This window comes from Cyprinus carpio, chromosome A15, assembly GCF_018340385.1.
Source record: "Cyprinus carpio isolate SPL01 chromosome A15, ASM1834038v1, whole genome shotgun sequence".
Lineage (NCBI taxonomy): Eukaryota > Metazoa > Chordata > Actinopteri > Cypriniformes > Cyprinidae > Cyprinus > Cyprinus carpio.
The window spans coordinates 14,066,428-14,118,811 of NC_056586.1; the positions used below are offsets into that span (position 1 = coordinate 14,066,428).

The 52,384-nt window shown below is 41.2% G+C and overlaps 1 pseudogene; it reads right to left on the reverse strand.

Moving 5' to 3' along the window:
• Positions 1-21,343: 21,343 nt before the first annotated feature.
• Positions 21,344-49,101, reverse strand: LOC122147785 (annotated as a pseudogene).
• Positions 49,102-52,384: the final 3,283 nt, after the last annotated feature.

Here is a 52,384-nt window from a genome sequence, read left to right on the forward strand (position 1 = left end):
TTGGAAACCTTGTGTTATTTAAATTGTGCTATATAAATAAAGCGGATTGGATTGGATTGGAAAAATACAGAAAAAACAGTCATTTTTACAATTTAAAATAGCTGTTTTTAAAATGCAATTTATTCTTCTGTGCATTATAAGATTCTTTGGGAACTATTCCTGATATGACATTTTTGAACGGTATAGTATGCTGTGCAAATTTAAAACCTCCTCCCTTGATACAGACCTCTTATTTAGAGTAAGATCCGGAAACTTCATCACACGATTTAGAGTGCAGCGCAAATCTGTGTAAATATGAGAAAGAAAATCATCCCAAAAGCTCCTTTGAGGAACATGATTTCTTTTGAGTCAACACATTGTTAGTTCTTTGTGCTAGTATTTGGTACAGAAGGGGTTATCTAAGGGCGATATGCAAAGGGGAAGTAGAGAAGTGTCCAAGTTTCTTCTCCTCCTTCCTGTGGCTCCGCAGTAGGATCCATACTTGAAAACCCATTAGAACCCATCCAGGAGGAGACACCAATCCGCAATGGAAGTTGGCTGACTGACCAAATTCTCATGATCTGCTCTGGATAGGCTGGGACAGTGTCATCCTTCACTACTCGACAAGGACTTGATCTATTGCTATTTCTAAAAGAAGATATATATGAGGAAAATGGAAAAAAGGAATAAGAGCGATTATGTGAAGTCCTATTACACAGCAAAGAGCAAAACGTAGTGTCCACAAGTGTCACTTCCACGCAACATACTTCACCCGCCACCATTCTTAACTTGGACAGCATGAAAATCCCTAACATTTTTTCGATTCCTTAACATAGTGCAAATATGAGGTGCTGAGATAAAAATCATAACCAGGTGGGATAAAACGTCACCCAGCTCAGAGGGGTGTGGTAAATATTTTTTATAAACCTGCCTGAAAAAATCCATCTTAAACTGGGTGAAAGCTAGTAGCAAAATTATGGTAGCAAGGATTAATAGTTGGCCTAGGCTGGAAATTTAAACTTGCTCCTTAGCTGGACAAGTTGGTCCACAAAGATTATTGCTTGTTCAGTCTGCTTATTAGCTGGCTATTAGCTTGGTAACATAGCCACTAGCTGGATCAAGCGATTTGGTTTTGGCTTATCCATGAAAGTTATTATTCAGCCAAAATTTTTGTTATTTAGCAGGCGCATAAACTTGTTATTAGTTGGCTCTGGCAAGTCATTAGGCCACAAGATTTGCTATTATATGCAGCTGGTCACCAGCCGGCCTCTTCGCCGGTCCAGTCCAGCCAGCCGCCACGGCCAGCCAGCCGAAACAAACCGCTCGGGCCAGTCAACAAGCACAACCGCAGTTAACTGAATTTGTTGTTCAATCTGGCTATTATCTGGCCAAGATAGTTATTACAGTAGTTGGTCCAAACTAGTTATTAGCTGGATCAAGTGAAAATGGTTAGTGGCTTGACCAAGCAGGTAATTAGCTAGCCAAAATGGTTATTAGGAAGTTTAAACTGGTTAATAGTTGGAACAGGCTAGATATTAGCTGGCCAAGCTGGTCAAATGGGTCATTTAATGATCCAAGCAGGTTACTAGCAGGTCCAAGCTGTTTTTAGCTGGCTTAATTTGGTCATTATCTAGCCAAGATGGTTATTAGCTGGTCTCACCTGGATATAAGATAGGTCAAGCTTATAAATAGTTGGTGAAGATGGCCATTAGCTTGTCCAAGCAGGTTATTAGCAGTCTAAACTAGTTATTACTGGGATCCAGCTACTCAATAGCTGGCCAAGACAGTTACGAAAGTGAAAAAAAGTGACGTGACATTCAGCCAAGTATGGTGACCCATACTCAGAATTCGTGCTCTGCATTTAACCCATCCAAGTGCAATACTACAGAGAAAGTGAACACACTACTAATACCACTGTGAACACACACCCCGGGAGCATGGGCAGCTATTTTATGCTCGCAGCCTGGGAGCGAAGTTAGGTTCATGCCTTGCTCATGGGCACTAAGTCATGTATTGAAGGGGAGAGGAGAACTGTACTACTGCACTCCCCCACCCATTACCCCTCCTGCTCCCAGACTCGAACTCACAACCCTTCTGACTGGGAGTCCCACTTTCTCAGCACTCGATGAGGCCACTTTACTCTCCTCCCGCATTGGTCCAAAGTTGCTTTTGTTTTACTAACACTGGTCACTGCTGGTTTCTGAATTGATTCCGTTTGGCTCAAGTTAGATGGCCAAGATTTTGAGCCATAGCTGGCTTGCTTGGTTATTAGCTGCAGACTGCCATGTCATTAGCTGGTGAAGATGGTTATTAGCAGGTCTAAAACTGGTTATTAGCTGATCACAGCCATTAGCTGGGCCAAAAATTATGCTATGGGCCATTGCTGGTTATTAGCTGGGTCAGAGCTGGTTTTCTTAGCTCAATCTGGCCATTACCTCCGGCCAAGATGGTTATTTTAGCTGGTCAAGACTGATATTTAGTTAAACCAAGCCACTCCTTAGCTGGGCCAAGCTTTCGGGTCATTAGATAGCCAGCCATCTGGCCAGAGGACCACCTGGTAACTGGGTTTGTTTCGACCAGCTTGGTGACCAGCTAGGAAACCAGCTACCATATTACAAAAGCAGCTACCAGGCTTAAGATGAGCCTCTGGGTGGAGCCGACTAGCGTACTCACTCAGGGGAAGATGAACACAGGTTGCCACAGGAGCTTCAATTCCTGCAATTCTGTGACCGCTGCAACCTGCACACTATATTTAATTGACTGCAAGCAACAGCCCGTCCAACATCACCCACAGCATATCCCCCATCCACACCTCTGTTGATCATCTGCTGAGACTTGCTCTGGCACACCACACCTGAACTACTACAAAACAGACTTGCGCCATTACCATTTTACCTAGCGGTCACTGAGAGGCTTCCTAAGCATTGGCTAGAATCTACCCAGCTTCCCACCTCTGTATTCTAGTATGGAGCTCTTCTAAGTACATCAGGGGGAGGAGGCCGCCAGGACACTCAAAGACGATTGAACTGTTACTTAACTGCAATTCACGCTTGACTCCTTGAGAAAATGCGCCAGTACTAAAAGCAGAAATAGAGTGATGGGCAAATGCCAAAAACATTAACATCACAGCAAAAGTTTTGAGGGTAAAAAGAAAGTCATGCGAACTATAAAACGACTAAAGGACTCGAAAGTTGAATATCACAAACATGTCTTGCCTTCATCAGGTACCAAAGTGCGAACCACAGCTATTTCACTGCTCTAATCCCTGAAATCTCATGATACATACGGGTTCTCATATCTTGAAACTCCCCTGATTCTTTCTTCCTTCTGTGTAGCCTATGTTAAAACAAGCTGAGTGTAGGGGACCTGCTTTATGTCCTGGATCATCCATCGTGCTCCCCCCACAGGTCTGTAGGTACAGCCTGTAGCCTTCAATATATGCGAGGGTGCTGAGTCAAGCTGTAACTCAATATCAACAAATCAGTACGGTTATCAGCAGTTTCAGCGATTTTGGAATGGCCATTCTTATTTAATTTTGTTACTGATGGTTAAAATGATAAATTTATACTATTAATGATTTTTATTTTATTTATTTCTGTGATGGCAAAGCTTTTCAACAGTCCAGTCGTCCAGTGTCAAATGATCCTTGAGAAAATCATTCTAATATGCTGAGTTGCTACTTACTGCTATATGATGACCCTGGACCACAAAAACCAGTCTTAAGTACGCGTAGGTATATTTGTAGCAATAGCTAAAAATACATTATATGGGTCAAAATGATTGATTTTTTTCTTTTATGCCCAAAAATCATTAGGATATTAAGTAAAGATCATGTTCCAAGATATTTTTGTAATATTTTGTAATATATCAAATGTAATTTTTGATTAGTTATATGCATTGCTAAGAACTTTATTTGGACAAACTTCAAAAGGCGGAATTTTCTCAGTATTTTTTGATTTTTGGGGTACTCTCAGATTCCAGATTTTAAATATATAGTTGTATCTCAGCCAAACATTGTCATATCATAACAAACCATTTACATCAATTGAAAAGCTTATCTATTCAAAAAATTCTATTAAAAATGGAACCCTTATGCACTGGTTTTCATTGTGGTCCAGGGTCACATATGTACTTACATTTACTTATTTCTCATCATTTATGGGCCGTTTCATTCAAAATGCATGTCTACACATATACAGTACATCAAATCATATACTCACAGTCCATGTGATTTGAACGGCTTATGGGGTTCAAGATTTTGGGTGACTGCAGACGAACCTTGACCCCTCCTAAATCCATCTGCACATGTGCTTGGTCTTTTCCCTGACCTTTTGGACCATCTGAAAATGTACACACACATTATGCAGATGTGCACAAACCATAAAATGAGCAAGACCATCACATGCTTCACCTTAGAATGTACACTCACCTTGTGTTCGGACTGGCTCTGAGATGGGACTGGGGTCACTCAGGCCAAAGGGGTTGACTGCTCGGATGATGAACAGGTAAATGGTGTTGGGGGTAAAGTCCAGACTTTCAGGTATGCTTCTCCAGCCTCACAAGATCAGCTACAGTCTGCCATGTGTTGCCCACTGACTGACTGGAATAAGACACAGGAAATAACTCTTAAATCATCCACAAAAACACATCTCCCGCTTTACAATCAAAAATGAATGATGTTTAAAGCCACTGACTGTACATCAGTTGAATTCTATATTAATATGTCAGGTTGCAGCTTCAGGCTGATGAGCTGTACTACTGTATTACATTATTAATAAATGTAAACATTTAACATTTATCTTTGCTTTACTGATGCCTCTTTTTATTAAAGAACTAAATCACCCAAAGCTTATGAGTGCTGCGGCTTTGTGCCATGCCTAATTACATCCTTAACCCTCAGAAAAAAAATCAGTGTGATGCTCATCCATACACATGAAAAGACATTATTTGAATTATGACACGGTTCAATTATTTGCTACAGAGGATTACGCATTTGGATATTCAAATAATTGTTATATCTGCGTTATAGTTCGGGGAATCTACTTTGAAACCGTAGCTTGTCAAGTCACAAATCAAATGCCTGTTCTTTTGATTTTTTATTTTTATTCACAAGAATAGTTGAAAAAAGTTTCCATAAAAAATATTAACTGTTTGCAAGTTAACTGTTTACTGAAAATACATTATTTTAAATTATAAGAATATTTTACAGTGGTCTTCCTGTTTTTACTGCATTTTGATTAAATAAATTTTGGCCCTTGCTTGCACTGAAACATCACGAGCGGGCGTTATTTCAAAAACACAGTTTAAAACCTCCATACAGACCCCCAAAACTTTATATATGATACACAACACATCTGTTTTCAATTTATAACATTAACACATAGATCCATAAATGTATACTAAATACTAAATATTAAAACTTAACAACACCCATATAGCATACAGACAAATTTAACTGAATAACGGTGATAAACAGCAGTAATTAACCAAGTAATAATTCATTCATTAAAATAAATCAGTCTGACTCTCTAAATTAATCTGACTTCCCAACTCTGTTTGAGAGATAGAGAAGTCATTCTAATAGAGCCTGTTTGTTTATTCCCTCTGCTTGCTCAGCTGTAAGGCTGTGCGCAGAATATAAACACCTGCTATTTTGCCATACTGCTACCTGGGGGAAAAGACCATGTTACTAGAAAACCTGCAGTTTTTCAAAAACAGCTGCACTATTGTCATGCAAATTAAAAAAATTTAGTTAACTTTGTAACAAGTTTGTTACTTCCCAACAGACTCTAATTTCTTATGTGAAGCTTCACTAGCATGCTGAATTGAAATCACATTGGCCTTTGTTAATCCGAGAAAAATGAGCAAGGAGCAGCGTGATTTGAAGGACAATAAAGAGGATCTGGCCTCGTCTTCATGCACAGTGAGCACATAAGGTCATGCCCAGTCGACTTCTCGGACTGTGCACACGACCGTGACCTCTCAACAAGAGCGAGATGCAGTATAAATCCAAGCGTCATTCTTAACAAGGTGTCAGAACAGGCTAAATAAACGACTTGGCCTCTACTCTCTGCCTCCCTGCATTCACCCTCCCTGCTGCTCTCCTGGCGGGACAATAATAGAGCCTTCTGTTCATCTGACCTCCACAGAGCCCAGAGGGACCAAGTTCTGCTGAATTCTAACAGGAGCCCAGGGAACATCCAGCCTGCAAGAGAGAGCAATGCTTCACTCTCACTTTCCCATAAACTTCCATCCACTCTGATGACACTGAATGACGTCTCCAACAAAACTGGCACTATATTGAGAACTTCTGCTTACTTGGCTCTTTTACCATCAGGCCACTGGAGAGGGTTGTAAAAAGAAATTTCTTTTTAAATATGTAGCAGTGCAGCAGACTTTAAATCCATGCAGGAACTGACTGAATGCATTTTCCTATATGAGATAAAGTGCAAACTTTGCAGTAGAGGAACATTCCAGGCTCAATACGAGGTTAAGCTGTATCGACAGCATCCGTTGACAAAGCTTTTGATTACCATAAACTCGGCCCTTGAGTTTGTAAAACACAACCATGCACAAAAATCATATGTAATGCATACAGGGTTAGAAATTAAAAAGTGGCTTTGGGAAAAAATCCAACTAAATCTTAAAAGGTAGGAGAAATGCTCCATAACAAGTTCCTGTTCCTCTTCAGGAACTCGAGCTGCATCGTAAAACGCTTTGGGAACGCCTTCAGCGTGACCGGCTCTGAATCATGTGTGTAATCAGACCAATGAATGGGCGAGACATCATAGACGGGTGACGTCAGAGACCAGGAAGTATAAAAGCACGTGCGGCGAAGCCGGACATTTAGCCTTCTGTATTCAGCAAGTGCTCTGTGGTGTCAGTTCAATCATTGTTTGTGAGTCTTTTTGGTGTTGTTCGTCCACTACATTATGTCACCAAAAGCACCCCAAAGACCAAGCACAGACTGGGCGAGGGCAGGGCCGCGTTTCAGGCTGTGTGTTCCTCCCTGCCCACGTTACATTACAGGGTGGGGTTACATAGGCGCGGGAAAGGGGGAAGTGGGGGTGCTGAGGTGCGCTGCAGCACCCCCAGTTTTTTCAGTGGGCAATTGTTAACTGTTGGAAAAAAAAGAAAAGAAAAAAAAAAATCGATGTCTATTTTACGCAACAAAAAAGAAAGCGCTGGTATTGCGGGTGGATTGTGATTGTGCTAGTCAAACATTTACAAAAGACGAGCTTCCAACCATCAAATAATTCAGTGGTGTAGATGGTTAAAGCGTGTGTTCATTCTACTCTTTTGACGTGATGGACCTGGGTTCGAATCTGCCTTTGGGCGAAACTTTTTTTCTCCTTTTCAACTTCAAATCACATTGTTCGAAAAAGCATTTATTTTTAATAAAACTGAAGACATCATCAAAAAGGTGAAAATAAAGTATTGGGTAGGATTAGGGTAGGTTTGTAGGGTGCCTTTTTTTTCCCAATAAGGTGGGCATCCATTTAATAATTTGAATTTAAAATTTACACTCAATTTGCACTCAACTCGTTACTGGTTTTATAATGTATTACAATGCTGAGGTGCAGATAATTGCAAACTATTTGCAATAAGTAATAGCAAAAAAATCCTACTATTTTCAAGCGTTGCCCCACCCTAACAATTGAAAGATTTTACTAAATATTCGTTAATTAATAATATTTTCAACTCAAAAAATAACTATGCACATAATGTAGTTTTTTAATAAATAAATAAAATCAAAATCAAGTAAATTAATTAAAAAAATCAAATTACAATAGGACTTTCCAATTTATTGTGTACGAATTGGTTAGTGTGACAAAACTACATTTTGGCTGGCTAAAGCTATGCTGGCCCTGTTGCATGACATGACTGGCTTTAGTGTTTTTTTTTTGTTTGTTACAACATACAACAACTGCAGAGGAATATGTACCTAACCAAAATAAAGGACAGATGAAGCTACGATGCCCGACTCCAGACCCCGACAGCATCATAAAGGTGATCCATTAGAATGCTCCCTTAGCAGCTCATGGTTACATTTATGTCAGGAAAAGACCATTTACATTCCAAATGTAATTTAATGCACACAAGAAGCACAACCTAGAAACCATCTAGTTAGAGAAATACAACTGCTTTGCTTTTTAATCAGGACCATTTTACAGTAAGATTTAACGTTACTAAATATGTTTGTTTGCAGTGCGTTTAAACTTGAATAAATGGTCCATGAGATATTTTGCCAAAGCAGTGGGTAATTCCTCTAGATGATTTGCGTAAAAATCTACTTTGCGTTTCTGTTGGCAAACATGTTTATGGTGCAATTCTATCCCAAGTGTAAATTGCTAGCACAGCAGAAATAAACAGCGCAGCCTTTCACAAGTAATTTCACTTTGCACATGTATCTGGTTGCCATGGCGGAACCTCACACGCTTGACAGTGCGTTGCATGCTGCGCTAAATCAAAGTAACAAAACTGCTTTTAATGGTACATGATCGTGACTGTAACGTTTACTACAGAAATGCTAAGATGTATTAAAGTTGACTAACCACAATTGACTGGCTTGGTTTTTGCTACCCCCAAGTTATAAATACTCAAGCTAACTGCCTATGTCGTAGTAAATAGAATGCGCTATTTGCAGTGTAAATAACATATCGACTAAAAAAACTGCTATCCCCCAGCGCACGTACAGCACCCCCAACCTAAAACAATCTTCCTGTGCCCCTGTGGGGGATACACACACAGTTTTTGTGCATTGTCTGCCTCGGAGCGGAGCACGTTGAATCAACTCTTAGAGAGTCAGCATGTTCTCCGCTCCAGGAAGGTTCTCTTTGCCAAGGGAGCCTTCGCTAGCGTTCCCCGCAGCGTTGGTCCTGCTTCCCCCGCCGAGGTGAAGCGGCGGTCACACGCTCGTGGGTTCGCAGCTGATCTGGCAGAGGGAATGGAGACGGGCAAGTCCCTATCTTCTTCCTCACCACTCATCCACCACCTGTTATCAGGGATCGGAAGCGTGATCCAGCCGCTACTTCCCCCCAGGGAGCGAGGGGGTTCGGAGGTTCACACTTTCTTCCTTTGGTGGCCCCCTCAGTCACCCCAGTATGAGGAGCTTTTGGAGTTTACTACGCGCTGTGGCCAAGTTAAACATCGATAGGCCCACCGAGAAAAAGGCTGAACGCAGAAAAGCCAGTAAGATGAGCGTTTCCCTGCGAACTAAGCCACCACCTCCATGCCGGAGCAATGCCTTTTTTCCCCGATTTGCCACACTGGGAGATTTGGTAGCTCAGGGAAAGCCTTCTCGGGCCCGCTTTTTTTTCATTCCCGTCTTCTGATCACTTTGGCCTGTACGGGATGATGAGCGTGGTTATAAGACGATGCCACCGGTTGAACAGACTGTCTCCCGGCTCGGCATCGTCTTTGAAGGCCCCGCACTGTCCTCCAAGCCGCTGCATACTACATCAGCACTGGTGGGCAAGGGGCACTCGGCAGCAGTGTCAGGCTGGTGCATGTCTGCACACCATGGTGGTGTTACAGGCGTACCAAGCCGACCTGCTAAGGATTTAGATGAGCGTGAGCACGTGAAATCTGAGGGGCGGGGGCAGCCTCCACCAAGTACCAGCTCCTCATACAGGGAGACACAAAGCAGAGCGTCACCTCACATGCTCCCCCATCTCGGGACCGTGGGGTCAAAGCGGCGCTCTGGGTCGGGGGCCTGTAAGCCCTTAGTCCTTCGGATCTCATGGACCATCCTTAAGGCTAAGAGGTCCTCGGCCAAAAAGCCCTGACGCCACTGGCCCAGGGAGTATGAGGGCAGTCCCCTCTGGGGTGCAGCGGGTTACACCGCATTACACGGTGTCCGTCTCGCCTCAGTGCCCTCAGGAGATCGTCTTGCCAATCCTGCCAGAGTTACAGGGCACAGCAGTTGTAATCAGAGCAAGTGTAATCAGAGCAGCTAGTGCCGTGTATTGGCTGCCCTGTAATTGCAGGAGATGGCCGAACTAGCTGTTCTAGAGACCTCCACAGAGGTGGCGAGCCTCTCAGCACCGCTACGTTTCCGGCGCGGTAACTGAGAGGCTCGCCACCTCTGTGGAGGTCTCTAGAACAGCTAGTTCGGCCATCTCCTGCAAATACAGGGCAGCCAATACACGGCACTAGCTGCTCTGATTACACCTGAGGTCAGTCTTGAGAGGCGATTCCCTTAGTAGAACCATTTGGCAGCGTGAGACTACTGCCAAATGTGTCTCAATGGGTGCCTGCAGACTGTAGAGAGAGGCTACACAGAAAACCAGTTTGGTTCTCCTCCCACCTCGTTTCAACTGGGATATCCCCACTCCGAGCAGGCTCTGGTTGGTGGTCCCTCCTTATGGACAGATCAGATCAGGTCCGAAGACTGGTTTGTCACAAATGATCTAAAGGGCACATACTTCCATGTCTCCATCCTTCCCACTCACAAGGAAGTTCCTGAAGTTCGCTTTTGGGGGCAAAGTGTACCAATATCTGGTTCTTCCCTTCGGCCTTGCGCTCTCACCCCGCATTTTCACGAAGTGTGGTGGATGCAGCTCTGGGTCCCTCTGTGACTCTAGGGCATCCGCATACTGAACTATATCGACGATTGGTTTGATTTTAGCTCAATCAGAGCAGGCGGTGGTTTTCGACATCGAGATGTCGTTCTCGTCCACATAGAGAGCTGGGGTTTTTCTTGTTTGTAACATCTGATATATTTCTTAAAATATTTTATTCCAGGCCTAGTTATACACAATATGACAGAACATATCAAGTAAAATATTGATTTTGTTTTTATTGTTGACACCTTAACATCCAATTATAAAAGATATAAAAGATGACAGAGTGTGATTTCATATGGTTAGAAATAAACACAACCCCCTAAAGGTGAAAAAAATTCCCCTGAAAAGCAAATCCTGGAGGCCAATATTGCCCTCTTATATGGAAATTGGATTTGCATGCTGACACTGAAAGTGTGTATAGTAATGCATTACAAAAAAGAAGTCTACAGGGCAATGCCCCGCACTGGAGTAAACCTTATAACTTTCTTCAGTTGCGTGCATGTGATTATTGTATTCAGCTCACCTGTTGGTCTATTACTTAGCCAATTAGTCTTCATTTGGTTTAGTATTTCAGGGCTCCAAACTGCGACTAAAACAGTCGCATTTGCGACCATAAATATTAATTTGCGAGTGACGTTTTTTGCTTGAGAAGTCGCCACTGGCGACTCTAACCCGCCGAAAGCTCCTCAGGATTTAAACCGCTTAAAAGTTTTCCTCAGGCGGATGATTTGCTTCAATTCTAGCAGCGCCCCGTCTGTGATAAAACGGAACTCGGGCGAAGGTTTAAGACACAACTAACACCCCGCCAGTGTGGACCTGCCGCGTGTACAACAGCTTTCAGCTGGAGAGTCGGCCCTAGATAAAAAAAAGCCGTCTGTCAGCCAGAAGTGTTTTGGTGAGTCGTCGTGGCTCTGGCCCATTATCTTCCCACCGATGCCGAGACTGAACCGACAGAGACGCATTTCAGCCAGAAATCAGCCCGAGTGTATAATGGCTATCCTGGGTAATATATTTACGTTTATAACTATAAAACCATTTGAAGTAATGCCTTTTTTTCCTAATTGTTTTGCGATCAAATCTTTTGTTATGTTCACGTATTAAACTGAGACGATGCGATTCAAAGTTTTAGTGGAAAAAGAGAGTTTCATCACAGTCCTCATCTCTGCCCGCACATCAGCTCCCTGACGCACACAGTTCCCTGATAAACGCAGTGCTCTTTCTGTTGCAGCGGGAGAGAAATTGATCGCGACGTAAGGAATGGAAAGTCAGAAAATACAGCGTCTATTTCCGTGCACAGCTTGAACAAACTAGAACAGGTAAAGCTGTCAGCTGTGTGAAAAATTCTCGTTTATAATTAACTAATATGGCTTCGTTCTTTCTAAACAAGGCTCTTGGTCTGTTTTCTTTTAAATGCTGAACTTTCATTATTTGAAGTTGGCAACTGCCGTCCAGTAAATCGCAAAAAGCTCTGTGCTTTTGTAACTTTTTTAATAAAAAGTAACGTTACCAGCTTTAAATTATTCCGAATTCATAAACCGAAATTCAAACCAATACGTTTTTTTGTGCTCTCCTTAGATGCGGGCAGCGCTGGTCGCTTTAGCACCTCAGTTTCAAGGGCAAGTGAACCCATTTAATCTTTCCTCTTTACTAATATGTACATAATTAACATGAATTACCATCAAAAATGAAGGCTTATTTTATAAGAGATCCTACAGTACAACTTACAGTAATGTCTCGTGTAAAGCTCATTCATGTGTTTTAAACTGCGTAAAATGTGTAAAGCTTGTAAACAGTGCAACGTAATATAACGTTTACCTCAGAATAAACCATTCTGAGTGTCAATAAACCTCCATCAGGTCAGTTCTAAAAAAAAGTTAAAGGTGCTTAAAAGGTTCTTTACAGAACCATGTTTGGTTCCACAAAGAACCATTCAGTCAAGGCTATTTAGAACCATCTCTTTCCTTTAATCAATACGGAGATACCATCTTTTCTCCACAAAGAATCTTTTGTGAAACAGAAAGGTTCCTTTAGATGTTTAAAGGTTCTTTCAATGAAACCATTTAGCCAAAAAAGGTTCTTCTATGTCATCGTGAAGCACCTCTTATTTTTAAGAGTGTAATCGACAACATTTGCCAGGATGCACTGAGGAGGAGCCCAAGCTACACTCAGTGGCCAAGTGATGCTTATGCGCCATTGATACTGGTACACAAGATCTGTGTAATAAACAATTCCTTTGGTGACTGGTAGATTTTCAAGCTGGAAAAGACATTTCGTTCCCACTTTAAGTGAACCTTAGTTCCCAGGTCATCTAACGAGATGGATTAAAATGCTGATAAAGTCAAGAAAAGATAAGAACATAAACACATGACAGTATGATTGAATGTTAAAATGTAAATAAATAAATAATAATAATCATAAAAAAATTAAACCACATTTATTCTGTGGCTACCAAATCACCTAAAAATTATTTGGCTCGTAAGTTTTTTTCTCCCTTATAGGAGCCAATGGCTCCTTACCCTCGATTTTTTTGTTTGGGAGCCCTGTATTTATAGTCCCATGCTTTTCCTGAGATTCAGTGTCCTGTCCTGAACGTTTGTGTTTTGGATGTTGTTGCAAACCATCGTCTGTTAGCCCTTCCATAGTGTGGATTAAAGAATATTTTCTTTATTTCCATTCATTGTGAACTCTAATTTGCCACATTTTCGTGACATATTCATACAAAAGTTAGCACTAACAAATATTTTAAGCTGCATGTTTATACATTTAAAACCTCCAAAATGCTTTTACTCCATAAATCAGAAGTCTTCAACTTTTTTTATTTTTTTTTGGTAGATAAAGAGAAGTGTGTAGAAAAAACTAAACTGCAACATAATACAACATAAACTAAACCTATAATAAACTGTATGGTACTATGGATTTACACACACAAAGGACATGAGGGTGAAATATTAAAATTCCAATAAAAATACACATTTTTGGCTAAATTTATGCTGTTTGCATTAACAGCCAAAATGATCAAAAATGAAAAATACAAAAATGTTCCTGAGGATTTACATGGGTTAATGATGTATACACTTTAAACACTTTGGTAACACTTTACATTAAGGTCATTAATTGACATTAGTTAATGCATTTACTAACAATGGGCAAGACATTTGTTACAGTCTCTGTTAATCTTTAATAAAATTAATGAAAATACAACTGTTCATTGTTAGTTGCATGTTACCTTACAGGTCCATTAAATAATAATTACACAGATACAACTTTTGATTTTAATAATACTAAGTAAATGTTAAACCTTACCATTAGATTAACTAAGATTAGATAAATTCCAAACACAATAGTAATTTTGAGTTATGGAGTCATGCAAACCTGAAAGCCTCAAATGATGTAAGGAAAGTGACAGCAGCTCCGCCCGTCCATGTGGGTTGTGCTGCCAAGTGGAGATGACACTATTTTTGAGGTCACATCTGTCACCACAGGCTGTCCTGTGAGGAGGCCAGGCATCTGCAAGGGACTGCGAGACCCTCGGGGACGGAGGACGTTCCAGTCCGCTAACACAAGAAACATTAGTTAAATGTGACTGCGTCAAGGGTGCATTCCCTTGTTTCAAGGACATCTGACTGCAACATTGAAATCATCATACAATGTGTTTTCTTGAATGTGTTCGCCTTTTCAAAAGTCTTATACAGAGCTGTGTTAACAGGAGAAGAGAGTGTATGGTTTACCTTTCAACTGTCCAGGTTCCCACATCCAACTAGTCTCACCAGTGGAACGGGATGCAACACATGGGTGTATGTCCCATGAGTCAGTCTCCTAGCAACAGAGAAGACAAAATCATTTTCCAAAAGATGACAAAGTGCATAATTGGCTAGCATGCAATGTTTCTGAAGTAGTGTGCTTTTTCTCTTTTCTTCTCTCCAAATGATTGCAGGATCAAATGTATTGTTTCAGCAATCATCCATTTCAATTCGGTTTTCAGTTAGTTAGAGGTCGTGGACTGTTAGAACGTCCCTAAATCCTTTTTGACATTCTCCACGGCTGTTTTATATTTCTGCATATCGCAGTGCCAAATCTGTCAAATGTCTCAATTAAGATATACAGACATTGTACCCCAGATGGCTTTCATATTGGAATGTTTTTGAAATCTGAAGCAAATAAGCAATACAATTACAATATACAGTACAACAGCTGCTTCTCTCAAGGATACTTAAACTAATTTTTGAATGACAATGTCTTTTGATGTTATATCAGGGTCAAATATTCTGCATTTAAAAACTGGTTCCCTTTCAGTATGAATTTAAATTGAATCTGACCAGATGTTTACTGGGAATTTGGGATTGTAATGGGCAGAAAAATTATGTACAGAAATTGCAATTAACACATTCGCATAACAGAGTATTTTAATAGTTCCACACAAGAGAATGTTTAAGATAAACTATAAACTATATTGTTTTAATTTGAAGAAATTTTCTTATATATATATATACCCAATATACCATAGTTTTTCTGTACACTATAGTGTCAATACTGTAAAGTGTCACGGATACGAACCCCGTGAGTCCCTCCAGTGGCCAGGCAGAGGGCACCATCACCCGAAAATACTGACACTTACATGCATCCAAACACTCACGTACACTGATACTGACTACATTACCCCATAAGCCCCGTACCTTGGAGCTGATCACCGGCCAGGGTGTTCCCTATCAGAGCACTGCCACTATAAGCCAGACCTTTGCATCACCTCATTGCGAGGTCTTGTTACTGGCCCACTGCTAACATTTCTGAGCGTTTTACCCTGTCTTGTTTCCCTAGTTTGCCTACCTTTGTTGTTTATATCGATCTGTGAACCTTTGCTGCCCTACCTTTGAACCCTGATTGTTATACGGACTGTGAGACTTGCTTGTTACCCCGACCCACTGCTTGGTATTGACTACGATTCTGATATTCCCTGTGACACTGTGTTTGCTGATCCTGACCTTCGCCTGTACGACGACTACGAGTGTTCAAATAAAAGCTTGCAAATGGATGCCCACCCAAGTCGAGTTATTCATCGTTACAGAAGACCTCGCCAGGACAAGATCCAGCAGCATATTAATGAAATCTCTGCACCAACCTGGCAGCTCCAGGCAAGTCAGATCGCTGCTAATCAGCAACATTTTTTTAAATCGTCTTACCGCCGTCACGGAGGAATTGGTGAAAGCTATTCAGAATCTCCACAGTCCTGTTGTCACAACACCCGCGCCACAGCAGCGGCCACGCCATAACACATTTGGTTCCCACGCCCTCATCAGATTAACCCACGACTGGCCGTTTCCTGAGAAATTCGACGGTGACCCTAATAAATGATAAAGGCTTCTTACTTCAATGTTCGGCTGTTGTGTGGAACAAACACCCATGCTCTTATTCCACTGACAACGGTTAAAGATTGCCTTTGTTGCTCTTTGTTAACACCGAAGGGCTCTTGACTGGATTACCGCTGTTATGGCGCACGGATGGGTCATCTTTCTCCTCCTTCACCGATTTTCCTCACACGCTTCCGTGAGGTTTTCGATCATCCCAAGGAGGCCCGGGATGAAAGAGCGCTGGTGAACGCTTGCTAGAGCTCTCTCAAGGGAAATCTTCAGCTTACTGCTGAGTATGCTATGAACTTCCGCACACTGCTGCAGCACAAACGAACCTGGGGTGAGTGGACACCTTTAAAAGTTCTGCGTTTCGGACAAGGTTTAAGGTCATGGACTTTTTTTTTTTTTAACAAAACTGAACTGGCAATGATCGTAGTAATTGAAGGAAAAAGTTGGAATGATTTTCATCGAAACTGACAATAGCAATTGAGGCCAATCTGCAACGTTCACGGGTAACCCCAAGTTCTCGTGTCAGCACTGCCATTAAGCAGTTCATTTGTTTGTTGAAGACCCTGAACCTATGCAAGTTATTCCTATTATCTCTCATCTGAAGAAAGGAATCGTCTGCTTGGCAAAATCGTCTATGTCTGTATTTGTGGATGCCCCAGGTCATCAACGAGCCAGCTGTTCTATCACGTCCCCTCATCTGTCTCGTCCAAATTGGTGAGTGAATCCTCTACACTCCTCTCCATCCTGTAACCTGTTTGATTGTTACCTCCTGACAAACTAACATTATAAACAAAGTGAAATCAGTGACCACATTGGCTTTTACTGGATTTTCTGGATTGGCGGCTGAAACATTAATGTCAGTCGGTTTAGTTGCCAAAAGAACAAACAAAAGAGTATCATTTAATACCAATAGTGCTTAAGACTCTCTGTCATGTTAGGCTGACCATAGAATAGGTTCGTCCCACTGGGAACTGGGTTTATCATACCACTCTCTTACTCAAGATCGTATCCCTGACAATCCGTTTACGGCACCGACGAGGTCATTCAGTTCTACGTGTCTGCCCCCCGTATAATACACCCATAATTCTGGCTACATGGCTGAGACTGCACGATCCCCTAGGTATCAGGAAGGGAAGGTCAGCTATTGAAAGTGGAAGCACTAAAACGTGTCAAAACAAACAATGTCTATCTACCATTTCTCCTCTCCCGAGTGCACGTTGGCGTGAATTAACGAGGAGTGACATACGGGTGAGGTCCCAATTACCAGGGGAATTATCACGATCGCAAGGCAGCATTCAGCAAAAACCCAAGCAAACACATTACCATCTCATCGACCCCATGACTGTGCTATTTGATCTCCTACGAGGTCACAATCCACCCAAAGGTCGTGTGTTTCCACTGTCACTCCCAGAATCCGAGAGCCATGACTAAATACATCAAGGAAGAGTTGGGAAAAGGCTTCATACGTCCTCTTCCACTTCCCCTGCATCCGCTGGTTTCTTCGTCAAAGAAGAAAGACGGCAGTCTGAGACCCTGCATTGATTACCGTGGTCTCAACGAGATCACGGTGAAGTACCGTTATCTCCCTTCCCCTGGTTCCGGCTGCATTAGAACAACTTCGCACTGCCCAATACTACACAAACTTGACTTACGCTGTGCTTACAACCTGATTCGCATCAGAGAGGGTGACGAATGGAAGACGGCCTTTTCTACAACCAACAGGCACTATGAATACCGGGTTATGCCGTTTGGACTGGTCAATAGTCCGTCCATCTTCCAGGCTTTCATTAATGATGTCTTCAGGGGCCATGCTGAACAAGTTTGTTGTGGTCTACATTGACGATATCCTTATCTACTCCAATACCCTACAGGATCATATTCAACACGTCAGAACTGTGCTACAGCGGCATCATCGAACATCAAACTGTACGCCAAAGCCGAGAAGTGTGAGTTTCACAACTACATCCACTACCTTCCTGGGTTATGTCCATCAGTCCGGGGGGAGGGGAGTTGCCATGGATGACAGTAAGGTCTTGCTGTACTCAAGTGGCCAGAGCCTCAGACTCTCAAGGACAGACTCCCCTGATCAGCCATCCAACCGGGATCACCCCCTTCAACACTGCATTCTATGGTACCAACCACCCATGTTTCCCTGTCAGGTGAACCCACCAATGTTCCCGCTGTAACTGATTTGGCTTCAACGAAGCGAGGACACATGGACATCAAGGCCACGTACACCTACAACAAGCTGTACGGCGCCTGAAGGACAGGCCGACCGTCGTCGACGCCCTGTACACACTTCCACCTGGTCAATGGGTCTGGCTGTCCACTGCAGAACCTTCGATGAAATTGCCATGCCGAAAGTTAAGTCCAAGGTACGTAAGGTCCATCTCAGAATCACACAACAAATCACACACTCTGTTTCATTCCTCGCCTTTGCTTTGCCTAACACATATACACGTATTTCTCCCACTTTCCACATGTCACTGCTCAAGCCCGCTGCTGCCCCTGAGGAGGAGGGCGAGGGAGGGGTCCCCGGGATCAGAGTCCTCCCAACCGTTCAGGTGTAGAGCGAGGACGACCTATCAGGTGCGAGAGCTGCTTGATTCCGAGATTTCCGGGACGAAGTCCTCCAATACTTGGTTGACCTGGAGGGTACGGTCCAGAGGAACGCTCCTGGGTCACTGCCGATGACATTCTTGACCCCAACTTAACCACAGATTTTCATAGAGAACATCCAGAGAAACCGGCCTCCTCGACCTCGGTGGTAGACCCCGACGTCGTCCTCCACCTCAATGCCAGAAGTCGTTCGAGGGAGGGGGCTCTGTCACGGAAAGTCAAACAAAAAAAAAAAAAAAAAAAAAAAACAAAGAACCCCGGATTCCCTCCAGTGGCCAACAGAGGGCACCATCCCTGCAATACTGACACTTACATGCATCCAAACACTCACGTACGCTGATACTGACTACAGTACCCATAAGCCCCGTACCTTGACTGATCACGGCCATGTGTTTCCCTATCAGAGACTGCCATATAAGCCGGCCTTTGCATCACCTCATTGCGAGGTCTTGTTACTGCCACGGCTAACATTTCTGAGCGTGTTACCCTGTCTTGTTTCCCTGTTGCCTACCTTTGTTGTTTATCGATCTGTGAACCTTTTGCTGCCTTACCTTTGAACCCTGATTGTTATAACTGACGTGTGACTACTGCTTGTTACCCCTGACCCACTGCTGGTATTGACTACGATTTCTGATATTCCTGTGAACACTGTGTTTGCTGATCCTGACCCTTCCGCCGGTACGATACGAGTGTTCAAATAAAAGCTTACAAATGGATCCCAAGTCGAGTTATTCATCGGTACCGTAAAGAAACACATTCTTCATTTTTATTAATTATATACATCATTGTTTGTTTTTTTTTTTTTTACTTTTTTGCAATGAATATAAAATTTAGTCAGGGACACTGTTTCAATTTGTATGTATTTTTTTTTTTTTTAATTTGAGATAAAGGTGGACCATATTCTTGCGAAATTAAAGCATTGATTCATATACAGTCCATACTATTTTCAAAGTTAATTTATCAAATAAAATGCAGGTATATATTAAAAAAATTAGTGGTAATAATAACAACATAACATACACATAACAACATAACATATAACAGCTTAACATACACATAAACATAAACATAATTTATTGTTAACTCACTTCATTCCAGGAATTGATTTCTAACACATAAATGCTTTGATTCATATTATGTTTATGTCATGAAATAAGAATGTACATGCTAGAGGATGTCTTTAAAAGCTCGCATCAGAGTTATATATAGAAAATTAAGAATTTCAGTCCCCTAACATCTTTATTTGCTAGGCTAATATATCCTATTATGTCCAAACACTATATCATGACCTGGACGATTTGGGCTGTTTGTTTTAGATGTATTGCTCAAGGAGCTTTAAGTGTTGAGCTATTGTTTCCACTGAACCCTACGTGATGAATGAATCCAAAATCAATTAAAACAAATCTTGCTCTATCTCCGCCAATTGGAAGGAAAACTGCAGATGAGTGTCACTTCGCACTTTATCAGTTGTAATTTTGTGTGCGTATTCACATTGAGATAAATGTCTGCAGAGCTTCTTCTATGGTGATCATGATCTGTTGGTAATTGGCATTTAATTGGCACAATTACGCTTGGATAAAAGGGTTTTTGGCATTGGCTTTGAGGTGCGAACACTTCTGCTTTGACTTAGCAATACCCTCTCACAGCTGGACACCATTATTTCACGGTGTTCTGAACATCTCAATTAGTTTGAAATGTTTTTCTCAGAGGCTCTCTGTCCAGGGAGATTTCGCTTTTTCACAGCTTTTCCGAATCAAAGCAAACACGCACATCTCTTTGTCTGACGCGTCTGTCAAATACCTTCAAGCCGCTGATGGTGTAAAAGTTCCGTTGTTCCATTCTAGGCTTATGTGTAATGTCATCGATCATACTAACGCTTTCCTGCTTCCGTTTCTTTCTTCCCCACCTGACGCTGTGGGATGGATGTCCTGCCCATCACATGGACTGGAGTAAGTGTGCTATGGATCGGGCCTAATAGGTGTAGCGTCTGGTGATGGCTGTGACTCCTCTTTTCGGAGTAATGTGTGTTCGGGGCATGATAGCGTATGGCGCCTGGAGTGATGAAACCGCATAGTGTGGTTTGTAAGGAGTGTGCTTGGATCGGTCTAACAGTTGTCTAACATTGTTTCTGGCATCCAAATAGCATATCAGCCCGACTTACTTGTACAGCTTACAGAGTGCAAATGGCCGGTCAGACGTTAATCAACACTAAGAACACAATGGCAAAAAATGATGAAGATATGCTGGAATGGGTGTGATGAATCAGGATGTTGGACTCGCAGGACCTAGTTTGAAGACTTTTTAAAGAACTTTGTTTAAGAGTCTTCGGAATCAAGTGATTACCGCATGTCCATACCAAAAAAAACCATACATTCTCCAATAAAAACACGTATGGCACATATTCTCGCAAAACAGGGTAAAACTTTTTTGTAAGTTTAAACTTACGCCAGACATCCATATGTTAGGAATTGATATCATCAAACTAAATTTTAAGACTTTAAAGGACATGCAGGGGACCCGGAATTAATGAAGTCAACCTATTTTTTAAAAAAAGGAGATGCTGCAAAAGTTTAAAAGAACGTGTTGTTGAAGTTACACTTCACGTATAGTAAATCCCTCAGAAGCCACCATGTAATTAAAATCAGGCTTCATGACTTAGGAAAACTCCCATCACAATGAAGAGCCATTTATCACTGTTTAGTGCTCGCACGGGTTCAGGTTTTGTTCAGACTAGGGGTTTTCTTCACAATTTATTCTCCAGAGATGCCATTTGCTGGGTGGGATGTAACTGTTAAGCCTCAGATACTCGACGACATAGTTTTGTCACTTCCAGCAGGAGCCTTGGCGAGGACACTTTCCCCTTGCCACACAGATCGCCGCGCAGATAATCGTAGCCAGATCCTCAGAGTGAACATCCGAGATGGACGTCTCGCCGCTCAGGGACACAGCATACCGGGCCCGACTGGGATGGAGGTTTGGCGCAGGGAAAAGCAGCAATCTACGACAGAGTACAGGGACTCTTGAGTTCACACCACACTGTGGGCAAATTATCGCAGTGTCTTCAGAGGGAGACTGAAAAGTATGTTTTACGAAGGTCCAAAACAGCCATGGAAAATAGGATTGTCCATGTCTTGAAGTAAAAGGGTGTGAGGAAATAAATAGGTATTATCTAATATTAACAATGAAATGCGCCTGACACACAAATAGAATCCACATTTTGCGTTTCAGGCGGATAGTCTCCAAAAATGCCACTACCGGTGAATTGCGGAGAGTACATACCAAGTAGACGAATTGTTGACTAAAGTCATTTATTATTTGTTATGCTCCTTCGTGTACACAAATGTAATCGTCGTCTTTTCATACCGTTCCATTTGAACCACTGAGGACAGCTGGACCTTTTCTGGACCGAGGTCTTTTCCCACTACATTTTCTGGACATTGACACAGGTAAGTTACTTGGCAGTCTATGGGGACCATCCAAGACACCATTACCCGGTTGTTTTCATCCAAAATATAAAATCTTAAATTGTGTTCTGAAGACGAACCAAATCTCTTTGTACATACTGTTTGGAACCGAACATGGGGGTCTCTCGGGCACAATACACCAGACAATGATCAATTGACAAAAATTTATATTTGGGGATGGAGTTATCCTCTTTAATGTTTTCATTGTCCACTTATAAGCAATTTAATTCATCTTGTTTTGAGACCAAGTATTTAAGGTCTAAGACATAAAATGCCTTTGGAATATGGGTGCCTCCAAAAATATCCCTGGAAAAAACAGGTAATCTGATGAAAAGATCCCATTTTCCCATCAAAACTGCACATCAACTGATTCTTGAGGCTGCTTGGGTGTGTTTTTTATGGCATGTTGTTAAATTTTGCTGAGCGAAGCTGTTTGCTCCTTTGTGGGACATCAGTTGGGTTTAACTGTTGGGTACGTACGAGTAAGTGAGGGGGATTCCATTTTCACTTCACTTAAGAGGCGTTAAAACATGGGCAAAGGTAATGGGTACGAAGGTGAAAAGGCCCCAGCATAATCTGGAAACCGGCGGCAATGGTTATAAACGCTTGAAAACACAGGCGGATGTGCGGATAAAATCCATTGCACAGGACCACAACCCCATGACTCCAATAATGTGCTGTGAGCCATCAATGCTGAGTGGTCTTTAGCTCTTTCCCCTTGGATTGACGAAGCGCCTATTGTTAGACTGGAAACACGCTCTTGACTGCACTGAACGCTGTTGCTGTGGATGGCCTATGGGAGCCTGATATGACACCTGATGTTCCCTCTGTGTCAGACTTTCTGCTCGCTCCCACTCCTTTCACAATGTCTCGCTCATCAGGTGGTTTAACATAATGCGCTTTGAAAACCACGCTGCTTTGTGGAATGGCCCTGCTCCAGCAATCCAATTCTCCGAATCATCTCATCAATGTCAAATCAGCAATACCGACTCATCAGCATCAAACAAGGGTAAAGCTAATCATCTAGAGGTCCTTCTAGGCTTGTTTGCAAGCTCTGTCATAAGAGTTACTGAGTCACTGATAGAACCTGGCTATGAGATGCAAATCACATCATCGTTATATGAAAAGATCTGCCTTTTGATCTCCAATCCGGCTCTTTAAACACACGAGCACGACATACAGTTAAGGATGTTTTTTTTTTTGTTTTTGGGATTACTGCGAGGTGACCAGTTCTGATCCATCTCATAAGCTGACATCTCGAATCATGTACCAATTGCACTGTTTTACTTAAAACGTATTAGGCAGTATGTACTGGGGACTATATACTCATGAATTTCAAAGGGTAATAGGAAGTGTTATTCGTACACTAACTGGTCAAGTATCTTTAGGGCCTGCGTAAGATTTATTTAATGTAAAGTCACCAAAGCCGCTTTTTATTTAATCAATAAATACAGTAAAAACAGAAATACTGTGAAATGTGTAGTACCAATTTTAAAATTAAAATTCCTATTTGTAAGAGAAAATCTTAATTATTATCCTGTGAAGTAAGCCTGCCTGTTCAGCAAAATTCATTCCTCCAGTCTTCAGTGTCACGCGGGGATGGAAAACGTATCATTCAGATATCATTTTAATATGCTGATTATTGTGAATGCTGGAAAAACTTCGGCTGTATTTTTTAATTATTTTCTTAAATAACGTTTTTATAGACAATTTTTTAAAAAGACATTAGATAGGCCCCTACCACTTTTTTTCAGCATTTATTTGAAATCGAAATTTGTTGTAACATCATAAATGTCGTATACGCACTTTTGGTCGATTTAATGGATCCTTGTTCATTTATTTAAAAAGAATATCTTACTGACCGTAACATTTTGAATGTTACTGTTTTCATATGAAAATGACGCACGTTCCGTTATTTTGGAGTTGCTGCTAGCTTTAGCATGATAGCTAACCCTAACTTCAATTCTCTAATTTTTTTTTCTAGTGCTGTATCACAAAAATCCACAAAATGGGACAGATACTATACAGTTTCATTGCATTGTTTTGATCTCCAAAACATGGTGTGCTTTATTAGATACTGTATGTATGAAACATAAGGTTGCACTCACCTGACTCCCTTCTTTCTGCCAGAAAACTGCAGGAAGAGGGTTACCCTGGGTGCCACACTGAAAAGTGATGTTCGTTCCTTGAGCAGTGACTTGATCCTGGGGAAGTACGTCAATCTGTGGTGGCACTGAGGCCAGAGAGAGCAGAATGTAGCTGGTTAGAGAATTTGAAATATGTCATGATTTTACTCTGTCCTTTTTTGCTACTTTTGTTTATACAGATGGAGGGAGGGAGGAAAAGTGATGGAAAGTGTTGGCAAAATGACACAAGCTGGATCAAAGAGATATTAATTATATCTCTTTAATTTAAAAAAAGAAACATATCCATTCAAAGGTTTGAGGTTAGTAATACTTTCATCCAGCAAGGATGCTTTAAAGACATTAAAGACATTTATAATGGTCACAAAAGATTTCTATTTCAAATAAATGCTGTTCTTTTGAAAAAATGTACAGCATCACAGTTTCTACAAAAATATTAAAAAGCACAACCGTTTTTAACATTGATAATAAGATGTTTCTTGAGCACCAAATCATCATATAAGCATAATTTCTGAAGGATCATGTGACACTGGGAGACTGGAGTAATGATGCTGAAAATTCGCTTTTACATCACAGGATTAAATTACATTTTAAAATACATGAAAATAGAAAAAGTTATTTTAAATTTTAATTATATTTCACCATATGTATTTTTCCATCAAATAAATGCAGTATTCTAAGAATAAGCTATGTCTTTTTAAAAACATTAAATTACTGACCCAAACTAGAAATTTTAAATAAAATAAATTTTATTTAACTGTTGACATCAGGTAAAGGTTCAAAGCTATCCACTTTAATCTGGATAGCATAGTCCAGCTAATTTGATACTGGGAAGAAAATGTTCTGAAATCAAATGATTGACTTTGGCATATCTGCAAATTAGAGTTTGTGGCATTGCAGAGAAACATTCTGACAACTCTTGAAGAGACAGAGTATTTTTCTCAAGGGAAACATCTGAGAAGAAGGAGACTCGAGCAAACGTCTCAGGGGGATTATTTTATTTGCATACACTGTCCTCTGTTGTTTCAAGCACCTGATTCACTAAAGAAACTATACTAATCAGCTAAAAAACCAACACCCAAAAGTCAGTTTACAATCCAAAATGAAACAGCAGACTACCAAGGATTTGCTTACTTTTACTGATGATGACTGTTTGCGGCTGTTTTGTGTGAAAAAACCTTTCAATTTTGTTCTCTAAATCTAGCTTTCTAGTAGAAACAATTGAGATGTTGAAGAGACATTCATTTGTGATTCAGCTTTGCTATGGGTGGCTCTGGACATCCACTATTCATACTTAAACTTGGTTTGACTGAATTTAACCCTCACCAAAGCACCATCTACGCTCGCCCACTCTATAAAACATGAATTGGATTTCTCAGTATTTTAAATCACTTATCAGTTGAGTGCTGTCCTCTGAGGCTCATCAGCTCTGTGATTTGCACATTAGCTTGAGAGCTGTCGGAGTCCGATTTTAAACACATAGAGTCTCCACTCAGCTCAGATTAAAGCAAGTAATTAGTTGTGACTGAAAAGCAGATTCCGATGCTGGAGTCCATGGCTCATGCTGGGATACCAGTGGGATGCGCGGTATCAAAAAACATCTGTTTTTTTCAGCAGTGATGTTTGATGGGTGGTTACTGCTCAGTTTTATCACTCTGAAATCCAAAACGGAACCACCAACATTATCCAACAGCCCTTTCCCACCCACTTTCTAGTACGGCACTGGGCTCAGGCTGGGCGTGTCTTTGTTTAGATAACCAGACCGCTACCCTGCTGTTCAGAAACTTCACAGTAGGTTTGTACACCAGACTCAAGTGAGAGAAGGCGTATGAGAGCGTGAAAGGCAGACAGAAAGCGCGAGATCTGACTCATCTGTGTTGTTGTTTTTCTCCATTTTCACATTTTTTTCTGACGGGGCTACAAGCTCCCACACAAAAAACAACTCATGACGAGAAGCTGACAAAGATCAGGAGGAGAATAATAGTGTGGGGAGAAGTGGCTCAGGGCTAAAAGAGCCACTGCTCACGTCTGCATGGTGACAACTCCCAAGTGACAGATTGACTTGTATTTATGTATGTATGTCATCTTTAGTGATTGAAATAATGAGTTAAAGAAACATTTCAGAGTAGAATGAGGAGCCTTAAAGGGACAGAAGATAATTGTAAAATATTTTGCAGGTTTTTTTTTTTTTGGTCTTAAAAATGAAGGCCTTAAATATCCTTTTTAGCATTTATGGCTTGATGAAGCAACTTTAACATCCACAGAAACTTTCTATTCCACAAAACATTCTTTATTGTGGAAAAAAGGGTGTTTAGATTATTAAAATGTTCTATACATAGGTTCTTTGAAGAACTGTTTACTGAATGGTTCTTCCATGGCATCACTGTGAAAACCCCCTTTTGGAACCTTTATTTTTAAGAGTGTACAATGGAAGTCAATAGGGTCCAATGGGGATGTTGGTTTAGACCTCACTGACAAAAATACTTGATTTTTGGGGGGCATTTTTGCTTTTTATTTTGATAGGACAGTTGAATAATGACAGGAAGTGAAGTGGGAGAGAGTAAAGAGTCCACTAGCCGGGACTCAAACTCGGGATGCACATAGCACAATGGCGATAATGTATGTTCTTGACTTTTCTTTCACACAATTCTGAGATTTACATCTTTTGCAATTTTTCATCTTTTTTACCTCACACTGACTTTTCTTCTTAGAATTGTGAGGTTTATATCTTGCAATCTGTTTATATCTCACAATTATGCATTTATATCTTGCAATTATGAATGAGAGAGATAAAAACTCACATATACCTTTTACATTTTTTTAACCCGTGGCAGAGAAAGAAGCTTACGCATGAGGGTGAATAAATGATGAAAGAGATTTAAAGTTTTTGCATGGAAAATGTCTCTTTAACAGCCACAGAATTAAACTGGCACACCATTTCCCATTTTTAATACAGGGCACGTTTGAGATGATCCAGTGAACAAGGATGATTTGACTCATGACTCTATCCTGTTGGCCGTTTTGTTTGGCTTGGTAAAAGCTCTTGTGCACATGGCCGCTCATCGTGTGCGCTTGTCTGATGAGTGTAAAAACAGCAGATGTGTGTGTGGTCAGTCGTAATCTTCAGTGTGTTTAAGTCCACTGATGCCGTGGCTTTGCTCGCTGGTATGTTGGGAAAATGTTAAGCTGGAAGGCAGCAAACATCTGCTGAGAGGATCAGAGAAGACAGCTTTCCCCTGACAGACACAGGCCCTGTCAATCTAACATGAGCACAGGTGTTCTTATTATATCACAAAAGGAAGTAAAAAGTTAACAAAACGGCATACATAACTATTTCCTGATTACTGTGCATTTACATATGGAGATCGGCAGTATAATGCAGGGGTTCAAATGTAAAAACTCACCCCGTGCCAGTTGTGAGTAGAAACCCACTTTGGAGAGTAAATGAAAATAGTTACTCGCCAGTGGCTGTAAATGTTTGCATAATACTTCTGCATAATACCAAAGTAAATCTGTAAGAATTACAGTCACATAGTGGAATATTCCCACGTTAATCCACCAGAACGAAAATGTGAGGAATGAAATCCTGATTTTTGTGACAGGTACAGTTCCACTGAGACGATGGAGACTGGCTCATGACATGTGATTGCTGAGTGACATAAAAAAACAACACTTTGGGATTTTGTTGGTCATATTTTAGTTTTGGTGGATTAATATGATAAATATTCCACATATGTGACTATAATTCTTACAGATGCATTACAGCCGTATTATGCAAATGTTTTCAGCCACTGGCAAGTAACTAATCTCATTTATTCTCCAAAATATTACAAATACTGTTTGTCACTAATATCAAAGAAAGAAAATAAATGCTGAATATATGTATATACTATAGTATACACTATGTAATTTACTCACCATTGGCAGCAGTTTTGACAAAACCATAATTTGTTCATTCAAAGGCTTTCAATTTTTACCTCTAATTTTCTATTTTACACCATTTTTTACACCGAGGTTCAATAGATGACAGCACTGAATTCAGTCTCAAAATCCTTGTAGCTGGTAGAATGTAAAGCGAGGGGTCATGGGTTCGAACTTTAGGTAATGCTATCACTGTTTTTGTAAGCAGTTGTTTTGGATAAAAATGTCTGCCAAATGTATGCATGCAAATGTAGCAGTCACTGCTTTTAAACCGTTTTTAAAATGCTCATGTCTCGGTGTTTTTAATGTTAATCAGCTGCACTGCATTAAAACGTCTTATTTCACGAGCTCTGATAAATCCATATTAATCTAATGGCAGTATCAGGGTAATGACTTGAAATGTCTTTTTGAGGCATTTACACACATTTTTATTATACCCCACAATGCAAAACAGCAGACATAAAACAGTCTGTCTGTGCCACCTTCTGAGGTGCGGCAGCATGCAGTCAAGGGGAAGGAAAGGTGTGGTAAGGATGAAATGATGGAAGGGCAACAAAACATCAAGGCAAATGAGACCAGAAAATTCACAAATGAGAACATCAAGAAAATGGCCCTGAGTCAGAAAATGGTTAGTCAGAAAGAGAGAGAGAGAGAGAGAGAGAGAGGCAGAAAGGAGGCAGTAGGAAGGAGATGGAGAGCAGAGCTGCTTGGTCTCATCTTAATTCAGACTGGCAAAATAACTGGAGGATGAATTGAATCAGGTCTTCAGCTACAGCTGCTTCCCCTAGCTTGTGCCAGTTAGCTTCCCATGCAGTTTTCTCTCTCTCTCTCACACTCACTCTCTCTCTCTCTCATTTCTACTCACACACATGCAAACACAGACTTTGCCACGTTCTATTAACACTGCCTCTGCACTCCGGCAGTTTGCTGAAGCACACCGTCTCTCTATAACAGCTGTCAAATACAGTAATCCACACGCTTTAACATAAACTCCACATAGTTGCTCAGTTCCAAAACATAGCAAGCTGCCTAAGTAGAAAAGTCCGACAATAATCTCACTCACCATCAAATCATTCCAAACCTGTATGAGTTTCTATTTTCAGTGGAAACCCAAAAGGAGATATTTTGAAGGATGTTTTTCAACCTGTTTTTGTTCATACGATGAATTGGGTCTAAAAGCAACATTTGCTCCCCACTGACATTATGTATTTAGTTTTTATGTATGTACTTATTATTTATTTAGTATTTATTTTTATGTTTCACATACTAAAAGAAAAAGAAAAAAAACTGTTTTGGAAAAACATGAGGGTGAGTAAATGATGAAGTTTCACATAAGCTCAGAGAAAAACTAAATCCAAGATGGTGGCTGAGGTGTATAAAGTATTTGATCTTAAAATGTACAGTACTGTGCAAGAGTCCTAGGCCATTACTACTTTCACCAACAAAAAACAAAAATGGTTTTAAACCAGCTGTTTCTATCTATTGCTGTGGTGTGTCAGTTGGAAATATGAGTTAGTTAATATTTGCAAACATTCTTTTGGCCATTAATTGTAATAATCCAGTTAGATTTTTGTTTGCAACAGCCAGTGCTCCACACAGAGATCTGAATTAATGTTTGGAAATGTAAACTGATATTTCCTACTGAAACACTACAAAAGACAGAAATAACTGGCTTAAAATCTTTATTTTTGTTGGTGAAAAAACTAATGGCCTAAGACTTTTGCACAGTACTGTGTATATTTAATACAACACTGAAAAGTATAAAGAAAAATAGTTCAGTCTAAAAAAAAATTGTACCCAGTGTTCTTGTATTTCATGTTTATTTCAGTATTATGTTAGCTTATCAACATGCTAACATGAACTTTAATGAAACCAATTGTGAGTCGAGTCTCTTGCTATTTGTGTTTGTGCTTTGTGTTGCTGCCTATGTAAAAAGATTCTAAATCACTCACTTTCATGGCAGTCAGGATCCCAACTTAAAGCAAAATTATACTTCGGTTTTATGGTGTATGCTATACAGTGAGCATTGCATAAATATCATAAGTCGCATATGTGTTTTCATTTGAATGCATATGCTAAGTGTTTGTGTCAAAACTTAGTATTCTTTGGGCTTAAGAAGTCAGCTGGCTATCTAGCCAATGAGGCAGCACACTAGAACAGAAGCTACCACTTCAGCAGCAACAGAGGAGGCTGATCAATCCTTCCTGGTGACTTCACACAGATCAGACTGATTGTGCCTGACAAATTCAAATGGCTGAGGTGAGGTCTGTTTTAATGGAGAAAAGTGGCAACATATGCTGAAGCTAAGAATATCAGCTTGCTTATTTGTGATTCATATTTCAGGTGTGCTGTGATGTGTCAACACACGTGTAAAAGGATGCATGCCTGTGCGTCTTACCGTGGACCTGCAGCACAGCGGATGCTTCGGTTTTGCCCACGCTGTTTTCTGTGACACACGTGTAAGTGCCCTCGTCCTCTGCTCTGACCCTTATCAGACGCAGGCTGTTGTCACCACGGATCTCAAATCTACTCGGCCGAGAAGGTGAAAAGAGACAGTGGTTGTCCGTGAGGAGAGCAGATTGAACAGTCATCACACATTCCTCCTACAGCCTGTCTACATCCCTCCGCTCTCTACGAGGACATTTCTGTGAGACTCCATCAAATATGCCACTGTACCGCACTGCATTCTGCCCCAAACTATAGGAAACACTAGTTATATTTTTATTCTTGGGGCTTGGGGCTTTTGCCACTTTTTTTATTTGACACTAGAAAGGAGACAGAAAACTATTGGGGGAGAGAATGGAAATGGGATCTAGATTCAAGTCAGGTTCACTGGCGGTCATCTTTCTAGTAAAACAGCTACAGCAAGCGATCCATTTGAATGGGAAAATACTGAAACCTCTAAAATTGTTGGCCAAGAACTTCTTTTAAAACATGCCTTGCAACGATGCCAATAACATCTAACAACCGTTTTGCTTCATTGGTTCAAAATCACTCTACAATGTGACTTCCGTGTTCCATTGCTATATTGAGAATTGGAGTTAATTTAGCAGGGAAAAATAATTCTAGCCACCGTGACTGCTAAGACGGATTGTCATTAAGCTGTCATGATGAGTAGTAAACTCTAGTCTGAAAAGATGAGTTACCGCAGCTGCTGCCAACAATTTAGTGCCAAAAAAATTTGTTATATCATTTTAAGTTTTTAAATGTGATTAAATATAATTTAATTGACACATTTAAAGCATTATAAGATCGGAAATACATAAGTTATCGCATATTGCATTTTTCATCAGTATTGGGCAGCCCTACTTTATATGTGATTATGAAAGCATAAATTAAATATGTTTATCTTATAAACAATAATCAGCATACATAACACACAGTTAGAGCTTATCAAATATGTTAAATGGAAGCAGCACATTTCTTCATGAATTTCTTCAATTGTAACAGACTTTCAGCGGAAGAGGGACAGAAATCTCTCAGGTTTTGTTGTGTAATTCTGTATTATGCAATAAATATTATTCCTCAGTTTGAGGTTTATTTTGGTTATTGAGCTTTCTGCTTCTCTAACTCAGTGGAAATAGGAAACTGATTTTCTAATCTGTCACTACATTAATTTCATTCAACCGGCATTTGAGCTCTATAAAGCTGCTGTAACAGCATCACAAATGTTGGTTGTAAGCAGAGTCTTGCCTCCCCCGCGGTTAGTTCTCCTTCGAGTTCTCTGTTCCAGCGGACAGTCGGAGCCGGGTCTCCATGAAAACCTCGCATAAAAAGTCAACAGTCTTCTTCACCCAAAACAATCTGATTCACAGGTCTGCGGATATGAACACTGTGGCCTCTCTGCTCACACAGTCACACACATATCACACAGTGATTATTTTAACTCCTTTGTGGAACCAAAACACTGAGCCAGGAAATTGGACTTACCAAACACAACGAGTTCGGCTGGATCACTGTGCTCTCTCTCGCCCCACCATATTGGATGTGCCTACGCACACGTACATGCCTGCGTCACTTTTCCGGGTGTGAGAAATCATCAGCTTACAACCACGCATCTGAAGAAAAGAAAAAGAAATATCACACACATCACTTTATTATAGTACAACTTGTTTTGATTCTTTAAAAAGATTTTTCAGTATTCAGTATCTTCTTCAGAATAAGGTTCACTCAGAAATGTATTCCTCCATTTTTCTTGGTTATTCAAATGTTAAGGGAACATACAAACATTATGTGAATGTAAATTTTGAATGTCCTCTGAACATTCTGAAACAAGTAGTAAATTTTAAAAAAAAATTTCAGATGAAAATGTGAGTGCGTTTTTGAATGCGTTTCTAGCCAATCAATGTCTCCTTATGTCACGGGTTAGTACCAGTCGTGTTGTAAGACCCCCTGCTCTGGAGTAGGAGCTAATTTGGTTTCTCGAAGAAGGCAGTCCGGTACGTAAAAACGCCAAAAAGTGGGTAGTTCCACAATTAGTTCTGGTGCTATGAAAAGATTCTCGCGGTGTGAAATGCCCTATTGAGATCACATGACCAAACTTTTTTTTTTCAGAAAAAACCAGTGTAATTTGAGTTACTTTGTTAATTATATACTATTATAGTATTTATAGCTGTTATTTTAAAATTTGTTTTGTGATTTTTTTATTATTTCTTTTTTTTATATTTCTTTTAACTTTATTTATTTTATTTTTTTAAGTAATTTTAATACTTAACTTAAGCAACATTTTTAATTTAAATTAAAATTTTCCATCTAGTATTTATATTTTTACTTTGTGCATTTTTTTTTTCTTTCAAAGAACAAAACCAGTTTCAGATTTAGCTGTAACAATACTGGTAACCAGCACAACATAAACAGAATAATGCTAAGTGCACCTTTCATTTAGACAATTTGCATTTGGCAGTGATGTCAGTGTTGATGGACAACATGACGTGACCAAGCGCACTGATTTATGTTTTAAATCGATGCTGGTTGCGAAGGGGTGGAGTGATGTCACTGCTGCACTACAACCTAATCATCACTCTGTGCCAACATTGCACTTTCTGCTATTGACTCACAGTGATCCTGCCGTCCTTGTCATTGACACGAACATTGTTCCTCTTCCAGGAAACGGTGGGCTCAGGGTGACCCCTGGGAGGGACGCACTCCAGCACAGCAGGTTCTCCTGCTGCCACCACCACATCATTGGGAGGCTGGCGGAAGTCATCCCTGAGAACTATGGGAGATTGAGACAAGTGTTAGCTGTATGCTGTGTTGTTTTTGTTTGGAATGTTTTCATCTTCTCTCCCTTGTGTAAGGTGTTTATTTATGGATCTTCATTGAGGAAACTTGGGAATTGTGAGTCAGAGATGAATGAGACGTCTTATCGTTCGCTTTCTCTCAGCTCGTGTCCTCAAATCTCCTGTGCTCATTCCTGCATGTAATGCCTTGGCTTTCTCATCTTATCAATTATAAAGTGTTTTTATGACAACACATACACATTTAAATGCAGCTGAATAATTGACCACAGAAAAGAATCATGACATGAATAGGGATCTGTTCCAAAACCTAGTAAGCTGCTTTCTATTTACACTATTGTTCAAAAAGTTTGGGGTTTTTTAAAGAAATTAATACTTTTTATTCAGCATGGATGCAGTGAGAGTAAAGACAGTTACAAGGATCGTTGTGATACTGTAGACTGGAGTAATGGCTAATCTGCTATCATAGGAATGAATTACATTTTTAGAATATATAAAAATAAATAGTTATTTTAAATGGTCAAAAAACATTTCAAAATATTAATTTTTTTTTCTGTATTTTGATCAATGATTTCTAAAGGATTGTGTGACAATGATGGCTAGACTAATGGCTGCTGAAAATTCAGCTTCGCCATCACTGGCAATATATTATAAATACATTAAATTTTTTTCAAATGTTAAATTTGAAGATCTCTACATAGGTAGCAAACACAAATAGTGCTCTGCATGACAAATACAACTCAGAATTTATGTCAACAGTGTATGACATTAGCATGTTGCTAAGCTAGCTACACAATTCTGAAATATGCATAAAACACACATACATTTGCTAAAATTATGTTTTTTCGTAATTAGATTATTTATTAACTATTAGCCTATTTTTGTAAAGAATAAAAAAAAAGCTACACTAAAATCAACATTTCACTCTCCTTGACTTGACTTGACAATTACAACAGCGTTTGATGTTAGCCTGTTGCTAACCAAACAATCAGCTTGTCCCGATGAGCATAGAACTATTAACTATTAACTATTAGACTATTAGACTATTAGACTATTAGAGTATTAGACTATTTTCAGAATTAATTATAAGTATGTTCCTCTCACTTTGTTGGCCTTATAGGAATAATTTATTTATTAATTTATTTTTATTTTATTTTTACCAAGCCTGCCCCATAGCATTCTGGGATTGCCACTCCACAAAACAATTGTGTGATGCTGCCTTAGAATTTGGGGAACACAAGGTATTTTGTGTTGCATTCATGTTGGAAAGTTGAATGCTCATAAACACAAAATAATAAATACAAATTGGAAGTTCCTGATTTTCTTTGAAAATGTTAACATTTTTAAAGGATTTTCTCTGAGCCCAGATTTCTGAATAGGGGGCATCAAACAAGGCAGACTTAATGGATGCTGCACCTGTAGTTGCCAGTAAATTTGTTGAAATTATTGTTTTATGCTGCATTTTTATGTGCAAAAGGTACAATACAAATCAATACAATTCAAATCAGAGTGATTTGAACGCACCTGCCATCATAATTACAACTTCACAACTCATAAATACGAGCTTACAACAAATACAACATAAATAGGCAGCTCAAAGTTGAGTTTGAAACAACTTTAAAGTCTCAAAAAACAAAATCCAACAGGGAAGCCCAATTCTTTAACTCTGAAGACAGCCAAATTCAACAATGGCTGGTTGTGCTGACCTTACTAAGCATCAATGTTAATGGCAAACACTGTAAACTCTGCCCCCTTCTCTTTTCTATGCCTAACCTTCACACTGAGAGCGAATGGCAGAATGCTACATTCCCCGCTGTCTGGCTTGGCAGGAAAAGTTACCCATAAATCCCCATGAGTGGTGATTGACAGATTAAAAATGCGACCCCTGCTCTATGGCAGCTGCCTCAGGGGGCCCTTTGAGTTTCCTACATCAAAGAGTGAGCTCCTACGGGCTTTAGACTCCCACCAGCGGCTGGTACAGAGCCTCACACACACATACAAGCATAAATGCCACTCATATTCTAATCTCTCTGAAATATAAATGCATTTCGGTAATAACGCACTCCACCACACACCGTTGTCCACAAATTAATCACCAATCTGACAGCTGCAATATATTCTCGTCTTATCTCTTAAACACTTTGTGGATGAATTTTTTCGATTAACACCTCAATTATAAGGTGTAATCTCACCTGTCGTGGGCTGCAAATGAAACCGTAGAATGTAAAGCATGAAAATGATTCCAAATAAATAAAATTCAGCCATCGATTCATATTTATGATATGACCTCTGCAGTATTTCCGCTGTATTACTGAGTCTTGGCTACATCATCCCTTGGCAGACCTTTATAAATGCAATGACTTGTGATAATTACTTATAAATATTCATTGAAATGTCATGTTATTGGTGAGATCCAGAGTGCAGAGTGCTCCATTTTCTTTGTTAGTTAAACTCATGCTCATCTCCTGCCTATGAATATTCATATCTTTCAGGCTGGGACAAATGGTGTGGGTCTGTCTATGGGCAGTAAGTGATTCACGTCAGGATTTGTAGTGCTTCACCCAACTTCACCACTCCACCATCCAACACAATCTGCCACATTCCTGTTCACTCAAACCATCTTCACATTTTAGATTTTTAGAGGCAAATCATTATCATTGTTGTGTCATGGTATTCACTAACTACTCGCAATCCAGATGGGCAAATTTAATTAGCTCACTGCCATTCTTTTTTAGCACAAACATGCATCCTTTCTATGCAAAGCCCACCGGCAACTATAGCTGCCACACTTTATAGTTGTCATTTTCCTTTTGTAAGTATTTTTCTAGATGTTATCCATGTTATATTTCTCAATGACATGCAAGAAAACAATCAAATAAAGGATTTCAAAGAAAAAAAAGGTATTCACTTCCTTCCTGTTAAATGAGGCTGTCAACTTCCTACCCCTACTTCCAGAAAGCATGGTGAAGACAAACCCTCCCAAAGAAATTTAATTTTCATGTTACTAATAAGTATTTTTTATTGACATATATACACTGAACAAAATTATAAATGCAACACTTTTGTTTTTGCCCGCATTTTTCATGAGCTGAACTCAAAGATCTAAGACATTTTATATGTACACAAAAGGGTCTATTTCTCTCAAATATTGTTCACGAACACAAGAAGTGTTAGTGAGCACTTCTCCTTTGCCGAGATAATCCATCCACCTCACAGTGTGGCATATCAAGATGCTGATTAGACAGCATGATTATTGCACAGGTGTGCCTTAGGCTGGCCACAATAAAAAGCCACTCTAAAATGTGCAGTTTTAATGTATTGGGGGGTCTGAAAACCAGTCAGTATCTGGTGTGACCACCATTTGGGTTACCTGTTACATTACAGTACACTGCATAAAATTTCACTTACCACATAAACAGAGTAAGGAGATATGACTGAGGAGGATAGTGAATGATTTGCAGATCCCGAGCACCACTGACAAACATCTCATCTTGTAAAAATGTGTTGTAAGTATTGCTGCTCCATAGTATAAACAGAGTACGTGTGATCGCAAATCTCAAAGTGAAAGTGAAACTAAAAAGCGATCGTGGATCCACAAGCTGGTTTCAATGCCAGGCATAATAGCAGCTCCCTGATGCCCGCAATTTATATACAGAATAATTAACCAATGACATAACTGCAAAGAGAAGTTATTAAAATATGTATTTTCCTCCCATCACGTATTTTATTCCCTTAAGGGGCTTCCATATACACGTCATTTTCTTTCAGAACAACGGTACACGGATGCGGCGGATTGATTGTGGGGGGTATGGGGGGATAACGATGTCAGCTCATCGTCTACTGCCCCACCCCTAACCGCAGTAAAAAAAAAATGTAGGAAGAGGCATGTTATTTTTTTTAAGGATAAATTCATTATAACTCATAAATGGATTTTTTATACAAAATATAGTAATAAAGAAATAAGTGCCTGAAACCAAAAGGCAATTAAACAACAGATTTGACATTTACTTGAAAATGCTATCAACCAAAAAAAAAAAATTCATCCCCCAAAGGCTAATTAGTTTTTTTTTTTTTTAAAACTGACTATAAAATGATTCACTTGTCCTTTTCCCCCCGTTGTCCAGTAAGATCTGCTGACTCTTCTCCATCCACCATTGTCTATCACTGTTAAATAAGCATCCACTCATTCCCTTGGGGCCTCTCTAACAAGTGTACAAAACAATGCACAGGTCTTCCCTAGCATATAAAAGTATTTTGTTTTTTACAAGAGAAAGAGCGCAGATGTTGCAGAAAAGTGCCCAAACCAACGGCACACCCAAAACAGACATCTGCCCCATTCCACAAAAGCCATCTCACCCGCGTGTGGATCACCCTCCAATCAATGCAGATCCGATAATGAAAGCTGATGCCGAGGGTGACTGATGGCCCCCAACACAGAAACATAACAACAGTGGTGTAATGCATATATGCATGCATGAGCTTGCAAATTGGCAGTGTGACATTCTTTGTCCCCTGCAGGTCCACTGTGGTGGCCCCGTCACGCTCCTGAACAGGATTTAACTCGCAGGAGGCAATTATGCACAAGCAAAGACAAGGACAGGCTGTTCCCAAACAGCCCCACAGCGTGTTTGCATTTTTCAGGAGAAGCCATGTGTTATTCATGAGCACTCTGGTTAAGAAAAGAGAGGGTAAAATAGTTGTCACCGTTTACCTAGAGCCGGCCAGCCTGCACACAAAGCTCGTATGTGCCCTCGGCAATACCACATGCATAGTTATGGGAAAGAATGATACACGCTTGGCTCTGCACCAGGGTTCGTCGGCCCTCCTTGGCGTTGTGTTCAGGAAGCCATTTCTTCCCCCCTCTCATCCTCTACACTTATTATGAAGCACATAAAAGGTAAAGCAATGTGATTTTTAATCATCTGTGAGGTGAGTGACATGAGCAGAGACACTCATTAGCTTACAGCTGAAAGCCTGAGTGGGTCACATGACCGGACACAAAACATTACAGTCATTCTCTCTTAATTCTGGTTGGCTTCCCTTCCACTGAGCAGACCATGCACAGCAAAACCATCATCATCCCTTACATATGCTGTATAAGCCAATTACTTCAGATGCTAAAATTAAATTAGCAATAACTTATTCCTTATACGTTGGCTGTGTCTCAAAAACCAGCAACATATTTTCTAATTATTTTCTGTGTGCACAATGATAAAAAAAAACAAAAACAAAAAAAAACATGAAAAAAAGTGTCAGGAGTTTTCAAATTAGGAGGTTGCAAATTGGTGCTCGGGGGGGTCTGCAGAAAAAAATTGCTGAGGACAAAAGTAAATTGTGAAAAGCACATATACTAAATCAGTTTGAATTAAATTTAATGTTTATCTTCAGCTTTCTATATAACACTACAGCAGTATTTTGTTTACTAAAACTATTAAAAATATTTTTTTTAATTCAAAAAATATGAAAAGAAATGAATAGTTTATAAGTTTTTGATGGATAAATTTATTGATCTTTATTTATTAGTAAATGTTGAAATTAAACTAAATGTTAACGTAGTTAACTAATATTAACAAATGCTACCAATAAGTTCATAAATATTATGAAAACAGCACTGCAGCATATTAAGGTAATTTATTTAATAATTATTTTTTACATTACACTATAAATGTAATAATAAACCCATAGATATATATATATATTATTATATATAAATATATATATATAATATTATATATAACTATCCTATATATATATATATATTATATATATATTATACACACACACACACACATACACAATACTGTATATATATACATATATATACTGTATGTGAAATTGTGAATAGAAATTATAGAAAATATACTATCTATCTATCTATATCTGTAATATTTATATGTAAATAAGCTATACACACACACACATTTGGAAGATGTGGTTTTACATGTACTCTCCGATCCATGGCATACTGGTTTTAATACTGTACAAACTGTGTTTTCTATCACCGTAGACCTAAACTTACCCTCACAGAAAACTACTGTCATTTTTTTAATTTCATAAAACAACACCATTTAGTGTTTTTTTAAGCCTTTTGGTTTATGGGGACACAGGAAGCCATAAACCATGATTTTTTGTAGTACACATGTCATAATACACATTTGTGTCCTCAAAAACCATATATACCAAAACACACACACACACTCAATGCATGTAATGGACCAAACAGCTAATATATGTTTACCTGTCTGCTCTCTTTTACATTATAGCTCAGGATAGTCACTATTCATTTTTCCTCATTAGTCGCATTAGTCACAACACATGTTGATGGAAACTTGGTATCTGACTGGTACACTGGTATTCCCAACAACTCATGATTTTGAATTATGGGAGTAAAAGGACAATTCCCAAGCTGATCTCTCACACAGGTCGGGCTCATTTTAAAAGGCTGGAAGTCTTTGTTCTCCGCCTCCCCTGTTGAGATCATGCATGATGGTAAATGACAAGCCTGTTTGGGATGTACATTATTAATAGCCCACCACTGACTCACCATGCGCTCTTTCTCCTTCTTTACACACACGGCCGCTTATTTGCATCCCCCACTGTAGAGACCCACAACACATTCGCCCATTTGTGACTCAGACGTTGGTCTTTAAAAGGACAATCATTCTAACCTGAAGAAATCCGTGTCGGGTTTGACAAGCGACCATCTGTGTGTTAGTGTGTGTGTGTGTGGATTGGGAGGAGACTTGTTTTAGGCTAATTGAAGCACTCCTACATTTACAGCCTGACAATTACATGCAAAATTATGCTAGCCGCTAACATGTAATTTATATGGTGGTGCATGAATGTGGATGTCATTGTGAAAGGTATGGCTGGCCAGATTCTGACACACAGCTGGAAGGTGTGTGCAGAATAGACAGGATGTTGTTATTGTTCATTTCAGAGCCACATAAATAAATCCATCCCAGAGGTGGGCTAGTCCAATGCTACGTTTTTCCCCCTGTTGAGACTCGGGTAATCGACCCACCCAGAGAGACGGTGTGACTGGGTTAATCCATACTTTGTTTGTGTTTACTTCCTTTTGGACTGATAACATCCCATTCAACATCACTTTCCGGCTTTTTATGTGCTTTCTTGAACAATCAATAAATGGATGGAACTTGGTCGAAATTGTCTCTGAAAAATTAAATGCAACAGCTGAAATGTAACACATTTGACATGAAACAGACAAAGAGCATGGAAGATATGCGATATAGAAAATGCTTTGGTTTTGTTCAACAACACTGTGCATGCAAGAAATCCCATAACAGCCCTTCAGAGGGTTTAGATAAGAATGCATGGGGAAAGATGTATTAGGGGAAAAGCTGCCAGGAGCATCATTACTGTATAATCCCACACTGGGTGAAAGAGGGACAGCTGGGTCTAGAGCCTTTTAAGCAAGTTTTATTTTTCATTTTGTCCTTCTTTATCTTAATCCAGGCTCAGGGAACGTGGGCAGTTTGCTCCCCCAGACAGACTGCCACATTCAATGCTTTGAAATAGATACAGCTTTTCTCTTGCATAAAAGCTTCAACACAAAGCTGCTATTTTGATAGAATACGTGAATGGATTTGCATTCAGGCCAAGAGCTAAATATCTAATTCTGCCAAAAATAAATTAAATAAATTAATAAATAAATAAAAAAAAAGACAGAAATAACAGGCTTCACCAGTCGCAGTTGCCATTTGTCATCCTGCCATTATGACAAGCGTCAGATTAAGCATTGGTCCTGTGGCATACATATGTTAGGTGGATATTACTGTATCCCCCAATATACTGTAGTCTATCATTGCATGGATTAATTTGTGTATTTAGTGTAAGACCCAGATTCAGTCTTCTCTTACTGATGAACCCTTTAATATTACAGAACAACACCGGCATTTCACAAAATGCACAAATCTTTTTGTTTGTCAAAGAACTTAAAATAAGGCTCTTTCAATGCTTTTGAATATAAAGAGCGATTTATACTTTCTATGGCTGTTTAAACCTTGATGAATAAAGTGAAATTTTTACATTTTAAATTTTAAAATTTAATTGATAATACATTGATTTTCTTTATTCTATGAAACCCAAAATAAAATTTTCACATAGTTTTGATCATTATTATCCATTCTTGTTAAAAATTGTGGGCACAGATCAAGACAAAACTAATGTGTTTCCAAAAATTCTCTCTCACAGGATGTTCACGACTTGACTAGAACAGTTAATCACATCACACATGTGCCTAATACTGAAAAACATGAGTGATTCACCAATAAACAAGCAACAGAGTGAACATTTCATAGCTCAAACAACTCTCTGTGTTTATGAGTCCCATAAGCTGAAATATCTAACAGATGGCCATGCCACATCATACTTGTCGTGTCAAAAACTGCCCTCACTTATCACAAACATGCTGATCCCATGTATACAGTTCAATTTTTTCCCCCACCTCAATCCGCTTGCTGCTATAATCTGAGCTGCAGGACTAGACGACATCTTACGAGAGATGTGTGAAGGATGCTCGCCCTCGCCCCTGCCTTCACCTGTTGTACCCCTCAGGATCCTCCGTCTTCATAAACCACCTGCTCTGCTCTCATGCTGCGATAGCGCTGGCAACTGTCCAGCTCTAATTAGCACATTAATCACTGCTGAGGAGGGAAGATATGGCTGGCGGTGAGCTGGGTTTCCTGGTGTATGACCCGAGTCTCATCTTTCAACAAGGGACGATCCCTTAATTCACGAGGTATTGTGCAGCATGAGCTAATATCCAACCTGATTTGAGGCTCGTAGGAGTGCTGAGTATAAGTCTATATGGACTCTAGAGAGCTACAAAACGATTCTCTTTTCTGGCTTCAATCGTACATAATAAATCATCTTGCCAAGTCTTTTTGCTTATGAACATATTTTTTTCGAATGCTGTGATTATGAACTTGGGATTTATAGGCCACGTAGCATCATTCAGCAAATCTTGGTGCCTGAAAAAAATCCAAATTTGTAAAAACTGAGGTTTTTTTTAATGAATAGTGAGATATAACAAGATTTTTGGTACCTAAAATACTGTGCAACAATTGGCTAGTATTCTCCATTCCTGCTTAAATATGAAAGAGCTATTTGTGAGGCTAAGTATGCAGAATTCAGGATAAGATATACCACAGAGTGCCATGATTGCAAATCATTTTCACCCAGGCAATGCTCTGCACTCAGAGTCTCTGGGATTGTAAGCAAAACGTCTGTAAAGGCTCTAAAGGCCTCGACTCTCCCCCGGCAGTTAAGGATGTCTATTTTTAAGAACTCATTTCATTTTTGAATAGGAAAAAACACTTTAAAGGGGTCATATGAGCAATTTCAAGTTTTTTCTTCTTTTTGGAGTGTACAACAAGCTGTTGTGATAGATAAAGATCCCTAAAAGTTGCAAAGACTGGAAGTCTCAACCCAAAGAGCTATTCTTTATAAAACCACACACTCACCTAAAAGCTTCGTTTAAACATGCCCCCACATGTCTACATCACTGTGTGGGAAGATTTGCATAACATCGCCCAATGTATACACAAGAAAAGAAGGCGTAACTTTGATCTCTCACTGTAGTATTGTTCGGCGCGCTATGTCATTGGAGACGATGTGTGTTTCGTTGTGAAAGCGAAACTACTTTGATTGGCCTTCCAAAAGAGGAAACAACTAGCAATCAGTGGTTAAGTTGCAATGACAACACTGTTCCATATTTTTTTTTGAACAGTTCAAACCCAAATATTTCAGATGATGTGTTGCAGTGCATGTTATGGAGGACGGTTTCCTGCACCTGGGAGAGTACAATACTTCTGTGAGCACAAAGCCTGTTTCTATAAAAATGGGGCAATTCCAACGTTTTGCAAAGGAACAGTCTGGGTTGCTTCTGACTCACAAGCCTTTCGTAAGTACCCTTTTCATATTTTAAAGAATTTGCCACTGATGATTTAAAATCCAAGTTTTGAAGCAGTTGTAAACTAACTGTTCACAATATTTTAAACTAATGTTAACAAATGGAACCGCATTATAAATTGTGTATTGCAAAACGATGCAGCTTGAATAAAAAGAAAAGAGACTGGTCTTGTGGAAAACAGGCCCCAGGGAAAATTGCTGCTTTGTGTGTTTAATGAGCAACTTTGGGGAATAATTAGTTGTGCATTCCTCTTCTATCAACAAACTTTGTCCTAATCCAGTTTTTTCTTCTGGCAGTGGGGCTGAATATAGTTATGTTCCTGTGCCAGAGAGCTGGATTAACGGCTGAGCCAAAGGCCCAGAAGCGCAGTCACACAGTCAGGAGGAAAACACTGTCACAATAAGCAAAACCTCACCAGCAGACTGCCACAAAGAACTCAATAACAAAACCTCAGGGCCATGTCTGAGAGGGATAGATTACTTTTATTTCAGATAGCTCGCTCCATCCAGAATCACTAACCAGGGTGGAATTTCATCAGAACGTACTATACTGGCTACTTCCAGCGAGGCGTTTTGGCTAACGGACCCCACCTCTCCTAGGTAATGCGGGGCAACGCATGTATAAAACCCCCTCGTCAGGTTTGCTGCGGCGTCCGTGAACGATGCGGAGGAAAAAAAGGGAGCCGCTGGGGGCAGCAGCATGCGGTGGGAGCGAGGGTCCCCATCCTTATCAGTTTAAACATGCTCGCCATCTTTATACCACTCGCACCGTGGGCGTGGGCGTGAGACCCTCTGCCTTGCAGTTCAGGGTTGGCTGGCTCCACCCTTTGACACAAATCAGATCACGAAGGGATCCTCCGTTATCCTGGGGGGAATGTCATCCAAACGTGGACGGGACCACTGTGAAGAACCAACAGTTAAGGTTAAAAGCAACTGGTTAAAATCATCTGGCAGATGTAATGTAGCATAAATACATTTGATAAGGTACAGTAATTCTAAAAATGGCCCTTACAATCCCAGGAGAACAACTTACTGTCTTTAGTGGAAAAAGTACATTTCTGACACTGAATACATATAGTGCCAGAAATGCTACTTTTCCAATAACAGTAATATTTGTCTCCTGGGATTGCAAGGGCCATTTTTAGAATTACTGTACTTATCAATGTATTTATGGTTTGTCTTCCATGACTAATACTTAAATTAATTCAAATCAAATCAATAATCAGAATGCTACTAAGCTGTTTACCAGTAAAAACCTTTGATCAGATATCAAGTAAACCTATTCAATGCAAAGTGGGCACAGAAAACTGAAAGCTACATTTCTGTTTTTCATCACGGCGGTGGGGACTAATCTAAACCGCTGGCTATTACAATCATGGCACCCAATAGATACGTGTGCGTGATTGGTTATAATGGCTCAACGCTGCAAAAGTATGCATAAAAAGAAATATATTTGATGCAGCGTGAGCAGATTCTAAAATGTAATGTGCAATTAACACTTTTAATTTCAATTTCATGGTTAAACTTTTAATTGTGAGTGGTGATAACAGATTTAGAATTTATTGTACAGATGGGGGCATTCATATTTTGAAGTTGGGGAGCTATTCTTCATTTTAACGGCAATTTGCCCCAAATCTCTGTTCATTCGTTCTGACTCTGATTTTTTATATTAAAAAATACTTGGATAAAAAAAATCCATTTGATTAAAAGTCTTTAGTATACTAAAAACTAGATGAGTAAGTTTGAGAATAAACTTTGAAGTTGGCTTGAGAAAGCATACCCTGAGATTGAAGCAGCAGTTTAGCTTGAAAGTTAGAAAGTGTAGATAGATATACTGTATATTAGATAGATGTTCACAGTTTGTTGCTAGCATGATTTAGCACATTGCTTGCATGTTTTTTTAGCATGATTAACAGTGTTGTTAGCATGAGCAGTCACACATTGGTAATATGGTAATTTTTTTTTTTTTTTTGCTATACAAAGACCACATGTTGCTCCTATGATAGGTCATTAATGGTTTGGATAGTGATAGACTAGCTTACGCATTTCTATAAGTCTTCAATGTACCAAAAGTTTTGATCCAATCAATCAACAAGTCCATGCGCCATGTTTATCATTGTTTTGATTGCCGGTTAACGAAAGTCATAAGTCTAATTCAGAAACACCGAGTCAGACGAGTCTGAACGGTCTGATCCGACCGGTTTGTTGAGTTTGTCAGCTTGAAAAAAGCTCTCAGGAGGCCTATACATTTGTCTCAAGTACTACATTCATGTGCACATAACCTTCATTACTTAGAGTCTATTGTTAATAACGGTCATCTTTCTCCTTCCTCTACTCAAACATAATGAATTTTAGCTAAATTGCATGGTACTTGTTTAGCTACATCCTGATGCAGTTCTTAGTTACGTTTTAGTTATCTAATATATTACTCCCCCTGCACGGTTCGCGTCCGGAAACCATTGTATATGTGGGTGGGACAAACCCACCCCTTTTTTTTAAGACCAATGATATTGGACCCCCACTTGCTTTTTAAAACCCATCTCTTAATGTCAGCAACAATATGTTGCCTTCGCACTTTTCAACGGTGCCCACTCAAAATCCATGTTTTCCTCACTTGAGGACCAGTGGCCCTAATAAAAATTAAACTCCATTCTAGTGTTGTCACGGTACCCACAATTTTTTCAGTATTCGGTTACCGATAGAACCAGTGAAAATGCCCCACGGTAAATCATTACCAATTCCGGTACAAACGCAACAACACCAACAACATATGCTAATTAAAAAAAAAAAAACAAAACTTTTATCAAGTAAAAAAAAACACCTTAATGCCATTCCTTTTATACTACATTTAACAATACGTGTTTTTAAAAGTCTTGTTCTATAAAAGTACATTATATTATGAAACTACAGTAAAACAAAGTTTTCACCCAACAAATTTAAATTTGTCTTTAATTACAGAAATTTAAACCACACTTATTTTTGTTCAATAAAACGGCGGATTTGATATTTAAAATTAAAAACATGTACGATAATATTGAGAGTGATTTAGTCTCTTTAACACAAAAAGTTTATTAATTTTTATCAACAAGAGTAGTAGCATTATCACATACATTATCACTAAAAAATAATGTAATTTCCTCCTTCAGGGAACTCGAGCTGCGTCAAACGCTTTGGGGAACGCGTCTTAGCGTGAGCGACTCTGAATATCGTGTGTAATCAGTCCAATGAAAGAGCATGACGTCACGGGCGGGGTGACGTAAGCGACCAGAAGCTATAAAAGCACATGTCGTGCAGCTGGCATCAGCTTCGCGTCTTCAGCAGCGCGCTGTGGGTGATGTGCCTCAGGTGCTTGTGCGTCTTAGTTACTGTTGTCTGTCCCGTAGAGGCTCCAAGTCAGTCTAAGAGCAAGGCGAAAACTAAACATCTAAGGCCGGAGCCGATCGCGTTTTCAGACTGTGTGTCCCTCCCCTCCCACGTTACATAACGAGCGGGCGATACACCAGGCCTGTGCTGGTCGCCTGGGTTCGAAGCCTCCGAGTCAGGCTCTCGAGGGGGCCGACTGTCCGCATTGTGAGAGGATGTGTCTCAGCGGCTGCTTCGTTCCCGGAGGGCTCTCTTCGAGGAGGGAGCCTTCGCCAGCGTTCCCCACGGTGCCGGCCCCGCTTCTGCCGAGGCAGAACGGCAGCTGCACTCGTGGGGTTCGCAAGTGGATCTGACAGAGGGAATGGAGACGGGCGAGTCCCTATCTCCTTCCACTTCTGCCAGATCCGGCACCCAATCTCTGGAGTCGGAAGCACGCTTCTGGGCAGTTCCTTCCACCCAGGGAGAGGGATCGACACCCGCCTCTCTCTTCCTCCGAAGGAGGTTGATGTGGAGTCTGTCGAGCAGGGATTCGCCACCCCAGTCGCCTAGGTATGAGGAGCTCTGGAGGTTTTGTGACCTCGTGCTGTGGCCTAATTGACGTCTTATCTGGCCCGCCGAGAAGACAACTGATACCGCAGAAAAGCAATAGCATGGAATCGCTTTTCTGCCGGGCGAGTCAAACCACCTCCTTTGCCGGCGGCCTTGTCCGTTCTTTCCCGATCTAACACGAAGATGATCGCTTAGATCGTGGATACGTGTCCCCTTGTCAAGAGCTCGCCGCTTACATCCCCTCGTTCAGCTTACGAACAGCTATGTCGTGGGGAATGGAAGAGCGACGGCTACAAGCGATGAGCCAGTGTAACCGATACGCTCGGCGCTTCTGTCCCACCGTAATGCCTCTTCTCTGAAGGCCCCGGCTTGCTCCAAGCCGCTCAGACCAACGTCGGCTTTTGGTGGGCAAAAGGGTATGCGGCAGCGGGTCAGCTGGGATGCGTGTCTGCACACCACGGCGTGTTACGGCTTACCAGGTCCGACCGGGCTGGAAGGAGCTTCTGAACGAGGGAGAGGAGATACAAGTCCCCTTACATCAAAGAGCTTAGAGGACCCGCTTATGATCTTCCCTCCCGCACCAAGGAGCCCCCAGCGCTTGGCAGTCCATGGCATCTATGGTGGCCGCGGAGGAAGACCTTGATGTCTGACCCTGTCCGAAATGAAAGAGCGGGACAGTGTCTGCCTTAATGGACGCGCCCTATCCATCCTTCTGGCACTGTTCGGACGACGCAGTCAACACTGTCTTGACAGGTTTTTTCAGGAGGCTCGCAACAGGCGGCGGCGTTCCAAAAGTCCTCCCTCGTCGCTCCCTCAGGGGCATCTGGGCGGGAGGGCCCCAATCCGCAGCCGTTCCATAATGAGGCCATCAGGCCACCATGCGCATTTCCTTCCTAACACTGAAGGAGCGTTGACTGATCTTTCGTGCTCACGATCGCAGGTCCGAGGAGATCAAGTCCTTCTGACATATCATCCCTCCACAGGGTCAGGTTATGTTTCAAGAAGTGAAAGCCTTAGAAGGACCCAATCGGGTGGTCTTCCTCCTCACTCTCAATCCGATTTCACGCGCTAGTCCCCCTGAAGGATGGGGGAGACCGCTCATAGCGATTGGGCAGTCCAGGTGGCAGCTCAAGCATGGTGTCGGCAGCGGAGAGAGGTTGACACTGAAATGCCTCAAAGATGACTTTTCTTCCCAGTCCCCACAATCGAGGCGTATGAAAGTTCGGGACAGGGAAGTCTGCCTATCGAGTACTTCGCTTCGATCCAGCTCTCACCCCTGGCCAATTCACAGTTGTAGATGCGGCTCTGGAATGCCTGCGCAATCATGGCACCGCAGCTCAACTATATCGGATTGACAGGTTTCAGGAGGGGCTCGGCATCGAGATGTCAAAGTCTCGCACACGCGGGGGAGCTGGTTCCGAATTGCCTTAGAAGATGTGTTTCTTCCTCCTTTGTTCATGAGAACCACCTATCTGCGTTAGTGGGAGCTCCTGGTCGCGATGCAACACGATTGTCGGATGGTCGTATCCCTCACTGGCTGGGTCCAGTCATGAGAGAGTCAAAGAAGGCCAGTGCCCGGTCAAAACAATTTCAGAGATTGTGGGTTGATGCAGCTCTGTGATAGCGTCGGGCCATCTGACATGAGACATATCAATTGGCTCAAGGAGAAATGCTAGCAGTTCCATCCGAAACTATCAAGTGGCGGCGCTGCCTCAGTACATGACCACTGAGTTGCTCAAGGGGGGGGCCACTGGTTCTTCCCCCGGGGGGCATCACCAACTAATCTGTGTCACGTGCGCACCGACAACACACATGCGGGAGCCTCTTACACAACCAGGTCCATTGTTGGAGTCTTGTCTGCGCCGGAGGCCCCTTCTGTGCGGTCCAGAGTCCCCCTGCCCTGCGGTGGGGAGCAACTCGACCAGAATGCTAGCAGAAGCACTAAGCATTGGAGGACCTGGGATCACCATGTGTTGGTGCGCACAGTTCTCTTACAGGGAGAGTCACGCGCCCGGTACAAGCTGGCGCTCCAGAATCGAGGTGGTCCCAGGACAAAATATCAGAGCTTGTGGAGAAAAACCCGGGGAAGGAAGCTTTGGGGGCAGCAGAGACCAGATTGCCCCTTGTATGCTTCATCCAGCTCCCCTGGGACCGCAACAGAGGGGTTCGCATCCTGCTTCTAGAGTACGCAGTCTTGTTATACCCCGTTCTGGCCAGTCGTTGGATTTGGTCTCGTCGACGGCTCTCCTTGGGAGATACTATCAGACCTACTCTCACACGCACCTATGACCCCTCTGGTCTTCCCCATAGCATCCGGTCTCTCAACCGAGGTTGTTGGAGCCAAGGCTCCCTCAAACGAGTAAACTGGTACGCCCTGAGGTGGAAACCCCAGGCCTTTTTGTGCGAGACCGCCAGCTAGACCCAGTAAACCTGCCCAGTGTACAGTTCTTGAGTTTCCTCAGGCCAGCTCTCTGCGGGTTAACCCACTCCAGCGCGAGTCTACTTGGTGCCATTGCGGCCTACACCCCTGCCTCGCTGGCGGTCTTTTTGGAAGACCACATTTTAGTTTACACTTTCCTCCGCGGTGCGCTGTGCTGAGACCTCCAGTGCGGTCCCGTATTCCCCGTGGGCATTGTTGTGGTTGCTAGCCGGCGTTTTGCAGAACCTCCATTTGAGCAAATTCAAGGATATCTCAGACAGACATCCGACCTTAAACCGCCTTTCTGTTGGCCATTACCTCTCTGAGGAGAGTAGTGCGACTTTGCGGATACACACTAGGCATACCAAAGGTTCATATACCCTCGAGCGGGATATGTTCCTAAGGTCCCCTGGTCACACCACCACCTAGTAGTGCTGCAGGCCTGTGTCCTACTCCTTCGGGAGCCCTACCAAGAGAAAGCTATTTATGTGTCCAGTTCAGCACTGGACCGCATACTCCCGAGCTGCCCTGTGGAGAAAAAAGACCAATTGCCTTGTATGCTTGGGCCCCCCAAGGGGGGTTCTCCTGTCTTCTAGCAGTCTATTAGTCGTTGGAATAGTCGATGGCTATCACACCCAAAGAGTCCTCTGTCTTCCCCCGCCTGTGAGCCAAGGCCTCACTCCACACGGGTGTAATGCGGTCCTGCCATCCTTTGCAAAGGTGTATCCCAGCTGGACCTCTGAGCGGCGGGGTACGCCCGCTACATGTGGCAAGATTATGGCTGTTGACCTGGCCGTGGTCCAGCGCATCTGGAGACTACGGGTCCTAAGCTGTGGGGTGGTCGGGGGTGGTATACACGAGGGGGGTTTGTACGTTGGGCAAGCGGGGGTAACTTCGTATTCCGAACAGCGTGCGCGGACAAGCTCGCCTGAAGGAACGCTCTAGGTTTCCGTATGTAACCTAGTGCCCGAGGGAAGAGACGCTGCGTCTCGCGAGCGGGCCCCCCCCCCCGGCGCGTGCTGGTACTCTAAGGCTGATGCCAGCTGCCGGCATGTGGCTTTTATAGCTTCCTGGTGCTTACGTCACCCGCCCTGATGTCACGCTCTTTTCATTGGACATGATTTACACAATATTCAGAGTCCGCTCATTCTAGACGCGTTCCCCAAACGAAGCGTTCGACGCAGCGTCGCGTTCCCTTCGAGTGAACTAGCGGGTTAATACGTAACCTAGGCGACGATTTCTAGCACAATGCCCTTTGATGTTAAAAATGAACTTTTATTTTGAACGAGGTTTGCCGTGAATACCTTTAACAAATGACACTGCGTTTTTCTCAAATGAAATGCGTCTAAAATGCGTTGTGACTTGTGAAGGACTCAGAACCAGTTCTTGTGGCTGTTTGTTTATGTAATTTATTGTCCTCATTAGATGACTGCTGCCAGATGCTGCCAAATACTTGCAAGGCGTCACGCGCTCTCAGTCTAATGTTAGTACAACACAAAACCGCACATATCTGCCATTCATTCATTCACACAGAGACACGCCGAACATGCCAGGATTCATATTTCCAAAACCAACTTTTGCGGTTCCTTAACATTTACAGATACTGGTCCATATGGAACGAATTTAGATTTGATTAATTTATGCTAACTTTGAATCAAATTCTGTGATTGTCCATTAGTTAAAATGTAAGTTTAATTTTCATGACTGGATTTTTGAGATTCAGTCCGCGTTTTCTGCTTCGCGGAAATCATTGCCGCTGTATCTGTCAAGAACCAGGGTTTGAACCGGATGTTAGCGCCATCGGTACCACCCAGGTACTTTAAAGAAACCTCCGCGTACCGTGACATTTTCTTTTTTTTTTAGTACCGACTTCTGGTACGCAAAGTACGAGCTTCTTTTGACAACACTACTCCATTTCGCGCATTTTAGCTACAGCCTTGACTTTCACACTGCTGCTTCCTCAAATCCAGCCCATTTCCGCTTGGCTCAATCCAGAGTCCCATATAAATAAAACTTAATTCTGTGTTTTCAAGCTACTTGTGCCTTGCGCACTCCCACCTACACCCCGCAAGATAAACAAAGCATTGTAGCATATCTGCACTGCTCAGGCGTGGGAGTACTGGCTGGCTTGTGCTCACATAATGACTCAGCATACATAACTTGTAATCTGCCTGTTGTCTTGTAATACGCATCATATAGGTCTTGATTGCTGCACGTGAAAGCCACAGTACACTTTAGCACAAGGTGCGCTGTCGGGCACACCCACATCTCTTTGTGCCTCTCTGACACCCATGTCCCCAAGTGTCTAAGGATGCAAGTTTGACCCTGGTTAATATATTGTCTCTGAGCCACAAATAATAGCCAGAGGTTGGGCAAGCTGCGTGTAAACAACTTGTGTGGACCCACTTGAATCACATGTGCTTAAACAAAAACATTAATACAAAACAAATTGTGGCAAATTTCCCCCCCCCAACTTTGTGACCGAGAAGAGTGACCATGGGATCAACTAGGCTTTGACCACACAACGATATAGTGCTTATTCACTCAGCATGCAGTTCAAAGATGGAACGGAGGTGGCGAGCAGGCCTTCTAATAGGCCCAAGGGGCAGAAGGGACGCGCGGGGGGGAGGAATGAACCTCTCACATGGCTGAATGACTCAGCACCTATTTAAGTTTCAGCCCAGCAGAGCTCAGACGCTAAATTCAATTTGATTGCCAGACCGACTAGCGTTAAGATAGGCAACATTAAGGCCTATTTGCTAGCATAGACTACGCCGGTTGCTTGTGATTGACGTGATCCAAAGTATTCTTCTTGACGTACATGCGGTTGTTAA